Source organism: Dipodomys spectabilis, unplaced genomic scaffold (assembly GCF_019054845.1).
Source record: "Dipodomys spectabilis isolate Male_0828 unplaced genomic scaffold, ASM1905484v1 ptg000140l, whole genome shotgun sequence".
NCBI classification, from domain to species: Eukaryota; Metazoa; Chordata; class Mammalia; order Rodentia; family Heteromyidae; genus Dipodomys; species Dipodomys spectabilis.
This window is the reverse complement of record NW_024870817.1, coordinates 33,713,641-33,774,588: the sequence shown is the minus strand read 5'-3', so window position 1 is coordinate 33,774,588 and position 60,948 is coordinate 33,713,641. Positions and strand designations below refer to the sequence as shown.

The window sequence follows — 60,948 nt, the reverse complement described above, 5'->3', positions numbered from 1 at the left end:
AGAGAGGATGTTTCCTAAGTCTTGCTTATATCCCTGTTACACCTGCTGCATGTGGTTTTTGCATCTGCTTCAAAAGTGAACTTCCAGCCTGGTGCCAGTGGCTCGCACCTATAATCCCACCTACTCAGGAGGCTGAGATCTGAGGATCATGGTTCAAAATCAGTCCCAGCAGGAAAGTCCATGAGACTCTCTCTGTCTCTGTCTCTGTCTCTCTCTCCTCTTCCTCCCCCCTCTCTCTCTATATAAAATGTTGTACAGAGGGTTTACAATTGCATGAATAGGGTAATGAGTGCATTTCGTAGTGGGCATTGTTACCTCCTCCTTTGTTTTCCCCCTACCATCACTTCCCTCCCCACCTCCCCAACCCCTCCTGCCCCACCCCTGACATTGTAAAGTTCATTTTCAACATAGTGTCTTGTATATCTCATCATCACAATGGGTCAACCTGCATCACCATTTAAGCATTCCACGATATCTCTTCCCCTCCCCAAATTACAAAAATGTATATACAAGATGTAGAACACCAGTATCAAATCCAGTGAAAATAGGGGTAATACCGTGGGGGAAGACCATACAAAAGAAACAAAAGAATCACATAGTGCATTGTAAGTACATTAAAAACAGCAAGAAAGAAAACACCACTTGTGTCCCTGTCTTGGCATACATTTTGCTTAACATTATCTCATGTGGTCATTTGTACATGGCCTTTGACCTTCTCTGCTTGTCCTAGACATATACTAGTCATTGCAAACAAGGGAACAAGGGAAACCATGGGACCTATGTTTCTTTGGGCCTGGCTTACTTCACTTAATATAATTTTTTTCCAAGTCTTTCCATTTCCTAACAAATGAGGCAATGTCATTCTTTCTGATGGAGGCATAACATAACAGATGCTGGAGGGGTGTGGCCAGAATGGAACCCTACCGCATATATATGAATTCTATGCCTCCATCAGAAAGAATGACATTGTCCCATTTGCTAGGAAAATGGAAAGACTTGGAAAAAATCATGTTAAGTGAAGTAAGCCAGGTGGCAAAGAAATATAAGTCCCATGGTTTCCCTTATTTGCAATAACTAGTATATGTCTGAGACAAGCAGAAAAGATCAGATAAGATGATGTTAAGTGAAATGAACCCCAAGATAAGGACACAAGTGGTTTTTTCTTTCTTGCTATTGTTTTTTAATCTATTTATAAGGTACCATGTGATTTTTTTTTGTTGCTTTGTATGTCCCTCCCCCACAGTATAACCTTTGTTTTCACACTGTATTTGATGTTGGTATAATTTGGGGAGGGGAAGGGAATAAACAAAATGTTTAAGTAGGGATACAGGTTGACCCATTGCAACAATGAGATGTACAAGACACTATGTCGAAAAACGAACTTTACAATTTAGGTGGGGGGAGTGGGGAGGGGAGAGTGGGGAATGTAGTTGTGGAGATGGGAGGGAAGGGAAAAACAAAGGAGGAGGCAACAATGCTTGATAAGAAATGTACTCATTACCTTGCTCATGTAATTGTAACCCCTCTGTACAGTATTTTCACAATAAAAAACTTCTTTAAAAATAAATCTGACTTACATGATTTTTTCTACAGTCATATTTCATTAAATACTATATATAATTTTATAGTTTCAAGTTTCATTTTTAATGTAAAGACCAATAAATCTTTGTTGTTGTTGAAGTAACTTTACGTTAAATAGCTTGGTAGAATAAAATAAGTCATAAAAGTTTAAAAAAAAAAAAAAAAAGGAAATCTAGTAACAACAGATGCTGGAGGGGATATGGCCAAAAGGGGAACCTTACTGCATTGTTGATGGGAGTGTAAACTTGTTCAACCACTCTGGAAAGTAGTATGGAGGTTCCTCAAAAGACTCTACATGGAGCTCACCTATGACCCAGCAATCCTACTTTTGGGCATTTACTGTGAGATTCTTATCTCCAATTAACCACCAGAAAACCAGAAGTGGCATTGTGGCTCAAAGTGGTAGAGCACTCGCCTTGAGCTGAAGAGCTGAGGGTCAGCGCCCAGGCCCAGAGTTCAAGCCCCACAACCAAAATAAAAAAAAACAAAAAACAAAACAATACTTCCATCTGGTAGAGCTTGATTTCTGGCCACAGTGAAATGTTAGAAATCCCTGTCAGATCCACTTTCACTAAGTGGTTAGTTTGTCCTTCTGAAACAAAAAGAGTCCATGGAAAGAATTGAAGAAATGGGTGGATATTGACTTGAGCATGTGCCATGTAAATTATCATGGTTTGGAACAGGTGCCAGTGGCTCACACTTGTAATTCTAGCTACTTGGAGGCTGAGATCTGAGGACATTGGTTTTAAGCCAGCCTAGGCAGGAGACTCTTACTTCCAGTCAACAACCAGAAAACCAGGAGTGGTGCTGTGGCTCCAAGTGGTAGCATGCTAGCCTTGAGCAAAAAGCTCAGAGACAGCTCCCAGACCTTGAATTCAAGCCCCCTGACCCAAAAAAAAGTACCATGGTTTTGGGCCAGCTCTTCCATGCCTCTAATTCAAGAGACTCCAGTCCCCACCCAGGGTACCAACATTCATTTATGAGATAGATGCTCCTTCAGAGTCCTTAGCTTCATCCTCTTACCAAGTCCCTGCTTCCTACTCTGCACATTTTCCTCAGTTTACCTAGGTGTACCTGGATCTGAGGATTTTGGAAACAGAAGAACGTTATTCATCTTGAAGGAAAGTCTTATGCTCCTCTCTGACTACCTGAATTTTCTGACAACTTAGTTTCAAAGTGATACATTGAGGATTCTCCATAGATACACAGTGACAGGATATTGCAGATGTCTTACAAATTGGCAATATGTAAGAAAGCTAGGTTTGGTATGTCAGCTTCCTGATAATATCCTGTATCTGTTCAGTACTGATTTGGGAGATACTGTTTATTAAATGCAGGCATTTTATTTATTAAATAAGGAGAAAGTGTCTTTGCCGTAGGAAGTTAGAAATTCAAAGTTGGCCAGGTCCTGGTAGCTTATGTCTGTAATCCTAGCTACTCAGGATGCTGAGATATGAGGATCTTGGTACGAAGCCAGCTGGGGTAGGAAAGTCTGTGAGACTCATCTCTAATTAACCACAGAAAGCTGGAAGTAGAGCTGTGGCTCATGTGGTAGAGCATGATCCTTGAACATAAAATCTCAAGAAGACTGCCTGGGATTTTAGTTCAAGGCCCAGGATAGGAAGGAAGGAAGGAAGGAAGGAAGGAAGGAAGGAAGGAAGGAAGGAAGGAAGAAAGAAAGAAAGAAAGGAAGGAAGGAAGGAAAGAAAGAAAGAAAGAAAGAAAGAAAGAAAGAAAGAATAGAAAGAAAGTGAGAGAAAGGAAGGAGAGAAGAGAGAGAAGGAAAGAAAGAGAGAAGGAGAGAAAAAGAAATGCAAAGTTTCTACATCCTAGGTCTAAGTCTGGATTGTGGTGATCCTCTTTGAATACCTATATGCCAACCTAGAAGCTTTACATGCATCATTTCACTCTCTACACATCACTCCTGTGAGTCTTATTCAGATTTATACACCAAAGAAATGTATCCAGAGTGTTCAGGTGATTTTTCTAACATCGGCCTTCTATGAAGCATGATTGATATTAAGATCCAATTTTCCTCTTTGTCATATCATAAAGTAGGTGCTTATTACAGAAAATCAAAAGAGGTGCACTTTAACAATCTCAGAAGAGAGGTCTGTTTCACTGTTCTCTTTGTGGAAAATGCTTAATCACACATGAATTTACAAAAGCAGGATGGTGAGGCTGGGCACCAGTGGCTCATGTCTAAAATCTGAGCTACTCAGTAGGCTGAGATTTGAGGATTGTGGTTTGAAGCCAGCCCAAGGCAGGAAAGCCAGTGAGACTCGTATCTCCAATTCACCACAAAAAAAAAAAAGCCAGAAGTGGAGCTATGGATTAAGTGGTAGAGTGTCAGCCATGAGTGAAAAAACTAAGGGACAAGCCCTAATACTGGCACAAAAAAGGGGAGTGGGGGAAACAAACACACTCCCTGATGATATGGTGGGGCCAGCTGTTGTCCTGAGAGCAATAGAATATTCCTCTTTCTGTAGTTCAGGGTTTGAACATTTCCTTGTCTTCTCTAGCTCTAGTTTTGCATGTGGTCCTTGGTGGTGGTACCCTGGTCAGACATTTTCCATAGGAGTTTCTGCCATAGCGTTTCCTTCATGCTGATGATGCCAAGGGCCACGTCAGCCCATTCTTTCATCTAAAAATCAGTCACTTCTAAGTTTCCAAGTAACTGTAGGGTTTAGGAATGTCAATTTGTTTCCCTGTTCTTTCTAGAAAACTGTTTTAAACCAGAGAGAGGAAAATGCTATTCAGGTGCACATAACTTTGGTAAATGATTGCAAATGATGAAGGCTCTATTAGCCACCAGACTTTACTGCCACTAAAGTGACTGGAACACAGTGGTACTCCAGGGAGGAGGTCCAGGATGAAGAAGAAAGACAAGAAGGGGGCCTTTCTCCACATTCCTGTAGCATTCTGAATTTTCTCCTCCATGAGGAAAGTAAATCGCAACTTTTTTCTTTTTTGTCTGCTTGCATGCCCTATGGACTGTGATTCCTTGACCTAGTGGTCAGCAAATATTTATTTGAAAATATAAACCAATGAATAAGAGTTGTGATCTCCTATGTGTGTGTGTGTGTGTGTGTGTGTGTGTGTGTGTGTGTGCAAATCTTACTTTAATCTCCCTCTCTAAAATAGAATAGATTTTAGGGGGCCATTTTATTTGATATTTATGTTTCATATTTTGTTCTAAAACTGTTTTCACTCCTGTATGCACATTGCTATCACTTGGTTTTTATTTTTTTAATAAAAATAGTGGAGTCACTACTCTATCCATTCTCCCCTTAGATTCTAATTTAATTGGCTTTGCATGGTGATCTTGGAAGTCAGCATTTTCAAAGGCTTCTCAGCTGTTTTTCCTGAGCCGCCATTCCAGGTTTACTCAGGGCAGTTTGTATCTTCTGGCCTGGAGGTGGTCATGTCAGCAGAACCTGAGCCTTGTGGGAAGGAGCTACTGGCCTGCAAACATTTACCCAAAGGTAGAAGGCATGGCTGAGGCCCCACCAGGGCTCAGCCGAGGCTCCTGTGCAGTCATTGCTTGTCTGTAGGACATCAGCAGGCACTGAACTGCTTTCCTGAGGAAGCCTTGCTCTGTGTCCATCTTTCCTATGTTTTCTCTCTTTTCTCCATGGCACAGCATACGAGCACTGGCTCATCTGACAAAACCCAGAAGGAGTTTAACATATAGACACTGTTTTCTGGTCAAAATGAAGACGCTGGGGTCAAAACCAGAGGTGGTAAGTCTTTCTTGCTGGGACTACAGTTCTGAGCTGTGTTCAAAGTAGGAGTCCTGAAAAGTCCTATGTGTGTGATGATCAACGGAATGACAACCATGATTATTTTGCCTCAACAATTGAAATAAAAACTCAGAAAATTCAGAGACAGAATTTGTGCGCAAGACCACTTAGATCAGCTCCACACACTCCACCCCTTCGTCTTCTGTAAACTCTCTATGTCCTCAGTGTATCTCTGTCTAGCTATTTCTGTTAAAGATTTGCAAAACAGATTTGGCTGCATGCCTTTGTCCTGTGTCCTTTCAAGGAAGAAGGATGTGTACAGATGTGCTTGTCCTGGAGTTTCTGGGAACAGGCACACGATGTACTTTTCCAGGGTAATTTGCTGAGAAATGAACCTTTACAGACACTAAGCAAGCTCACGGCATGAGTTTGGCTGATCGTCTTATATACACAGGTTTTGATTAATTGGTGTCAAGAACTGTGGAGGCCTGAGATTTTACCCTTTTGGAAGTTAACAAATTAGCCTGCCATAGTTACATGGAGACTGGCACAAGACTGGAGGTTCTTGGTGAGAGATAGGGACTTTATTACTGACATTGTTAGCTGTGGCAGATCACTGGCAATTTCTAGTGCCAGGGGGACACCATGAGGGCCGGCTAGCACTTGTGAAGGCATGGAGAGGTGCATTCCAGAAGACCTCAGAGCTGAAGGAACTTTGATCTTTTATACTGGACAAAGCATTCCTCTTCTGTCCTCTGGAGGGAAGAACCATCTCTACTTTCCAAGGCTGTTCACTAAATAAAAGCCCTTGAAAAAAAACAACAACTTTGGAACAAAGGATAGTCAATGCTTTTGCTTTTAAAAGCAATTGTCTCCCTAGAGTAGGTCAGGAAATAGCATGGAATGCATAGAGAAAGTTGAATGCCAAGGGAGAGAGTGAGCTTTATAAACCTCCTAGGTCCCATCCCCTAGTGCCACAAATGAGTATACAGATCCTCTATGGCTCAGTGAACATGTACTACTTAACAAACTTAGCAGCTCCCAACTACCAGTACATGTTCAACATGTGGTCCTGTGATTTATCTGGATGGCTTTTTGTTCCAGTGGCTCAGTGAATGTCAGCTGGTTCATACCTGTATCAGATGCTGGTTCTGGTGGTTGTTAGATTATCAGCTAGGACAGCAAGGCAACTGGCCAAGTGGATGTTGTCACCCAGGAGATTGGCCCAAGTGTCTACTCTGGGTCCTCAAAAGCATCAAGTCAATAATTGTTGTGTATCACATTTGACAAAACCCTATTGGCCAACCTGAGCTGCTACCTCTTGAGGGAGGGGAACATTTAAGCACTTAAGGCTTTTGTTTTCCCCCTTCCAGGTCTCAGCTCCTCAGAAAGTTCCTTGTAATCTCTCTCAAGTGTCAACCAGTCTTGACCTGATTGGGCTTCTAAGATCATGTGAGATCAGGTATGTTCAGAGTGGTGCAGCAGTAGAATTTCCTGTTTTCTTTAGCCTCTCTTCATTGCTCCTACCCTATAACCTAGTTTCATCTGCTTTATAACCCTTACTAGATTCTGAAATCATTTATTTGTTCACATTTATTAGTGTCTAGTTTTTTTCTCTCAGTTAACTACAAAGCTTTTGAGGACAGTAGTTTATTTCCAGCACTCAGAATAAAAAACATAGTATAGGACTGGGAAGGTGGCTCAGTGGTAGAGCGCTTGCCTTGCATGCATGAGGCCCTGGGTTCCATTCTTCAGCACCATATAAGCAAAAAGAAAAAAAGCTGGAAGTGGTGCTGTGGCTCAAGTGGTAGAGCTCTAGCCTTGAGCTGAAGAGCTGAGGGACAGCGCCCAGGCTCAGAGTTCAGGTCCCACGACCAGACCCCCCCCAAAAAACAACATAGTATAATCATATGAATAAAACCCTATTAGATGAATGATGGCCAGGCCATAGGGTTTGTCATCTTTGTGAGAATTTGTGGACAACTACAAATAAATAAACTAAAGTCCTTCCTTGACAGTGCATGGCAGAGGATGGAAGTACATGAGAAGATTGTGCACCAAAAGCCAAGGAAACTGGGTTATCAGCTCTCCTTTTTTTTTTTTTTTTTTAAGATATAGAGATAGGGACCAACTATTCCTTCAGGAGAAAAATGATTTACCTTACCAGGACTCAACTATTTTTTTCTAGATTTAGGGCATGCTATTGTTTTTAGATTTGAAGACTTAGGAAACATAGCTGGCTCTTTACCAATTTTATTAGCTTTGCTTCAGAATCTGGAGGAAGGTGATAGTGAGACTATTTTTCTTTTTCTTTATTCTGATCTGAATTGTTTTAAGCACCCTTATGGAGTTTAAGGAAATCTGGATATTAATCATTGTTTAACCTTGTCTCCATGAACCTCAATCCTGGTACCAAACAGGTATCAGATCTGCTTCTCAATCAGCAAAGCAGATCAAATATGGGATCTATATCCATACATCTATGTATCTATGTCCATATCCATATCTATGTCTATTTATCCATCTACCTTCTATCCATATAGTTATTATAAGGAGTTGACACATGTAAGTGGTGCTGGCTTAGCACTTCTAAAATCCATAAGGATTATCCTCAAGATTAGATCACAGGCAGGCTGAAATAGGAAGTGGCCAACACTTCTATATACAGGAAACATTTATTTATGTATTTATTTATTTATTATTTATCTATCTATCAGTTGTAGAGCTTGAACTAGGGGGCTGGGCACTATCTCTGAGCTCTTTTGCTCAACGTTAGTGCTCTATCACTTTGAGCCAAAGCATCACTTCTGGTTTTCTAGTGGTTAATTAGAGATGAGTGTCTTGGGGCTGGGAAGGTTGCTCAGTGGTAGAGTGCTTGCCTTGAATGCATGAAGCCCTGGGTTCAATTCCTCAGTACCACATAAACAGTAAAAGCAGGAAGTGGTGCTGTGGCTCAAGTGGTAGAGTGCTAGCCTTGAGCTGAAGAGCTGAGGGACAGCACCCAAGCTCAAGAGTTCAAGGCCCACGACTGACAAAAAAAGAAAGAAAAAGAAAAAAAAAACAGGTAAGTCTCATAGCCTTTCCTGCCCAGGCTGGCTTTGAACCATAAATCCTCAGATCTCAGCCTCTTTAGTAGCTAGGATTATAGGTGTGAGCCTCCAGCACCTAGCTAGGAAACATTTATTTTAAACTTCAATGTTTCTCTGGGAGTCTTTCAGTCAACTGATTAAATTTGCCTGAATTATTTACAATAAATTTCCTTACTTGAGGTCAACTAATTAGAGATTTTTATTTTATTATTATTTTTTTGGGTCCGGTTGTGGGGCCTGAACTCTGGGCCTGGGCGCTGTCCCTCAGCTATTCAGCTCAAGGCTAGTGCTCTACCACTTGAGCCACAGCGCCTCTTCTGGCTTTTTTCTTTTTGCTTATGTGGTGCTGAGGAATCGAACCCAGAGCGTCATGCATGCAAGGCAAGCACTCTACCACTGAGCCACCTTCCCAGCCCATTAGAGATTTTTATAGGCAAAGCTAAGTTAGTATTTGATTGATCAAATTAGTACTAAAACCCAAACAAGCTGACACATAAAAATACCACCAATACTGGGCCTAGACAGAGGAATAGGGTAGAAGAATGGGGCAATGTACTCCAAAAATCTGAATGTGTTCCTTGTTGTCTCCTTAGGGGCTACATAGTAAAGGCAAGCTAATTCAGTGAACCAGTATTTTACAATACGATAATAACCAGAAAATGAAATAATCACCCCTAATGGTGGCTCATGTAGACTAAGGGATATTTCTGATTCTGAGAAACACTGAGCTCAAAGGGCAGTTGCAAGGACTGGGCAGGGCATAGCAGAAGCCTTGTGGAGTTGTAGATAGTTGAGCTGCTTCTGAAGTCTTGAACGTGCCACCCCTCTTTTCTTTTCTCTCGGCTTCTTCACTTATAATCTCCTTGTTACTCCCAGCAACAGTTTCATTTTTGATGTAGCCATCCAAAAAGTCCACATCTACATGCACACGTGTCTGCCACTGAGCCAGTCTCCACACCTGAGCATTCACATAGGAAGCATTCCTGTAGAGACGTTCAGACAAAGGCAAAATTCAAAATACGGGAAAACTGACATGACTTCATGTCATTCTTCTTGAATATCATCAAAACTGGGCACTCATTCAATTTTGAATCAGTCAAAAATTTCTCACTAGGATACATTTCTCAGGCAAGAAATAACCTTATATGTCCCAGGGAGACTTCTCTGTCCCCTCTCCTGACCTCTTCAGATACTTTAACTGTTTCCAACATCTAGCATCACATTAAAAACAGAAAAGCCTCTCATTCAATATTAGAAGCTTGAGATTAAAAAACATAATTGGGAGAATTACAAATATGAGGCACATCAAGAGGCACATAACAGATTCCTTCATGTCTTTTTCAGGGTTTATTTTTTCAGATTTTTGATGAACTATGACCTTTGTGGAAGATTTACTGGGACCTGCCAGGGCTTGGAGAGATGAGGAGTTGAGAGAAGATACACAGTTGAAGAGAGACATCAACATCAGCAGTTTGGTTAAAGGCCAGCCCAAGTGACTTACCACACAGAAATTTCAAGTTCTGCTGATGTATGCTAGTTGAATCCATGTGATGGTAATGAGTTGTACTAGACTTGTGTTTTGAAAGGGAAATAGGTCATGAACATGGTTCTTCCTTTTCAGGAGATGGTTCCAGGAGGTAGATATAAACTAATTCTGGTGTGGGACTATTTGGCAAAGCAAGTCTAGGATTTCTGCAGGGGGCAGGAAAGGATTGAAGTCTTCTATTTCTTTTGGGCAAAATAATTCGGAGTCATCTGTGTTTGGCCATTGACCCTAAGGAGACAGAATGCATTTAGAACCTTAAAAATGTAGAGGGTTTCTCTGGATGTGTCCTGAGACAGCTCATTGGAAATTGTGCTGTGGTCCCAAGGCCCCTACAGCTCTGTGAGGTCGTGTGAGTAGGTAAATGCTCCCTGGAATACCACAGGGAAATACTTTTCCATGAATACATTCAGTACAGGAAGTGCCAGAGAGCAGGGCTATGCTCTTCTCTGGAGTCCATTCCATTGTACTTTTCCCAAGTTGGATTCTTCATGTTAAATTGGTAAACATACACAAAATGTGAAGCCACTTAAAACAAAATTCAGAAGAAATCTAAATGCTGAAGCAATTAGAAAGGACTTTGGTGACTGAAAACAAAGTCCAGGAGAGCTCTTCTGAGTGAGCAAAACTGGTAAAGGGCTAGTCTCATACTTCTTTAAAGTAGATGCTGACTCAAGAATTTTGTAAGACAGTCCTTTCACTTTCTGGAAGATACTCATGCTGAAGAGTTTGACAAAGAGTTAAATCATATTTCAATGGACTTACCCTATTTTTTTTTTAATCAGGAGCCTAACTTGTGCAATGTCAAAGCCAGTACTACCCTCCCAGCCCTGTTTCCCCATGCCTGAACTGACCAAAGAGCCAACTATATGTATGTATATGTATGCATGCATGCATGTGTGTATGTACATACTTACATGTACACACACACATTGCAGCTGTCTGCCTGGATTGTCAGCTACAGTATTCCCAGCATCTGCCACTCGAGGCAGATGAGCACACTGGCCCTGATCCTTGGCTACAGAGCTGTGCTGGCTCAGATGACTGAGAACAATGGCAGCACCCATGGGCAAGATGTCCCAGTGAGGCGTGGGGGAGAGATCTAGACTCCAGTAGGTCTACACATGGGTCATCTCATCTCTGTGCTTGGGAACACCCCAGTCCTGTGTTCTCTTCGTCAGCATGCTAGAGATTGATCAGGTGGTGTTGACACAGCATGTCAAGCTCTTTGATTACAGAGGAAGCCTAGAAAGACATACGAGCCAATGTATCTCAGCCTCCTTTGATAGCAGCTTACTATGCCTCACAGGTACTGAAATCCAATTGAAGAAATCCAATGACCTAAGAGCCTTATTTCTTCAGATAGGTAATGCAGACAATAGCTGTATTATTGCCTGGGATTTATCTACTGCTTTTTCTTTAAAGAGCCCTCTGTGCTTTCAAAGTAAATCTTCAAGTACCCCAAAAGAGGATTGCTATCAATAGAATGTTTTCCTGAAAGAGGAGGCACAGCAAAGAAGTAGTCTCTGAAATCACAGGGGTCAGCCACAGATGTGGAAGGAGTGATGCTGGCTTTTAAGGTGGCTCCATCTTGAATGGACTGGCAAATATATGTATGGGCCTGGGTGCTGCCAGGCCTTTGCTGATTGGGTCATGGAGTTCTTTCCCACTGAGCCAGTCTCCCCAGCAATGTTCTCCACGCAGACGCTGCAGTCAGAGCTGACAAGAGTATGGAATCCTCTTTGCCATTTAGGAGCAGCAGTTGGGCTTAAATGCAGAGCAGGCCTCATGTTCATCATGCTTGCATCAGAAGTCTAAAGAGGCTGGTGACCAAAAATCCCATTCATATCTGAAGACACTCTCAGGTTAGCTGTCATTGGACTTTATACAGAAAGCCTACGTCACAAATAGGAGGATTTGGAGCAGATCTGCAAAGAAGTCATGGCCGCTCAGGAGCAGTACTGTTACTATTGTAAGAGTGAGGTCAGAGAGGACTGAAGTGAAAATTGTCACTCATCTTGTCTAAGTTTGTACTACCATTGTCTGTATATAGAGTCTTAGGGGGCTGCCTTCATCCAGGGACTGAAGCTGTACCAAGATTATTTATTTATTTTGATGGTCAGCCCTTAGACCTTAGAGGTCAAGACAGGGTGAAAAATCCACATTAGTAACTTCTATCCCTCAGGAGAAGAAGGAGTGGATTTTTGATTTTGAGACAAGCAACCAAGATTTGCTAAATTTGCTATAATTAGCTGACAAGTTTTTTTTTTTTTTTTTTAAAGAGAGGCAGGTTCTCCTTCAACAGATTATATATTCCTGAATTTGGAAGATGACAGAAGAAAATCAAGATCACTTGAAGAGGACTAATGATACCAGCAGCACCTCTGAGTTGACACTAAGTGGGTGGCAGAGGAGGAAACACCCTTGCAACTTCAATATTTTCAAGTCGGTAAAATGGAGACGAGGAGACGTATTTTTAGCATGGAGCCTGTTGACAGCCACTGATTTAAAAATAAGTGCAGACTCCAAAGCCCACCGGATGCCTGGGGTAAGAGCTTCTTGGGTTATCTATAGCCTTTGGCTTTGCTTAGGGATGTCCTATGGAAAACAGGCAGGAAATTATGCTTCTTATTTTGGCTTTGATGCACAAGTCTCCACAACAGCCTTTGATTATCCTTCCATCTCGGGCCTTCTGTATGTCACTCTGTCCCCTGGTCTCTGGAGAAGTGACCCTCGAGGAACCAACCCTCCCTGCACTCACCGGTCTCTTCTGGTCCCACTTCTTTCCATTCTCTCCACCTCCCCAGACTGCTGTTGACACTCAATGGATGCTCACATTCCACACTGGTCGGTTCTCCAGTTACCGGCCACCCATGCTCTGTCATTACCCTCTAGCAGCTTGGTGGCAGGTTGACTCAGGGCTGCTGCAGATGCTGGTGGAAGTGTCCACACTGTAGAGGTTTGGGGGAGAATACAGTTTGGGGTACTTCTTCACTAAGCCCTGGGCCTCCCTGCTTTAGTCCAGATTGCTTTGGTCCCCAGGCTCAGGGACTTATAATAAGAGGGTGTAGGCTGTTTAATAGAAAAGGCAAAGACAATAGTGTATTAGACAATGATGTTCTGGAATTCCGTATAAATGACTGGATTAGGACTACTCTAAGCAGGTGTGTACACAGCACTTTCTGTAGACAGACTCCATGTCCACTGTTCAATGCTCCTTTATTGTATCTCCAGCTCTTCCACTCCCAGAAAGGATATCCCCTATTTTATTTTCAGTGAGATCTCTAAGCAATACTGGAGTAGAAATGGATGAGAATTCTATGAATATAATTCCTTGGAAATTCCTTTCTTTTATGTTCTCCTGAAAAAAATCTATAAAATAATTTTTTAAAGGAAATGATTAGTTGGGTGCTGGTGGCTCACACTTGCAGTCCTAGCTACTCAGGAGGCTAGGATCTGAGCATTATGGTTTGAAGCCAGCCCATGCAGGAAAGTCTGTGAGACTCATCTCCAATTAAGCACCAACTCCCCCACAACTGCCCCCAAACAAAATAACACCAGAAGTGGGGTTGGCTCATGTGATGGAGTAACAACTTAGAGCAAAAAAGCTCAGGACAATGCCCAGGCTCTGAGTTTAAGCCCCACGGTTCGTGTGTGCGCACATACATGTGCGTGCATGCGCATGTGCGCACGCGTGTGCACACACACACACACACACACACAAATTATGGGATGCTTGAATAAACTTTGAAAGTAGCTGAAGCATGTAAAGGGATTTCGGTGCCGTTTGACACAATGTTTGACAGAAGTTAACTCATTTTGAATAGGTCATGAGGCACCTCACTTTCTTTAAAACCTCGCTCACTCAGCATGTAGCTGTGTGACTTTAAGAAAGTTACTTAATCACAAGTTGTTCATTGGGCATTAACCCACCCGAAACAACAACCTTTAATTCCCTTCACCTGTGGTAGACTGAAAATTGGTTCCCCCCCCCCCCAAACATTTAAATTCCTAGAACCTGTGAGACTATTTCCTTACCTGGATATTATCATACTTAGGGAAATATGATTACATTGTAGATTTAGAGATGGGGAGATTACTGGGTAATGAAGGTGGACCCTAAAGTCAGTTGTACATATCTTTCTCTGTGGGTGGTGATGGGAGATTTCTTTCACTACCCTGGAAGTACAGGACAGCAAGGAGAGGCCATCGACCACAGAGGCAAGGGCTGGAGTGAAGCAGCCCCAGGACAACACACACTGCCAGCCACTGGAAAGCTGGCAGGAGGGAGCACCCACCTTGATCTCCACCCAGTGAAACTGGTATTGGACTCCAGGACTGAGAGAGAATTTCTCCTGAGAGAAATTTCTGTGGTTTTCAGTGAACCCATTTGAGGCCATCCATTATAATAGCTGTGGGAAATGAGCATACAGCCCTTCAGGTGGCTGCCATGTTGTGATGATCAGTCCTAGGACACCTGCTCAGTGAGGTGGACTTACCCACCTTCAGAAGTCACCTGACGTTGGGCTTGTGTAAGCTCTGTGGGTTCTCCACTGCAGCCGAAGCCTGTGTCCCTGGGGTTGGCACCAACTGCCTGTACGATTTTGATGAGGAAAAGCCCAGGATTGGGTAGGAAAGCTGTAACACATTAAAAGAATCTTTCAGTAGACCTGGTTCTGCCCCTTGGTCATAGAAGCTTAGAGCAGGCCGTTGACTTGAAAGGCCTTTCTTAGGTTATAAAGTATCTCTTCTCTGTGATGAATGCATACAGCCCAGAGGAATGGTGACACCCTAGGCTTTCTATCTGAAGTCCTCTTCTTCTGGCTGAGGCCTTCTGAAGCCAGGTGGAGTGCCCAGGGCTGCTCTCCACCCTTCCACGCCTTGTGTCTTTACCTCTCTTTCACTTTGCTGCCTCAATTTCACCTTTAGGCCAGCAGCAGAGAACAGGAGTTCCTATGACTAGGCTTAAGTCTCTTCTGATCTTCCTGTTTAATTACTTTACGTTGATTAAACCCTTCTGAGTTTCAAATTGTCAAATAGTGTCCCACCTACCTGAAGTCATAGGAACAGTGCCCAGCATGAAGCAAGCCCTCATTTAATGTTAGTTATCATGGTGCCCGTGTTCCTGCCTCTGTGACCGCATTGCGTGGACACCAGTGAGACTATGATCGCTCTTGAGATGTGGAAAGGAAGTAAGAAAACTATGGGAACAATGGCTTGAGGGCTCAGTGGAGGTCTTTAGCCTAGCTGCTAGCCTTCTTGTTAGGAGACAAAGGTACATTTTTTTCTCCTGTGTGTTCTCCTTGTCATATGTGAGATCTCTTTTTTTGCAGAGAGAGACAGAGAGAGAGACAGACAGACAGAGACAGACAGAAAGATATACATAGAAAGAGAGAGAGAGAGAGAGAGACAAACAGACAGACAGACAGACAGAGAACAACTAAGTGAGAATTCATTTCCCCTAAAACCTGGTATGACTCACTTTTTTCCCTACGGGATTTGAACTGAGAGACCAGAGGATCTATTTGGCCTTAAAGGAGATGCCATTTCAAATAGTAATGGTTCAAAGTGCCTTTGGAGTAATTGATTTTTCTTTAGGGGGGAAAAGAAAAAACTGTAGTTCAATTCAGCCACTTTTCCTACAAGGAAAGAGAGAAAGAAGGAAGAAGGAAGAAAGAAGAAAAAATAAGGACATAATTTCATAGTTCTAGAAGGAAATAGGAGCAGAGATCTCGATCTTCTGAAATGTACTTTGAGGGACCAGTCCTGGTCACTCTATCTCCTCATACTCCAATGTGGAATTGATTTTTAGGGCTTCATACATTGACCCCTACCCTGCTGGCTCAGATGGTAAGACTAGAGCAAGAGTCCTTAGCTATCTTTGCTGCCATTGGAAGCAGTTAACGAATTCACACCTTGTCAGGTCCCAGAAGGTCTGCTGTGGAACTTGCCACTTTAAAGCGATCACAGGTGATGTTAGAACCTCAGACAAGTTGCCAGCAGAACCACTGCATCTTGTTTGAATGCTTGATTCACGAGAACAGGACAGTTGCCTCTGCAGTGTTAGTTGTTCTGCCTGACAGTCTGCGTGAGGTCTGGCTGATTCCCCAGAATGCGCTCACATGTTTCCTGGTGACAACGCGACCATGATGCTGTAGAGGGGACCTGCATGCTTTCTGGAGGAGGACGAGGAGAGCCTGTGCCCGCCCTTTTCCTCCCTAGTTTATTCCCTCTTGAATTCATCCTCCACATTTCTTCCAGACAGACTTCTAGTTAGCATAGCTTGATTTAAAACACCTTGTCTTAAAGCCCCCACAGGCTCCCTCCCTGTTGTCTAAGGATGCATTCCAAACTTCAGAACGCCTCCAACTATGCTCCTCGCTTCCAGCTGCTCCAAACATCTCCCACGCTCCCATCTCTGGAGAGAGCTGTCTCTTCTGCCTGACATCTTCCGCCTTCTCCCCTGTGTCTTGCCTGGCTCATGCTGGTGCAGTCCAACACTCAGAACAGATGCCACCTCTGCCAGGGAGCCTTCGTCGGCTCTTCTAGGATCCATGACACACACTCTCTCTCTCTCTCTCTGTCTCTCTCTGTCTCTGTCTGTCTCTCTCTCAATCTCTCTAATCCTCTTGAGGCACATCATTCTTTCACATCATTTAAGATGGCTTCCCCTTGGGGCTGGGAGGTTGGCTCAGGTGGTTGCCTTGCATGCATGAGGCCCTGGGTTCGATTCCTCAGCATCACATAGCAGAAAAAAGCTGAAAGTGGTGCTGTGGCTCAAGTGGTAGGACACTTGAACTGAAGAGCTCAGGGACAGGGCTGAGTTCAACCCCCTCAACTGACAAAAAAAGAAAGAAAAGAAAAGAAAGAAAAGAAAAGAAAGAAAGAAAGGAAAAAAAGATGGCCTCCTCCTATTCCCACCCCATGACTCCCAGCCCAGATCTAGAACTGTACACTCACCACTTACTAGGTTAGTGATTACTGTTTTGAAACAATTACTAGAAGCTGGCATCATTCTGATTTACTTTATGAAGGCTTTGTTTAATTGGCCTGACCTTCCCTTGTCTGTCTCACAGAAATGTTCCAAAGAGATATACAATACACTGTGGGCTATTGATGAATATCTTCTGATTTTTCTATGTGGTGGATAATCAGCTATCAGGAAATTGGGGCAGTCTTATTTTCAAGCCTTGGGAAGGACTAAAAAATTATATATATATATATATATGTATATATATACACGTGTATATATATATACATATACATACACACATATTTCTTGGGGGTTAGCCTTGTCCTTTTTTTTTGCTTTCACAATTGGGGAATGAATCCAGCTTTCTAGGTAAGCACCATTTGAGCCCTACATCATCCTTCCCCTTTATTTTTGAGAAATGAGCTAACTAACTTTACCAGGGATGGCCTTAAAATGGAGATCTTAAAATTGAGATCTAAGAATCTATGCTAAGTAGAAGAAATGCCACGTCGACAGAGTAGGTATGTAAAAGACTGCTCTCTAGAACCAAGGTGAAACAGGACACAAGAAGGAGATAAGAGAAGGTTATTTTTTAAATTTCAGAAATAGCTCTGCCCCTTGGGATGGTTGGAGGCTTCTGCTTCCCTCAAAGAGAACACCAAGTTATGCTGATTGTGAAGTGTGTAGAAAGACTTCAGTGAACTTTCAGAGCATTGCTCTATCTTAGAATCAGCAACCATGGAATGGCATTTCTTGCTTCTCTGAAAAAAATTAAGATTTTTATAGAATCACTTCTCTGAAGAGCTCAAAACACCCAGCACATTGCTTTTCAAAGACATTATCCTAGGTACTTGGAGGCTGGTATCGGGAGGATCATGGTGCGAGGCCAACTTGGGCAAGAAGTTCACAAGATTCTATCTCAACAGAAAAAGCCAGGATCCATAGTGCATACTTGTCATTCCAGCTAAGATGTGAAGCATAAGTAGGAGGATTGTGATCCAGACTGGGCAAAAAGTGATACTTTTATTCTCAAAAAGTAGCCAAAGCAAAAAGGACTATGAGTATAGTCAAGTGATAAAGTGTCTGTCTAGCAACTCTGAGGTCCTGTGTTCAAATTCTGGTACTACCAACATTAACAAAAAGTTCAAAGAAGTAGTAAACTATGTGTATTTATGTATAGATATACAAATAAAAGCATGCATTAAAATTATGCAAATATGTATAATTATGTATGTATTGGGCTTTTTTTAGTACTAGAACTTGGACTCATGGATTTGCACATGCTAGCTAGGCAAGTGCTCTACCAACTGAGCTATAGCCCCAGTGTTTTTTATTTTTTGTGAAAACTGAGAAAGGACTCATATTTTATAAAAATTTACGGTTCAGGATCAGCAGTAAGTTTTCCTGAAAATCTTCATTAATGTTTAGAACCTCATGGGTTTACAGTGAAAGGGTTATAAGTAGGTTCTGGAATAAAATATGAAAAGAGAGTCTGGGAGTCAGGCACTGGTGATTCATGCCTGTAATTCTACCTACTTAGCAGGGTGAGATCTGAGAATCTTAGTTTGAAGCTAGCCCAGGCAGGAAAGTCTGTGAAGCTCTTACCTCCAACTAACTACCAAAAAAAGTAAAAAAATGGAGGTGTAGTTCAAGTGATAGAGCACTATCCTTGAGTGAAAAAGCTTATGGGCAGTGCCAGGGCTTGATTTCAAGCCTTAGAACTTATACAGAAAGAGAGAGAAAGAGAGAGAGGGAGACAGAGAAACAGATTGAGAAAGAGAAAAAGAGGGACACAAAGACAGAGAGAGAGAGAGGCTGATAAAAGAGAACTAAATATTCCAAGTTTTTTTTTTTTATGATAAAGTAGCTTTGCAACTGTGGGCTTTAAAGAGAAAGACATTTATTTTTGTATTTCACATTTGTTACGATCTTTTTATATTGTATTAGGTTCTATGCATGAGGCAGAAGGGATAAAAAGCAAAGCAAAACAATGGAAATTGCTCTCTTCTATTTGCAGCCCAGATAGGTTTGGTATGTCTCCTTCCAGGGGCCTGAATATGTATTTGGACATCCATTGGATAACTTGAAATTCCAGTGTGGGAAACAGCTGCCTTGATTCCAAGTTCTTGGAAATCTTAGACAATGCTAGGAGCAAAGTGCTTATCCCCTCTAGACAGGAAAACTACACAGTGGGGCTTCCGAATGTGCTTGTATGCACAACTTACAGGGAACATTTGCAGAAACTAGTCAGTGGTCTAGCAGGGTTACTCAAGTTCATGGCCTTGTGCATGGATCTCAACTCTTGTCTGCTCCGCCTCCCACCTCACCCTATCCATGGAACATTTAGAGAATGGATACAAAGTCTCACGCGTTTATTGGGTTCTGGTTTTACAGGTTCCGCTTTTTGTTTACGTAAGAGGCTGACTTGCTATCATTTCCTGGGCAGGAGGTCTGGCCTTATTCTTCTGGCTCCTCAAGTGTAGTTTGTCTATATGACCATGGATGGGGTTAGGATAGGACTGGAAATACTCGGGGGATGGGAAGATCTTGAGTGGGGGATGTGGTCAGTCCACCCAAGGCTTGTGGGACAAACCCTCCTCACTCCTCTTCTAGGAAAGGATTTCCTTTATCATCAGAGTGACACAATCTAGAGGGCTGAGACTAGGATAAGGAAGGCACCTGGGCTGGGAGAGCTGCTTGGTTCTGGGCTTTAGGCAGATTGCACCTCTGGCCTACGGGGTTTCCATTGAGGACAGTTCAGCCTTCTTACCAGGAGGCTATGCTGAACTGTGGAACAAAAGTCGGAGGAGAAGGTCACTTGAGGATGGCAAATTCCAACAAAACACTGAGCAAAAAACTTAACAACTGTGACCAAAAGGACGAGGAGGAAGGTGAGAACAGGAGGTCCTCAGCTCACGGCAGTTTAAACAATGTAGGGATGGTTACCACATTTACTACTCTAGAACAATCTTACTCGTTTTTTTTTTTTTTTTTGGAGGGGAAGCTTCTAAGTTTTGTTTGTTTATTTTTCAAGTTACTTTATTGTTATTTTAAAGCTGATGAATAAAGGGATTACAATTACATGCGTCAGGCAATGAGTACTTTTCCTTTTGTCCACAGTGTCTTCTGTGCCTCCCTCTCTCCCAGGCTGTCCCTCCCATCTCTGCCCACAAGCTGACCCAGCAGGGCACTCACCTCACTAATTTCATAGCAAGAATTCTTCTTTTGGACCTTGGAGGAGCTTCTCCCATTTGCTTTTATAACAGATCACTCAACATGCAAGTCCTGCCTTAGCACCTTCGTCTTATAGTTGGATACCACATTCAACTTATTTGGTTGCATTTGTTGCAGTAGGTCTGAATGTTGACTTCACATTTGAAACACTTGGTATATTAAAAAAAATGGATGGCTCAGTCCTGTCCAGACATCAACTTCTCTGGTGTAGGCCTCAGTGATATGGGGCATAGTCAGGATGGAGATGGATGGTCTCACCCTCTCTCCTATCCTAGTTGATTAAACGCTTCTAGAGGCAATGCTGTCTTCGACTTCTTGGCTTTTGTCTGTCAACATTGTTCAACGGTGGGGAATGTTTGGTCCTTATGACTCTGTGGCTTCCACAAAGGCTTCTTGAGCGTGGGTGACCCAATAGGGCCTCTCATCTTGGACAAACACCAGAGCGAGGATTGGGAGAGAAGAGGCAAGCTTCCCACCTCTTCTAGGAAGAGGTGCTGCCAGGACCTAATTGTTCCCAAAGCAGGGGCTGTTGCAGGTGAATGGAATGAGGATTCATGAAAGGAGGATCACCTTGTAAAGAGGAGAGACGAGATGCTGCCAGATCCAAAGGGTAAAATGCCTGAGTCTGAGGTTAAGGGATTTGAGCTGGGCCAGAAGGAGTAAGTCTCTACTGATGTTTGTGAGAACAAGCATTGCAAATCATTCGCTTAAGTAGGGAGCATCTGAGTTTAGGTGGATCTGCCAGGCTGATCAGAGAACTGATCAGACCCTGGAAACCTGGTCAAGGACACTGGGCCATCCCTTAGTGATCTCAGAGCAGCCACCTCAATTTGATTGTAAATGAAGTGTATGGTCTCAAGAAAAACGTGTAATCATGTGTGTGTGTGTGTGTAGGGGGGGAGGTAACAGCATTAAACTTGGGAGGCAGGTATCTGAACTTGACCTTGGTGGAGGCTGAGTGACTTTCTTCTCATGTGAGTTGCTGTGTGTGGGATGAAATAAATCCCTTCCCCAGCAGGTGGCAGCATACACAAGAAGTCACCAATTATTTTCATTTAACAGATCCCTCCAGGAAAGACTGCAGGAAGCCTTCTCCAACTGGAGTGTCCTTACTTCTTTCCCCAGATGTTGCGGTTCTGGCCAGAGATCTAATAGCATGACATCTAGAATGTGGCTATCTGAAAATTCTTCCCCTAAGGAAAGAGCTCTGATTCTTTCAGCTGTCCCTAACCTCCCTTCAAACCCTCCTACTTCCCTAGCTGACTGGCTGTTAGGACCTCTGCATGTAACTCTGGAGAATAAAACTAGACCGCAAATTAGAAGCATAAAATGTCTCCAAGTGAGCGTAACAAGCACCAGAGGCCTAACTTTAGCCCACTCTCTACAGTGCGCATGCTGTGTTTTCTTGACACAATGATCCGATGGTGGTTGAGACTTTTGGAGTGAATTTAAAATTTAAAATGTGAAAAACAAAAAGAATAGAACAAGGCTCCCTTTAATGATTGCTGGCTAGAACTAACTGCAAGCCCCCAGGAAACAAACGTATTAATGTTCTAAATCAGTCTCTGACAGGGACATCTGTACAGAGGCGACGATAAAGTCCATACATGGAAGACAATAAAAGCCAAAGTTTTCTCTGGAGTGAGGCCTGTCTGTTCAACTTGAAGCCATTGGCTCTTGGCCATTTCACATTTGCATCAAGTGTGGAGCCTTGAAAAACTGATACTCATGCCTCACCCTTGTCTTAACAACCATTTACCCTATCCTAGATCAATGAAATCAGAAAAATACCACCTTTGTATATTTTCATATCCTTCATTTAATTCCAAGGTGCAGCCAAGCTAAAGGCTATTGATTGGTTTAACTTTTGGGTCTCAGAATTTTGTCAACATTTTCCTCCTTACCAAGGAAGGGTGCACCTGGGCTGTGAGTGCTGATTACTAAGAGTCCACGTGCCACAGCTTCTGTTGCAAAAGTGGATGTGATTCGGATTGCTCATAGCAAAAGGAGAAGAAGAAAACAGGTTTGCAAGAGCTGTGTTCCTCTGTGTTGGCTTAATTATTTGATTCTCTCCTTTTGGTAGTAGCAGAAAAGGCAAGGGAATGTGAAATGTATGAAACCTTGTTCTGGAAACTTTACACAAATAATTTGTTTACAAATGGGCATTTTGCCCTCATTTACAGATGAAAAGAATAAGGTTCAGAGGAGTTAGCTAGCTACTTGAGGGCCATCTCTGAGGCACTGCTGGGATCTGAGCTGGACTGTCTGGCAAAGCCTAGCATCAAAAGCACGTAGGTGCCACCAGGAAAGCTCGACAATCATGTGTCTACTTCCAGTATCTATGCTGGGAAATGAGGTGAAATCAGCTTCATACTTGGCAAGGTAGGACTTTCCCACTCTTTGCCCAGCTTCCTAGTCAGGAGTCATCCCCTGGGCAGCCAGCAGCCTGTGTGCCATGGGGCCTGCATTGAAGGCCTGTCTGATGGCCCTAAAGCATCCCCAGAGGAGAAAATGGAGAGAAGAAAGAAAGAAGGATGAGGCGTAAAAGGAATCTCTCTGTTGATCTGCAAACTCTGATCACTTGGGAATTTAAAGGAACAGTCCTGCCTCAATCTTGCATTCCCTGTGTCGATTAATGTTCACAGAATCAAAGAACATCTTAGAAGACTTCACAGGTAAGGGGGTGGGGAGAAATCTTTCACTCCTTATAGGCTTAGTAACTGGAGCCCTGACAATTAGACTGACAAAAGTCAGATTAACAGGAGAAAAGGGTGCATTTAACATAGCTGCCTAGGGAACCTCAAGTGCATGTATAAAAAGTATGATAAGAACTTGTGTTTATGTATTATATTAAGAAATGGAAAGATAAAGGAAAAAGACTTGGAGGTACCTGGAGTAGCAGTCTGTGAGAGGGTAAATGTAAAGGGAGCTATTGGAAAATAAGGACTGACTAGTTGGGTTTGTTATATAGACTTCTTTCGTGCCATCTCTGCATTGATAAGGCTCTAGACTTGTTGCTAGTGATGTATGGGTGCTTCCTGGTAGAGAAGAGAGAAAGAGAAGGGAGGATGGGAGGATGCCTTTATAAAATTTATATTCTACTTATAGGTAAACAGCAAAGTGCAGAGTTGTTGTTGTTGTTTCTTAAAATCTGCCTTTCCTCAATTGCCTTCAGCTGAAAATAATCCTGTGTTCAAGTGGCAAAGTTTAGTTGCTTACTCTATTTATCATTACTGTCATACTGGAGCAAATGTCTGCTGGATGCTTGTCTCTGGAAGGCCCGAGTTCTAAGTGGGAGCTGGACCTTAGGTAAGCGCGCGCTGGCTGCCAGGGTCCCTGCAGCTTGGTACGGGTAGCAGTGGTAAATGCATCATAGTTGGATCACCATGATAGTGGCCTAGCAGAGCTTAGCTCCAATATGGCTCTGCCTGAAATGTCCTATGATGTCTTGGAATATATATTCAGACTGTTTCCAGTCTCTTAAGATGATATGCTGTGAGCAGGGTGCTGGTGGCTTTTGCCTGTAATCCTAGCTACTCAGGAGGCTGAGATCTGAGAACTGAGATTCACTGTCAGCCCAGACAGGAAAGTCTGGGAAGTTCTTATCTTTAATTAATCACCAATAAGCTGGAGGTAGAGCTGTGACTGAGGGGAAGCCTTGAAGGAAAATATGAAGGGACAGTGCCCAGGCCCTGATCTCTCTCCCTCCCTCCCTCCCTCCCTCCCTCCCTCCCTCCCTCCCTCTCTCTCTCTCTCTCTCTCTCTCTCACACACACACACACACACACACACACACACACACACAAACAGATATTCTGTGTAGTCATAGATGTGATAGGGCAGAAAACAAGAGTCTGTATATAAACTTTGTCACCTTATTCATAGAATCCTAGACAAAGACTTTCTCCCCACATTCTAAGCTACTGGTCTTCCAGGCTCTACATTATTATTTCAGATGACTGAAACAATGAATGACATAAAGTAGGAAGCTTTTGGATTCTGGGGACTTTAGTTTTTAGCTCCTGTATCTTTTCTAGGAGCAAAGTATTTTGGAAAGTGCTCTTTATGACTTGATCTGTATCTAGCCATCTGGAAAATATGGGGATATGCACTGCCAGAATAAATATATCTCTGTTACAACTTGAGTACTTTGACACATATTACTAGGCAAGTGATAAGAGAGACAGGAGGTAACTAGTGTTATACCTCATAGCAAAGCTTGTTTATCGAGTTCTGATTTGTAGAGAGAGCAATAAGGAATCTTAGGGATGCATAGGAAATATTTTTAGAATGGAGAAGTTCCAGGCTTGGATGTGATTTATTTAAAAGTCAAGTTCTCTTGCTTCTGAGTCAAAGTATTAGAGCAGAGTCTACAAGAAATAAAAATAAAGGGGTGAGGATGGCCACTGGCCTTTCAAATCCCAAATGGCCAGGGCTTCCACAGAGAAATGAAAAGTGTTGCTGGTTTTCAGGAGACTCAGCTCAGTGCAGCCTCAAGCTTTTGTATGAGTGCTGCTATGTGATTCATCTCTCCCTGTCTCTGCCTGTTCATTGGTTAATGAAAAATAATACTGTCCATCCCACCTCATGGTAGTGTTGGGAGAACCAATGACAGCTGTAAATGCTCTGCACATGATAAAGTGCTCTACAGGTGCAGGGATATGAAATTGAGCTGCCTTGTTTTATTTGCTCTGCATTTGTGAATTAGGCCCATTATACTTTGAGTTAAGAAATATTGTATTGGGTGGAGAGGCCATCTTGTTGCTATAGCAGATTGAGAAAGTCCGCTTGGGTTGGTCTGGCCGATTGAAGACCTTATCTATCTACCTCATGGCCTTGTTTAGTTAAGAGAGTGACCCTTCCTAAAAGAAGCTGCATGTGTTTCATCCCAGACCCTGTAAGCTCTACTATAATAACAGTCCATCTGCAGCAAAATGTAGGCCCCTACGAGACACATTTTCTTGATGAAAGTCTATAATAGACTTTCTATGTTTAAAGTACTTATCAGAGGTGGAAGAATAGAAGTTATGATTCTGATTCTTCAAGAATGGTTACCCTTCACTGCACAAAGGGAGATGCTATAGGTATACAAAGATGTTGGGTTGGAATGGCTTTTGGTATAAATGGGAATTATTCTTATTCCTCACTTAAGAACAGGTTCTAGAGATAGACAAGTTGAGAAGAATCAGAATTATAATGTTTTCTGATCTTCACCTATACTTTCAAATGGATTAAATAGAAAGCCATCTTTGGTAACTGTAAGTTAGCTTTTTCATCAGTATAACAACTTATAAGAGAATCAACTTACAAAGACCAAAAATACTTACTTTGGCTCAGCACTTTTGAGGTTCTAGTCCATAATTGATTGGGCCATGAGGAGGCAGTGTATCATGACACAGCTTATTGCAGAGCCAAAGCGCTTACTTCCTGGCAGAAGGAAAACAAATGAACAACAAACAAGCAAACAGACAAAAGATAAGGAAAGGACTGGGTCCATAGTACCTTTTGGAGGTATGCCATCAAAGACCTGAAAGACTTCTCCAGAAGCCCATCTAAAGATTGTACTACCTCCCAATAGAGCCACCTTAATACATGAGTCTTGGGGGATGGGGCACCTTTAAGATGCAAACTCTGACAATAACCTATACCCTCTACTGTTCAGACCCCTTCATACTTAAAATATTCTTGAAGATATTGAGGAACTTTGACTTCATCAATACTTACCATATTATTTACTTAAATTTGTCTAAGAATAACAATTATTAATAAGCCTATTACATTTTAATATAAGTGACAGATTTTTTTAAAAGATGAAACTGACTTTATTATCCAAACAGAAATTGAGTGAGAGAAGTGGCATTTTGTGTGTTTTTGTGCATCTCTGTGATGTGTAGCACATAATGATGACTGGGTTGTTCTATCTTCTCTGTGTTTGTTCTGTTGCACCCTGTTGTGGAGGTAGAGAATGTGAGGAAATCTAGATACAACCGGATTACATGGAAAAGCCAGAGTATTTCATTAGTTGTATATGTGTGTGTGCGTGTGCGCGTACGTGACACTACTAAGGCTTGATCTTAGGACCTGGGTGTTGAGTTGTATCACTTGATCCACAGGTCCACTTCTGGATTTTTGCTGGTTTATTGGAGATAAGAATTTCTAAGTTCAATCCTCAACTCTCAGCTTCCTGAGTAGCTAAGATTACAGGTGTGAGCCACGGGTACCTGGCTTTCATTAGTCTTTTCAGATAATTCTGTCCTCTTTGTTATCTCCTCCTCCTTCTTCGCCTCTTCTTCTTCTTCTTCCTCTTCCTCCTCTTCCTCTTTCCTCCTCCTCCTCATTGTCCTCCCCCTCCTTCTTTCTTCCTTTCTTCTGTCTTCTTCCTGTTTGCTCCTTAACCACACGTCCACAGTTTTGTTTTTTTGTTTTGTTTTGTTTTGTTTTTGTCTGTCTTGGGGACTGAACTCTGGGCCTGGGCGCTGTCCCTCAGCTTTTCAGCTCAAGGTAAGCGCTCTACCACTTGAGCCACAGCACCACTTCCGGTTTTCTGGGTTGGCTTTGAACTGCAATCCTCAGATCTCAGCCTCCTGAGTAGCTAGGATTACAGGCATGAGCCACCGGCGCCTGAATTCATCCACAGTTTTTATAAGGGTGACTTGTAATGTAGAGTCTGAGGGCTTTTTGTTCTCTGGACAAAAAAGAGCCTTGGTCAATCTGGCACCTTGGATTGATCTTTTATATTTTGTATGATCTTGTGTCTGCATGTACTGGTCATTTGGAAAATTGAGTTGTTGAATTATGCAGATTTTCTGAAATGTGTTGATAACATTTTGCTACAGGGTCTTAAAAAATCATGCTGGTTAATATCATTTACCTTATCAGAAAAAATCTTCAAGAACACTAAAGCTGTCAAGAGCTTGGTAGTGCATATAACCTTTCCAAAATCCTATTGGTTTGGTTGAGAGCTCAATTTCTTATCATTGCCAACAAAATGCTGTCAGTTTTCCTTGAAGTGACTGGCTTATTTGGGTTGCTGTTGAAAAAATTCCCACTAGCTAGTTTGTCAATCATGCTTCCAAGAAAAGATGGTTTTCATGAAGAAAGCAGTCACTCATCTTACAACTCAGATGGCTACTCTTCCTTGAGATCACCTCAAAGTAGTAGCTGTACTTTAGGTTCCCTTCGTACTTGGACACAAAGTTTATTAGAACAAAATTGAGTCACGAAAGAGGCTCTTGAGTGAAATTGGTATATTCTTTTTAACCATGAGAGCACGATGGTGACAGATGTAATGACTTCAAGTACAATTTCATACCATTGCCTTGATTTTTGTTAACATGTCAGCATTTTGACCACCATTGTTTCTGTGAACATTGAGACCAGCTAAAAAGACAAATAATACTTTAATATTATTATGAAGGCATTTTCAACCACGTGGCAATCTAATAGGGTCTCAGGAACCATTAAGGGTCTGTGGGCCAAACCTTGAGAATCCCTGACTTAAAGGTTTGGCCTCCCTCAAGAGAAATAGGAATATAATCTTATAGGATAGGAAATAACCTTATAATCATGTTCATCTTTCAGGCCTTTGGTGCTGAACACAGTGACAAACTCGAGCATTAAGCATTAAGCAGCGTTGATGGCTCACACCTGCAATCCTAGCTACTCAAGAGGCTGGGCTGTAAGGATTGAAGTTCGAAGTCAGTCTGGGCAGAAAAGTCTATGAGACTCTTATCTCCAGTTAACCACCAGAAAACCAGAAGTGGCGCTGTGGCTCAAAGTGGTAAAGTGCTAGACTTGAGCAAGAGAGCTCAGAAACAGCGCTCAGGCCCTGAGTTCAAGCTCCAGGACCAGCAAAAATTAAAATAAAAAAAAGAAAAGTAAGAATTCATTTAGTACTTATGGACAATAAGGCACAAGATGCCTAACTGTCCTGAACACAGGAGGAAAAGGATCTCCCAGAATGCATGTGTCTAGGTTAAAGGAGAAAGTCACTAGGGTAATCTCTGATCTGGTAGTATACTATTTCTTGTTTCCTAAGGTATGGGTAGTCCTAACTGGTTTGTGGTATGATACTATAATTCTAGCATTTGGGAGGCTAAGACAGGAGGATTGAAAGTTTAAGGCCAGCCTGGACTGGTGAAACAGAGTGAAACTCTGTTTTAAACATTCCCTCACTTCCCCTGAAAGAAATTCTGCCAACTAGTTAGGGTTTAGATCCCTTTACCTTCCTTAAAGGGTTTCTATACCAGCTCTGATACATGCTAGCATTACCACCTTGGGTGATTTCATTAGCCATTTTACACCACAGTTTTATTGTCTATAAAATGGGGAGAATGTTTATCTTACAGAGTTGTGAGGATTAAATGGGTTAGCACATGTAATATGGATATTTAGGGAAAATGCTGCTGAATAAATTATAAATATTGCCATTATTATTATTTCACTTCATGGAATCATCTTTAAACCCAAAGTTAAAGGCCATTTACTCTTGGTAAGGCATAACTTTCACAATATAAAAATCAAGTCTCCTGACCAAGATATATTTGAACATACTAATGGACATGCTATATTTAAATCCCTTTGAATAATTATTTGAAGCTAATAAATCAGGAATCTCATGAAAATATGAAATGAAACACCTCAAAGATCTTATTTACTGTTTTAATTAATGAATAACCCACTAAATAATAACACTGCTCAGAGAGCATTTGAGAAGTCTGATGGCTTGTAGGCAATACAAGTCTGAGATTCTTATATTGGATGCAAAATTATGTAATATTCAACAAGGCCATAAATTTTAACCTTTATGGCTACATATTCTATCAGGTAGAAATAATTTTCAGCCCTATTGGACAAAAATTTTCAATGTAAACTCAGCCTGTACAAAGTTGTAAAATAGAGTAGAAACTCAAACCACCACCACTTTGAAAGAACCCCTGGTAATCCCTTCTTCCTATTTTAGACTTTTGGATAAAATTTAATGGATGGGGAAATTTAATCTCAAGCGGCCCAATATTTGTGTGAGATCAGATGACTAGAAATGTCAGAGCTGGAATTTAAATACCTCTAAGTCTGTATTTTTATCATTAAATAAGCTGCCTCCACTCAGAATTCACTCTTTAAGGAGATGAGTCGGAGATGTGGAAATCCTGGTCACTAGGAGGTGATAAGTGTGGGGAAAAATACTGATCAAAACTTTAGAATTCTCAGGTTGGAACAGGGTTGTCAATCTGCATACCCTTAGTACCAATATGTCTTCTCCTTCATGCCTTGTTAAACTTATCAACTAATGTAATGAATTTAAGGACACTATGTGGTGGTCCAAAATGTATGAAAGCATGTATAGGCTCCAGTGAGGCTCCTGGATTATTATCAATCCTAATATATACTTCTCAATAACTCAAGGACAAATAATATAGAAAAATAATATAGAATATAATTTTCTTATTATGATGACATGATGATCTTTGCATATATTGAGGTAAATAAGATATATAACTAACATATATGGAAATAGCTGAAACCTCAATGTTAATAAACATTTCCCTCGGTACCTTATAAATACATTAGAAACAATAGCAAGAAAGAAAAAAACACTTGTGTCCCTATCTTGGGGTTCATTTAGCTTAACTTCATCTTATCTGGTCATATGTATATAGCTTTTGATCTTTTCTGCTTGTCCCAGACAAATACTAGTTACTGCAAATAAGGGAAGCCATGGGACCTATGTTTCTTTGGGCTTGGCTTACTTCACTTAATATAATTTTTTCCAAGTCTTTCCATTTCCTAACAAATGGGGTAATGCCATTCTTTCTGATGGAGGCAGAGAATTCCATTATCTCTCTCTCTCTCTCTCTATATATATATATATATAGAGAGAGAGATATCACATGTGATATATACCACATTTTCTTGATCCATTCATCTACTGAGGGGCATCTGGGTTGGTTCCATCTTAGATATGGCAAATAATGCTGCAGTAAACATAGTTGTGCTGGTAGCTTTAATATGGTCTTGTTTGTGATCATTCAGGTAAATGCCCAAAAGTGGGATTGCTGGGTCATAAGGGAGCTCTCTGTGGAGTCTTTTGAGGAACTCCATACTGCTTTCCAGAGTGGTTGAACAAGTTTACACTCCCAACAACAATGCAGTAGGCCTCCCTTTTGTCCACATCCCCTCCAGCATCTGTTGTTATTAGAGTTCTTGATTCTAGCCATTCTAACTGGGGTGAAGTGGTATCTCAATGTTGTTTTGATTTGCATTTCTTTTTTTATATTTTTATTTTTTTATTTTTATTTTTTATTGTGAAAATACTGTACAGAGGGGTTACAATTACATGGGCAAGATAATGTGTACATTTCTTATCAAGAATTGTAGCCTCCTCCATTGTTTCCCCTTCCCATCCCTTCCCATCCTCCCCCTGCTCCACCACCCAATCCTCCCTGCTACCCCCCCCACCAAAGTTGTAAAGTTCATTTTTTCTACATAATGACTTGTACATCTCATTGTTGCAATGGGTCCACACTGTATCCCTATTTAAATGATTTGTTTTTCCCCTTCCCCTCGACAAATTATACCGACATGAAATACAGTGAAAGCAGGATCATACCATGGGGGAGGGACATACAAAGCAACAAAGAAATAATCTTATAAATGTGTTAGAAACAATGGCATGAAAGAAAATAGACATTTGAATACATATCTTAGGGTTCATTTCCCTAATATCACCTTATCTGACCCTTTCTGCTTGACTCAGACATATACTAGATATTGCAAATAAGGGGAACCATGGGACCTATGTTTCTTTGGGCCTGGCTTACTTCACTTAATATAATTTTTTCCAAGCCTTTGCATTTCTTTTATGGCTAGAGAGGCTGAGCACTTCTTCATGTGTCTATTGGCCATTCTTGTATGTTCCTCCCCCATGGTATAACCCCTGTTTTCACTGTATTTGATGTTGGTATAATTTGAGGAGGGGAAGGAAAAAAACAAAATGTTTAAATAGGGATACAGGTTGACCCATTGTAACGATGAGATGTAAGGGCTGGGATGTAGCTCAGTGGCAAAGCGCTTGCCTAGCAAGTGCAACGTCCTGGGTTTGATCCCCAGTACCAAAAAAGAAAAGACAAAAACAAAAACAAAAAACAAACAATGAGATGTACAAAACACTATGTTGAAAAAGGAACTTTACAATTTAAGGGGGGGGTGGAGGCTGGGGGCTTGGGGGGAGGGGGAATGTAGTTGTGGAGGTGGGAGGGAAGGGATGGTAGGGGGAAAACAAAGGAAGAGGCAACAATGCTTGATAAGAAATGTACTCATTACCTTGCTCATGAAACTGTAACCCCTCTGTCCAGTATTTTCACAATAAAAAAACTTATTAAAAAATCTAACATTTCCCTCTGTATAGATAGCTGTCTTGACAAGAATTTGTGCTAATATGATTAACATAATGAAACTTGTCAATTTCCTTTCTTCTCTATGCTGCCAGATGCCTAGAAGAGGTTATGAAAAAATGATGGCTGTCCTTGAAGCTCAAAGCTGGTTTAAGTAAATTTAAGGTTGCCATTTCCAAACAGAGGACTGTAGGCATGCCCTAAAGTAAACTGTACTAGCTTCAAGCTTTGGCTTCCCTAATCCTCTCTCCAAGTTATCCTTTATTTTCCCAGAGATAATTTGATTTATCTGGACATGTTAATTGTCAGCTGCTCCTGAAGGTCCCAATGCTCCCTGGGGTAAAGATAAGATAGAGGGGACAAAAACCTGGAAATCTGGGTCCTAGATTTCTTCCACCATGAGAATCTTTGTCACCTACACCAACAATCTGGCTGCCTTATCTTCTGGAGAAGACACTATACCACAGGGAATAATTGTTCTCCCTGCTTTAAGGAAAGACCACTTGCAATGATTTTAGTTCAGTCCTAACTTAGCTTCGGTGTTATTAGTCTTTTCTATATAATTCCTCTTTTTTTTTTTTAAGGCCACAAGTGAATTTGTCTTTTAGAGTCAAAATTGGGAAAAGGAACTCTTTGTTAAGCCTATTGATTGGCATACATTGCTTTTCTATTTTTCAATTCTTTAGTGTATATTAAAGTGATTTATCAAACCAAGCAAGAACAAGTTGATGGGAGGCCTTAGGAGCATGAAGCTTTTGTGCTTTGGGAACTTGACTGTAATGAATCTATACAGTGGAAAGAAGCAAGACTCAACAAACTACTGGGCTCTTGGAGGGTCTGAGCTGCAGCTGTTACTTAAAGTTGATTATGTGATGAAATGATGCACATTCCTACTTATTTCTAATCCAGAGAAACACACATGCAAGAGGGTTTGGAAAGAGTTGTTGTTCTGGCTTATCTCTTGGCTTCCAAGGAGATTCATAAGATTCATAGTTTATACTGGACCCTTAGGGGATTCTACACATTTTCCTTTGTTGGAGTTTGCTATTCTCTGTTTGTTTCCTCTTTGCGGTGGTTTCACTGATGTAAATTCCCTGGTTTTAACTTTTGGAAAAGAAAAATAATTTTTAAATGACCTTTTTTGTTTGTTTTTTTTAAAATGAGTGCGAAGTTGTGCTACAATGTGTGATAAAGTTTCATTTTCTCCAATTATCTATATATTATGTATCCTTTATATATTTATATAGAGATAAAGTGTACTTTAACAAACCTCAATTCAAGTTATATTGCTCTCATACATACGTGGCTTTATTAGCCTCTTTGTCTCTCCCACTTGCCACCATTTCCTGCCATCTCCTACCTGCATGTGAGTGAGCTATTCACAGAACTACCTTGGCATTATTGGATTAGAAAGAACTACCACACATTTTGATAAACTTTTTTTTTTTTTTGTGCCTTTCTTGAGGCTTGAACTAAGAGCCTGGATAATATTCCTGAACTTCTTTTGCTCAAGGCTAATGCTTTACCACTTGAGCCACAACTCCACTTTTGGATTTTTGGTGATTAATTGGAGTTAGGAGGCTTAGGGATTTTCCTGCCCAGGCTATCTTTGAATTACTATTATCAAGTCTTAGCCTCTTAAGTAGTTAGAACTACCAGTGCCTGGCTTTGATAAGAAACTTTTAAGTCCAATGATACTTTATCCACATCCTCAATCATTCTTTATAAATAAAAGTGAGCAACTTATCATTTTAAAGCAATATTTCTGAGAAAGATAAGTGATTTTCTCCTTGTTCCTGAATCTCTGGTAGAGTTATTTTAAGAAACATAAAAAATATGTTTTGTAGGTTATGGTCTTACTTGAATCAGATGATGTATTTAAATTGTTAAGCCTTCTGGGCATGTCCTGGCTTCTTGGCTTGTTTGCTCATAGATTTGGTAGGAAATAGTATTCTACTCTAGAAGTTGGGGCAAGATAGTAAAAGAAAAATAGAATTTAGAGACTCTTATTGTTGAAGACTTTTTTTAGTAGAAAGGATATGCATTACAAGGTTATAGTTTCTAAATGATTTAAAAATTCTTCCCTGGATCTAGTATTTTGATCTCCAGACATTCCACTATATTACCTTCTTATGTGATAACTTGTCTCTTCTCTTGGTGATTTGTTTCCATCAAAACACATCCTCTCATTCCATGATGGCCTATTCCCTGGCACAAAGTTGATAAGTTTAGTGTAATAAAGACATTCTTCACTGATAATGCCTTACTATGTCTCATCCATACATAATTGCATTTAAATACTATCTGCAGGGATATAATCCAAAGCAGTTAATAATGATGAAAACATGCTTTCTATGCTTATGCAAGGGCTTTGTATTTGTGATAACTTTCTCCATCCAATGAAAGAACACCTTCTTCCACTATAAAACGTCAATAACAACCCTAATTATAAAGCAGCCATTGCAAAGTGCCAGGCTATAATGTAGGTGAACCAGGCCATTGCCTATCCTGTGAAGGATCTCTATTTGGAAAGAAAAATAGTTGAAAGGCCAGGTGACAATGGGAAGTGCCTGGAACTCTACTGTCCCCTGAGAAAGCTGCTATCATTGCATAAAGTTTTACCAATGCAGCAGGTGAGGAAGGCTTTGCTGGTAGGAAAGCAATTCTTCCTAAGAATGATCTAGGATTCTTCTCACTGTCTAGAAGACTTGAGGACTATGGTCCCAGTGGGAGTGGCAAAAAGGTACACACTCCATATGGCAGATCCTTGCTCTTGGAAATTAATTCTTATGAAGGAAGAATGTAAGTTGTGCAAATTTGGATTGGGTAACGATGGATAACATTATTATATATTTAAAGAGATTTTCTCTAATGCATTGACTCTTATGAAGGTATAATAAACGTACTCTATATTTTACAGACCCAGAAGCTGAGATATATGGAATAAAAGGTGTCTTGCTTATTTATAAATGAAGAAAAGGAAACAATTGCCAACTATTTACATTTTTATGCATTTGGCTATATCATAAGTCTATATACACCTAGAGTTGCTGATGTGGACTCTTTTTTAATGTTAAAGTCTGTTCATTTTAATAAAGCATATAAATCCTACCTTGGAAGCATCCATATTTAACAGAGAAAATTTATGACTCATTAATGAGATATACACTTAGCAAAATTCAAGTTGCATTTGAAAATTCTCATCATTCTTAGTAAAGTCAGAGTGGAACTCATCTGCTTAAATAATGTTTCCACTAAGAAACAATAGAGGAAATGTCCCTATGGCTTTCCATGTGTTCACTGCAGCTACCTGCAAGAGCATATAGTAATTAAGTAATGTGAAACCCTGACTGACCCAGAGGCAAAGCGTTTGCATTCTAGGATGTCTTTGGAATGTCTTCTGTTTTGGACTCTTTAGTGAATGTTCCTTTTAAATGCCATTTCCCAAATTACTGCACCTGGAAAGGGATTTCTAGATCAAGCAGGTTTAGCAAGTGTTAGGTTAACATTAATTTACTAAAGAACCTCTCAGAGGCTTTAAGTATTATCTCACATTATGCTCTCACATTATGCATCTGTAAGAAGAGTAAGGTTTCCAAATTTTACTTGTCCACAGACCCATTTGCAGCAGATTTTTCTTTTTTCTTTTTTTTGGGGGGTCTGGTCGTGGGGCCTGAACTCTGGGCCTGGGTGCTGTCCCTCAGCTCTTCAGCTCAAGGCTAGTGCTCTACCACTTGAGCCACAGCGCCACTTCCGGGTTTTTTCTTTTTACTTATGTGGTGCTGAGGAATCGAACCTAGGGCCTCAGGCATGCAAGGCAAGCACTCTACCACTGAGCCACCTTCCCAGCTCCAAGCAGATTTTTCTTTTCTTTTGGCTAGTCCGGGGGCTTGAAATTGGGACCTGGGCTCTGTCTCTGAGCCTCTCTGTGCTCAAGGCTAGCACTCTACTACTTGAGCTACAGTGCCGCTTCTGATTTTGTCCAAGTAGTTTATTGGAAATAAGATTCTCACAGACTTCCTTGCCTGGGCTGGCTTTGAACTCAGATCCCAACCTCCTGAGTAGCTAGGGTTACAGACATAAGCTACCAGTGCCCAGCTTACAGAAGATTTTTGTAGGACTCTATATGGGACTCTGTGAAGTGAGCTTCTGTACTATGATAACTTGATGAAGACTCCTAACCAGAGAAAATACTGCTTATTTGTTGCTGATAATCTCAGAGTTGCTTGGTATAAAGTACTGAGTATTTTAGAATAGATTTTTTTTTTTTTTGTTGGTTGCAGGGCTTGAATTCTGGGCTTGGGCGCTATCTATGCGCTCTTCAGCTCAAGGCTAGTGCTCTACCACTTGAGCCACAGTGCCACATCCTAGAGTAGATCTTTTTAAACAATCAAATGAGCTAGAATTAAAGCATATTTTGTGATTGATACAGGAATCAAGACTTTCTTAGCTTTGTGAACCTTGGTGCTCTGTGTGTGTGTGTATGTGTGCTTTCTTTTCTAAGTGGAAATTCTTTTTTAATTTTGATAATCACTTTCATAAAACTTCAAGCTCATAAAAATTTCATTTATTTGTATAAAATACTACTTAAAAGAGTTCATGGCCAAATGCAGTATTGAGTTTGGTGGTTGCAATATGATTTATTCAGAGGAAGGGGGTCAAATCCTGTCACAATCAGAATGCCAAAATCCTGTGAAAATCAGAATATCAGTAGTTATTCTTTAAAGATGGAGGCAACAAGCCCGGCACTGGTGGCTCACACCTGTAATGGTAGCTACTCAGAAGATTGAGATCTGAGGATCATGGTTTGAAGCCAGCCCCAACGGGAAAGTCTATGAGACGCTTATCTCCAATTAACTACTCTGAAAAACCCAGAAGTGCCTCAGGTGGTAGAGCACTAGCCTTGAGCCCAAAGAGGCTCAAGGACAGCGCCCAGGCCCTGAGTTCAAGACCCTACGTCTGCCCCCCACCAAAAAAAGAGACAATATTAGCCAGGTGCCAGTGGGCTCACACCTGTAATCCCAGTTACCCAAGAGTCTGAGATCCGAGGATTGTGGTTCAAAGCCAACCCAGGCAGGAAAGTCCATGAGACTCTTATCCCATGTAAACTACAAAAAAAAAAAAAAAAGAATAAAAGAAAGAAGAAAGCTGGAAGTGGAGCTATGGATCAAGTGGTATAGCACTAGCCTTGAGCAAAGTTAGGGAGAGCACCCAGGCTCCAACTTCAAGCTTCAGGACCAGCAAAATAAATAAATAAATACATACATACATAATGAGCCATTAGGAAGTCCAACTTTCCGTGGAAGAATATTTAGTAGAGAGAGGACCTTTATTGTCGTCTTGTTTAGGTTTATTTTTTTGTGTGTTATGTTACATTGTAGAGACCTTTACTATGAAGTGTCTTCCCTCTCTCTCTTAGCATACATTTCTAAGAGACATGCTCTGCTGGGCACTGCTTGAGATGGTATCTCCTTTCCCACAGACGAGGACATTAAAATTTAGGCAGTAATACCATACAACCACATCAAGACAAACTACTTTATGGTCAGCATTTCTGCCTTATACAAGCTATTGATACCTCTTTGCAGTTTCAAGGCTCTTTGTTTAGCTAGACAAATAGCAGGTGGCACCCAAGCTTTCAAGTTTACATTTTCTCCTAGAAAACTTGTCCTTTTCATCAAAAAGCCTCATCACACAACCAATTTCTATTCATAACAGGTGCTGTTCCCTCTCACAAAATCCCATTGTATCTACATGAGCCTACTGGGCTGGCTGTGTCATTTTTTCCTCCAGCTGAGTGCAGTTATGATTAAGTTCTCTGTGGGCAGTAATGTTTCCTCATTCTATTCCAGAGCTAATCAATAGGAACGGAAGATGCTGCAGTGTATCTTCAAATAGACAGGCACTAAACAAGTTAACAATCACCTAGTAGGAACTCCATTGATTCATCTTTATCAGTGTATAGCTGACAGAAAGTTGTGCCTGTGTGCACCAAAAAATGTACAAGCACACTTATGTTAGCATAATTTGTGAAAGCCCTAAGCTTGACATCTCCTCCAACTTTCTGATGGATAAGTCACGGTATAATTTACATAATGGAATATTACACAACTTAGACTGAACAAACTAAACCACAAGCAGTCACACTCCTCACAAATAGCAGAGCAAAAGCAGCCAGTCACAAAAGGCGTTCACTCATTTCAGATTCCATTTATATAAATTTCCAAACTAGACAAAATTGATCTCTGGTGTTGAAAGCCACCTTTGGAAGACTGACAGAGAAGACACACTAGATTCTTCTGGGATGCTGATTATAAGGAAATGCCTCCCTCACAGACCTAATCTTTGCCCATATTCCCTGCCCAGTACTGTACACATTAAGCCAAAAGGGGAGAAATGTAAGGAAAGGCTCCCCAGGCAGACCTAACCTCCGCCCTCCCTGGCAGCGCCTGCGCAGTAGGCGGGCACGTCCCACTTCAGGCCTGACCTTCCAGGAGCCAGACAGCGCCATTTTCTCCCTTTCCTCATGAGAACTAGGCCTGGTCAGCTCTGCTGGCAATAATTTTTTTCCCCTCTAAGTGACTTCTGTCTGCGTGGTCTTTTGGGTTACTTTCTGCCTGGGTGACATTTTCCTTTCACTGATAATGTTTACTCATGTGATCCAATGGTGTTCTTTTTTTTTTATTGCAGAATTTCTTTTTATTTTTTATTGTGAAAATACTGTACAGAGGGGTTACAATTACATGGGCAAGATAATGAGTACATTTCTTATCAAGCACTGTAGGCTCCTCCTTTGTTTCCCCTTCCCATCACTTCCAAGCTTCTCCCCTCCCAACCCCCCTCCACCCCCCCACTAAAATTTTAAAGTTCGTTTTCGACATGACAACTTGTACTTCTCATTGTTGCAATGGGTCCACCTGTATCCTTATTTAAACGACTTGTTTTTCCCCTTCCCCTCCACAAATTATACCGACATCAAATATAGTGAAAGCAGGGGTTATACTGTGGGGGAGGGACATACAAAGCAACAAAGAAATCATCTTATAAATGCGTTAGAAACAAATGCATGAAAGAAAAAAAACATTTAAATACATATCTTAGGGTTCATTTTCCTAACATCACCTTATCTGACCTTTTCGGCTTGACTCATACATATACTAACTATTGCAAATAAGGGAAACCATGGGACCCATGTTTCTTTGGGCTTGGCTTACTTCACTTAATGTAATTTTTTCCAAGTTTTCTTAATGCCTATAGTTTACCTGATCCAATTTCATTGGAATGTGGACTTTGTACTCTTTACTACATGTATTAAAATACTTAAATAATGTAAAAAGTTATAATTAGTGTTTATAGTGGGCCTATTTCTGGTGTGTGTGAGTGTGTGTGTATGTGTGTGTGTGTATGTGTGTGTTTGAACTCAGGGCCTGGGTGCTGCCCCTGAGCTTTTGTGCTCAAGCCTAGTGCTTTACCACTGGAGCCACAGCACCACTTCTGGATTTTTTTAGTAGTTACTTGAGATAAGAATCTCATGGACTTTCTTGTCCAGACTGGTTTGGGACCAAGGTCAAATCTCAGCCTCCTGAGTAGCTAGGATTACAGGTGTGAGCCACTTGTGCCTGGCTTGTTTGTTTTGTTCTTTTTTCTTCCCCTCCCCTCCCTTCACCTCCCTTCCCCTCTCTTCTCCTCCCTTTTATTTATTTATTTGTACCAGTCCTGGGGCTTAAACTCTAGACTTGCACTGTCCCGGAGCTTCTTTTGCTCAATGTTAGCATTCTACCACTTGAGCCACAGCACCACTTCTGGCCTTTTCTGTGTATGTAGTACTGAGGAATTGAACCCAGGGCTTCATGCATGCGAGGCAAGCCATTCTGCCATTAAGCCACATTCCCAGCCCATGTTTCTTTTTGATGATTTGTTGCTGACCTGAAAGCAGAGAGGTACTAGGGAGTATGACATGGCCAGTCCCGTCTTCTAAACCCATCCTTTGGGAAGGGAAAGTGAGGGTATGGGGTGAGGCTACTTGTGACATTCTAGGAAATCCCTTCAGATGAGGATGGGGTGGGGGAGAATATATTTTCTTCAGTGGTGCAGCTACCAATGCTATCTATTTTCAAAAAATCTGTTTAGTTCAAAGGAGTGGTTCAAATGTAGTATTTCAGACCAGTGGTCTAATATTTTAGGATCTTAGCTTTCATGGGAATTTTTTTTTTAATTTTATTTTATTTTATTTGTGAACATACTGTACAGAGGGGTTACAATTACATGGGCAGGATAATGCGTACATTTCTTACCAAGCATTGCAGCCTCCTCCTTTGGTTTAACCTTCACATCCCTTCCCAGCCTCCCCCCTCCCCCCCCAATCCCAATCCTTCTCCTCCCCCCCCCCCCCCCCGACTTTGTAAAGCTCGTTTTGGACATGACAACTTGTACTTCTCATTGTTGCAACAGGTCCACCTGTATCCTTAAACAACTGGTATTTCCCCATCTCCTCCACAAGTTATACTGACATCAAATATAGTGAAAGCAGGGGTTATACTGTGGGGGAGGGACATACAAAGCAACAAAGAGATAATCTTATAAATGCGTTAGAAACACATGCATGAAAGAAAAAAACATTAAAATACACATCTAAGGGTTCATTTTCCTGACATCACATTATCTGACCTTTTCCGCTTGACTCATACATCTACTAGATATTGCAAATAAGGGAAATCATGAGACCTATGTTTCTTTGGGCTTGGCTTACTTCACTTAATATAATTTTTTCCAAGTCTTTCCATTTCCTAACAAATGGGGCAATGTCATTCTTTCTGATGGAGGCATAGAATTCCATTGTGTATATATACCACATTTTCTTGATCCATTCATCTACTGAGGGGCATCTGGGTTGGTTCCACATCTTAGCTATGGTAAATAATGCTGCAATAAACATTGTTGTGCTGGTAGCTTTAGTGTGGTCTTGTCTGTAAACATTTGGGTAGATGCCCAAAAGTGGGATTGCTGGGTCATAGGGGAGTTCTATGTGAAGTCTTTTGAGGAACCTCCATACTGCTTTCCGAAGTGGTTGAACAAGTTTACATTCCCACCAACAATGAAGTAAGGTTCCTTTCTGTCCACATCCCCTCCAGCATCTGTTGTTGTTAGAGTTCTTGATTTTTGCCGTTCTAACTGGGGTGAGGCGATATCTCAATGTTGTTTTGATTTGCATTTCTTTTATGGCTAGGGATGTTGAACATTTCTTCATGTGTCTATTGGCCATCCTTCTTTCTTCTTCAGAGAAGTTTCTCTTTAAGTCTTTCTCCCACTTATTTATTGGGCAGTTGTTTCTTTGAGGATTTGTTGTTGGGGGGTTTAATTTTTTGAGTTCCAAGTATATTTTAGATATGAGACCCTTGTCTGTTGTATGGCTAGTAAAGATCTTCTCCCAATCCGTGGGCTTTCTATTGATCTTGCTAGCTATGTCATTTGCCCTGCAGAAGCTCTGCAACTTTTTGCAATCCCATTTGTCCAACCTTTCTTTGATTTGTTGTGTTTCCGGGTCTCTATTCAAAAAATTTCGGCCTGAGCCAAGGAGACCTAGGGTTTCTCCTATTCCATCCTGTAATGTTTTCAGAGTGTCTGCTTTGACTTCAAGGTCTTTGATCCATTTGGAGTTGATTCTGGTGCAGGGTGATATATAAGGATCTAGCTTTAGTTTTCTACATGTAGTTAACCAATTTTGCCAGCACCATTTACTGAAGAGGCTGTCTGTCTTCCATTCTATTGTTTTAGCTCCCTTATCGAAGATTAGATGGCTATAGGTCTGTAGGTTCATTTCTGGGTTTTCAATTCTATTCCATTGGTCCTGAGGTCTGTTCTTATGCCAATACCAAGCTGTTTTGATTACTATGGCTTTATAGTAGAGTTTGAAATTTGGTATTGATATTCCTCCAGCAGTGTTCTTTCCGTTGAGGAGCGTTTTTGCTATTCGGGGTCTTTTATTGTTCCATATGAATTTTTGGATTGCCTCTTCTATTTCCTTGAAGAATGAGGGTGGAATTTTGATAGGTATTGCGTTGAATTTGTAGATAGCCTTGGGAAGTATTGCCATTTTCACGATGTTAATCTTTCCAATCCAGGAGCATGGGAGGCTTTGCCATTTTTTTAGTTCTGTGTTGATTTCCTTTTTCAAGATTTTAAAGTTTTCATCATAGAAGTCCTTCACTTCTTTAGTTAATTCCTAGGTATTTTATTTTCTGTGGGGCTATTACAAATGGAGTTGCTTTCCTAATTTCAGCCACACTTTTCTCATTGTTGGCATACAGAAAAGCCATTGATTTTTGGGGGTTAATTTTATAACCTGCTACTTTGCCAAAGTTTTGAATCAGCTTGAGTAATTTGGGAGTGGAGTCTATGGGATTCTTTAAATACAAGATCATGTCATCTGCAAAGAGGGAGAGTTTTTTCATGGGAATTTTAAAGTCATCCTATAGGTCCCAGTGATGGAAACATTCAGTTGTTATGATTTCTTTTCTATTGCAGTGTTTCTCTGGGAATTTAAATCTTTAAACTCATCACCAAGATTCCTGAATAGATTGTTTAATGGTTTGTGGCTGCACATCCATCAGCAGTCAAATTAGATGTTGACTTTATAGGAAATTGGAGAACCTAAATAATTTTTGATTAATGAAGACCCAAGCTTGGCTTGGTAGCAGGCTTTTACCCTGTATATACTGATGAATACTTTTATTACCTGATACTTTTTTGGATGGATACTTTTTACCCATGAAATGAATATTTATTTATTTATTTAACTAGCAGCACTGAGGAACAAATAGAAATACCCTCCAAGTTTTTTTTTTTGGTTTTGTTATTATGCCAAGGAGAAGAGAGAAATAGCTTAAAATAACCAGAACTCCCACCTAAAACCATGGCTCATGCATTCAGCATTGTCAAAACCCTCACACACAGTCCTGACAGTCTAAAGCAACTCAGCATTAACTTTATATATCAGGAGTGGATTCCGAGGATATGCCTAATTTATGAGAAAACTGAGTTCAGAGAAGTTGCTTAGTTGAAGTTTCATTATGTCTCAAGTTGTTCATGTCTGATTCAAATATTGAAAGTCTGCAATTTGCCAGCTGTGGATTGAAGAAAAAAGAACCCACACTGACAGTTGCAAATGGAAGGCCAAAGCTAGGTGTTTTCTGGCCTGGTTTAGCCTTTTAAGGCCTTTGGAAGAAATTTACAAAGCATATTGTAAAGACTTTGAACTATTTGGCACATAGACTACTAAAATGAATTCATTGGGAAAGGATGACATATTTCAGTAAGTCTTAGTTTTGGCAAAATTATGATGTCAATTTTGTTTTTAGAGTTCTTTCCCTTATGATGGCTCTTTTACTTTTCCCCATTTGCCTCTGGTGCTAACACAGTATTACTCTAGGGTTGCCTTCTTTCGACCTGATTCTCTATTTTTTTTTTTTTATCTGTTTGCCAGTTCATTTACCCATCTATTAGCCTACATACTACTACAGTAGTAGAATAGAACCAGTCCTAAGAAATGCAGAGGACTATTTTTTTAAGTTTACTTTTATTTTTTGGTTCATTTTATTATTTTATTAACATTGATTAGTTGTTCAAGGGGTTTCACTTTAATATGCCATATATGCACACAATGAATCTTTTTTTTTTTTCTTTTGGGTCCGGTTGTAGAGCCTGAACTCTGGGCCTGGGCGCTGTCCCTCAGCTCTTCAGCTCAAGGCCAGCATTCTACCACTTGAGCCACAGCGCCACTTCCAGCTTTTTTCTTTTTGCTTATGTGGTGCTGAGGAATCGAACCCAGGGCCCATGCATGCAAGGCAAGCGCTCTACCACTGAGCCACCTTCCCAGCCCGAATCTTTTTTTTTTTTTTTTTTTTGCTGGTTCTTGGTCTTGAACTCAGGGCCTGGACACTGTCCTTAGTCTCTTTGTATGCATGGCTAGCACTCTACCACTTAAGCCACAGCACCACTTCCCCAACAAGCTTCACTGGTCCATTTTGCATAATGTGCATGAAGTATTTTGATCATATTCCTATAGGGATGATTTTTGCTTACTAGAGATTATATCCACCCATTTGGGATATTATCTATTTGTGATGATGAAATGAGTACTACATTAGTTTATTATAAGGATACAAATGGCTTATGAGATTCCTCAGTGAACACCCAGTGATCTTTGGAATTGAGAGTAGAAAGAGATTTTATTTTCCTCTTTTATTGTCTGATGCATTGGGCCAAGAAATGTGATTTTTGCACCATTGATGAAACTGTCAGTTCATACCTGCCAAAAGGGACTTCTTCGGGGCAACTCAATCAGCTACTACACCTAGGTTTATCTAAGGAGCTTGACAATGGTCTACCCTTTGTAGGTCGGTGTAGGACTTCATCATTTCTTAAAAATCTCTCATCCATAGGTAAAGCATGACCACATGATGGGTAAGAAAGAGAATCACTTCTGAGGACAGAAAAGCCAGGGTAAATAACAGGAGGGCCAGCAATCTACAGCCAAAGAGTGTGCCATTCTGATGGATTCTAAAACCTTCAAGTTTCAGAGGTTATACTTCAGCTTATGTCCTCTGTCACTCTCATGATTTGAGATGGCTGCCAGGTGTTGCTTCTGATGAAAGAAAAAAGATTGCAAGGAAAAAAGGTGTAAAATAATCCAAGAGGATTACTATAGCTTTCTAAATCCTACCCTATCTGACCAAATATGGAACAACTCTTGATTAGATCTTAAAATAGAGAAATTTCCTTTTTGAAATATCTTCTTGTGTGTGTGTGTGTGTGTGTGTGTGTGTGTATGTGTGTGTGTGTGTGTGTGTGTGTGTGTGTCTGTCTGTCTGTCTGTCTGTCTGTGTCTGTGTTAAGGCTTGAACTCAGGGTATCATATTATCACTGGGCTTTTTCACTCATAGCTGGTGCTCTACCATATTAGCCCTGTTTCCAGTTGAAATGATGTCCTATTTATTTTAAACTACTAACTCAACAAATGAAGAGTGGATATATTCATGGTATACAATGGGATGACCTGATATGTGTATACATGTATAACCATTGTCACAGTCAAATGAACAAGGCCAGGTGCTGTTTGCTTACAACTATAGTTCTAACTACACAGTAGGCTGTGTAGCTAGGGTCTAAAAATTGAAGTTTAAAGCTAGCCTGGGCAGACAAATCTGACCCTCAACTCCAATTAAGTACTAAAAGTGGAGGTGTATCTCAAGTGGTAGAGTACCATCCTTGAATGCAAAAGCCAAGCAAGTGCCCAAGGCCCTGAGTTCAAGTCCTACTTTGACACAAAAATAACACATCTATGACTACTCATTATGAATATTAGATCCCCATAACTTGATCAGCTTATAACAAAATCTTGATTTTTCTTTTTGAATCTTCTGATCTCTTACCTATGATGGAATCCCTGAAATCAGAACCATGAGAGGTTATAGAATTCATCCATTTTTCATGTTTTTAAATGACCTAATGTGAGAAATATAATCACCAAGTAACTTCAAGTAGCTTCTTGAATGTCTCAACTCAGTGGGATTCCAAAAGGAGGTAGTTTTGCCTTCTACCGTTTCTTTAAACATGCACTTTTGATTTGCATTTTCTTTTTGCGTCCTTTAACAACATCTTGGACAAGTTCTATAAATCTGTGGTCTTTTTCAGATACGGAAAAGTCTAGCCTTATTTGCTGTATGTGGAAACTTCAATCTCAGTCCAATTTACTGCTCATCTCCTTGACCCTACAGCCAACCAGCTTTACCTGGAGGCATTTGGAGAGTGATGAGTAGCCAAAGTCTCTTTGTTTTTCCTTCCTTTTCTGACTTTTAGCATCTCCTGGGTGGAACCAATAACAAAGACCTTGGAAAATTGCCAGAGACTCCACAGCTGCTGCTGTGGTCTTCCCCTGCCTGGCTAGGACTGCTGTGTGACTGGGATGCGAGTGCCAGTTCTCTCTAGGGCCTGTAATTGGGTTCTTGGACAAGCATAGACAACAGTATTGTTGTCAGGATTCCGTGAGCTGGATCAGGAAGGGAGAGAGAAGCTAGATCAATTACTACAAGCCAGATTGTCCAACAAAGGCTCTCAGTCTTCTGTTTTTGTGGATATGTGGTTTTCCCTGTTGGCTGCATATAGAGTAAACTAGAGAGAGCCTTTAAAGAGTATCTAGACTCTACCTCAGAGGGTGTGACTGGTTTGGTTGAGCTCAAGCATGGATACTTTTTTTTTAATTTGAAACAGATATTGAATTTATTGGTTGGCTATGAGTAGGAAAATACATTGGTAAGGAAAAGAGACCCTGCATATAAATATAATACTAGCTAATTACAATTTGACCAGAAGGTTCCACTGAAAAGAACAGTAAAAGTGCTTGTTACCACCAGTCCACATGGTAGAAACTTGGGTTTCCATTACCCTTATCCACGAGCTGCCTAGGCAAATTGACATTCTTTGAGCTTGGTGCAGATAGTATGCTGGGTTTCGTTAGGAAAGGTAAAGAATCAGTCCAGTGCATTGCACGATACAACATACTGTGAATAAAGACTAGATATCTGTTTTACACATCACATCAGCATACTGGTTTTTAAATTTTATGTAACCAGAAAGAAGAACAAAGTGAATATCCTAAAACACTGTTTATGGTGGTGGTGGGGGGTGGGGGGACAACAACTTTCCTTATGATATAGCATTCTCTGAATTGCCTGCAACATCTGTACTGGATAGTATGATTGACCAGTTACACCACCACACCACTGCCAACTGTCTGCCTAGGTTCACTTTTGTCCTTATACAACATGACTACCAAACCTTGAAAGTCACAATAGAAACTAATTCTCTATACTTAAACAGTAAAAAAGTGGAACTCTTAAAGCTTGAGTGTTATATTGAAAAAGTAAATCAGAAGAGGTTTGAAACAGAAAGCATGGATACTTTTGAAAAGCTCTTCAGCTTATTCTAATGTGTCGCCAGGTTGGAGAAGTCCTGATAGTCTGAGGAAAGTAGAAGGGTGGTGATTGCAGCTTTTCTTATTGAGTGCCATGGCTGGTGGTTTCTTGGCGGCTCTCTTCAAAGATACGAGATATACATCTCTTTTGCTTTTCTCTTTGAAGTCTCTCCTGCCATTCACAGGAAAATTTCATCTGACCTATTTCAGCTGCCATTTTCGTAAGTCTCCTTGGTCCTAGTGCTTTTCTTGGCTCTTCTTTCCAGTCATATATTCATAGAAAGACCAGTAGTTGCTTTGCTGATACAGACTGAGAGGCTCAAACAATATAGGTAAATTCTGTGAAACTGTATCTTGTGTTTGCAATTTCTGAAGCCTTCTGGGGAGATCATGATCTTCTAACAACTTTAGCTCTCCAACTAAGATTAATAAGTTTTCCTTAAGAAACCACAGACATAGAAATGACACTTTATTTTCACTCATTCCCATCTCTTCCTTTCCCAACACATTTTCCTAGCACCTTCAGTATGAAAATAGTATATTTGTTACTGAGGTTTTTGTCAGTTGTTGCTACTTAGGCTACCTATGAAGTCATTATCTTTTGGTCTCCTGACACACCATAATTGTTTCCATAGCAACAGATTTTAATATCAGAAACTGAGATGATAACTTCTGGTGATGAATAAATGCCAAGAGCAAACAAACTTACGGGGAACCAAGTAAACTTCTCCAGATACAATGAAAGATCCTCTGAGAAAAACAGATTCCATACTGAAGCAGAATTATCTTTAAATAGAAATTACAATTTTTCCCATGATTCATCAACAGTTCTTTAAGTACAGTTCCTGTTGGCAATAAATTTACAGTTTGTTTTGATATGAATGTTACCAAGAAGGCAATTGAGAAGAGATACAAGAAGACCCTTCTGCCCTTACACCTTTGTTGTTGTCTAAAGAAGGACATAAAATTATTCTCTCACCTATACTAGGGTAAGGAGAGCAACCTTTACCAATGGAGAAATAGATACCAATGGCAATAAGATGAGTCTGAATTCATAAACCTTAGAAAAGTAACAAGCTACATTCGTTTCCTCCATGTATTTCCTTGCACTTTCCAACAGCGTATTGGTCCTAGAGGACCAGATCCTTTGTCTAGTTACAGCTCTTTTGTCTGTTATTATTCATTAATAGTCTATAATCTTCTGAGTTTAACGGTTGCTTTGAAGTTTTCTCTTTCAATGAAATCTCTATGCATATAAAATTAATACTAGACATCAAATTTGTACGTTTTTTTGGATTAAATTATCTTTGTCAGTTTAATTTGCAGGTTTCTATCATAAATAAGAGGATAGGGGAAATTTTTTTTTTTATTGTGAAAATACTGTACAAAGGGGTTACAATTACATGGGCAAGATAGTGAGTACATTTCTTATCAAGCATTGTAGCCTCCTACTTCGTTTACCCTTCCCATCCCTTCCCATCCTCCCTCCCCCAAGTTGCAAAGTTCATTTTCAACATGACAACTTGTACTTCTCATTGTTGCAACAGGTCCACCTGTATCCTTATTTAAACGATTTGTTTTTCCCTTTCCCCTCCACAAATTATACCGACATCAAATACAGTGAAAACAAGGGTTATACTGTGGGGGAGGGACATACAAAGCAACAAAGAAATAATCTTATAATTGCGTTAGAAACAAATGCATGAAAGAAAAAAACATTTAAAATACATATCTTAGGGTTCATTTTCCTAACATCACCTTATCTGACCTTTTCTGCTTGACTCATACATATACTAGATACTGCAAATAAGGGAAATCATGAGACCTATGTTTCTTTGGGTTTGGCTTACTTCACTTAATATAATTTTTTCCAAGTCTTTCCATTTCCTAACAAATGGGGCAATGTCATTCTTTCTGATGGAGGCATAGAATTCCATTGTGTATATATACCACATTTTCTTGATCCATTCATCTACTGAGGGGCATCTGGGTTGGTTCCAGATCTTAGCTATGGTAAATAATGTTGCAGTAGACATAGTTGTGCTGGTAGCTTTAGTGTGGTCTTGTTTGTAAACATTTGGGTAAATGCCCAAAAGTGGGACTGCTGGGTCATAGGGGAGCTCTATATGGAGTCTTTTGAGGAACCTCCATTCTACTTTAGGGGAAAATATTTTTATCTTCTGCCTCCCAAGGAGCCATTTGGAGTCTTAAAATTCAAACTGGAAATATGTGGTTGCCTCTATTTCACAAAATACAAACTAAAGAACCTACTCAAACTGAATTTTTAGTAGAAAATGTAGTGGATAAACTGTCAAGGGATCCAGTCCTTGTCTTTTTCCCCTGCCATTAACTACTTTTGTGGGTTGGTGAGTAATATAACCTGCTTGAGCTCAGATTTCTTTGTTGTAAATTAAGGAGGCAAATCAGGCGATCTCTGCCTATACCCCTCATAGCGTTATCATTCTATGAATTGCAGACTTATTACTAGATCATCATTCTGTATTTGAGAGGGAGAGTCAGGGTCTAGTTATATTCTGGTCTTCATTAGCCTTTTCTTAATTATTGATCCTTTGGTCCTTTGGAAAGTCTCACTTCCACATGAGGACCTTATATGAATAAATCAATTTTCATTTCAGGTTGTCTTTGATTTGGTGGTAGAAATGTTATTACGAAAAGTAGATACTTTCCATAACATAGAATTTACCAGTATTTCTACACTTAAATGAGTTCATTAGAATATAAGAAGACTTATGAGTGCCACTCTTGAGTCAAGGGGATAAAAAGCAGGCTGCGTTTGTCACACATTTTTCCTTTTTGTACTTGCTGGCTGTTAAAGGTCCCGTCGGTTCATGTGGCTGAATGACTGAGAATTAGGCTCACCAGGAGAATCTGTATTTCGTCCATTATGTTGTTACTAATATGGGGGTTAATTGGTTGTATTGGCAATTGTTATCAACAATATATAGTTTCAAATGTTATTTTCATTATAATTTATTCTTCCTCAACAAACATGAAGAGATTTTAATATCACTGGTGACTTGGCTTGATGGTTCAAGAGAGTTTATTGACTGGAAAGTTTGTTTCAAGGCTGGAGAATGCTGCTTCCCTTTCTAGGGATGTGCAGTTAGATTTCCTAGCATTCGTGTAGAAGTGGGATGAGAGTTTAGGAAGTTGAGATCTGTTTCCACCAGCTGACCACACCCTGGAGGAGGCAGAGCCTAGTATGGGGTGACAGCACAGAAAACTATGGAAACTAGAAACAGTTGAATGTGCTACATGAATCCGAGGTCTTCTCATATCTCTGGACGGTGGAAGTCCTCATATTTTGTTTCTATTTTTGACGAGATCCTTTTTATGTATTCACATATTAATTGTACAAAGGGATTTCATTGCAGTATTTCCACCTCTATAATGTTGACATCCTTTATTACTCTTTCTTACTCCCTTCCCCTCCTTTAAAGACAATTTTAATAGATTTCATTATTTCACTTTCATACATGCATATGATACTTTGATTTTTATCTCTCTTGGTTTATTTATTTATTTTTATGCTGGTACTGGGGCTTAAACTCAGGGCTTGAGTGTTCTTGCTTACGGCTAGCACTTTACCACTGGAGTCACAGCTCTACTTCTGGCTTATTTGGTGATTAATTGGAGATAAGAATCTCATACACTTTCCTGCCCAGAATAGCTTCAAACTGAGATTCTCAGATCAAAGCTTCTTGAGTATAGGATTACAAGTGTGAGCTTCTGGCACTGGGCCAATTTTCATCGCCTTTAATAAGGCATCTCTAACACCTGTTTGCCTTTATTCATTTTTTAAATCAATATTGGCTAGTTGGAAATTGAATTAAATTTTATTTGGTTTGGAAAAATAAAGACATGATGAAGCACAGAAATGGTGGGATAAAGGGTGAACCAATTCAACAGTGATACTCACTAGAAACTATGTGGGAAATGAACTGTAAAAGTTAGGTCGAGGGGAAATGGGAGGGGAAAAACTGGGAAAGAATGAAGGAGGGGGTGACACTGTTCAAAAGGAAATGTACTCATTACCTGGCTTATGTAACTGTAACCCTTCTGTACATCACCTTTATACTATAATAAAAAAGATAAAGAAAAAAGTTAATTGAATGAATAAATAAGTGCACTTTTCAGGCTAAAAAAATAAAGATATGGGACATTTCTTGCTCATTGAGTATTATTGAACAATTGATAGCATAATTCTGGTGGCTGTTGCTTTATCCTATGAGTAATGCAGTGCTACAGGAGGCTGTACTTCAATCTATTTTACTAGGTATCTTAAGTATCTCACAGGCTAAGCAAATACTGTTTCCTTTGTGGATTAGCTTAGGATATGTTAAATTCAAGATATATGTATAATGCTTTTTATCAGTTTACCTCCAAATCCCCAACCCTGTTTAGTATGTGTTGTGCATTGTTAGGCTATTTTAACATAATCTTAAGGAAAGTAGGGTTAGTAAAATGAATTGGTTGATATTGTATCAAAACAAATATTGCACAGTGCTCACTGAATCAGACAAAAATATCTTTCAAGATTATTTGTATTCCTGTTACTATTTTAGCTTGCCTAATTAGGTGTCAACTATACCTAGAAAATACTGTGCAAAAAGTTAGGACAATGTGTTTGTTAGGTGTTAAATAGGGGAATGTTCTGAGGTTCAAGTACAGATAGCACTGATGAGAAAGAAATGCTGTTGTATTTCTCTCTCCTCTGAGAGAGAAAGTATGAAGGCTAATTAGTAGAAATAGAAATAGAACATGTTTAAACAATAGATTGAGGAACTCTTTGTTATATATGGAATAACAAGGAGAGAAGGCAGGCTTCATGGTTTACATTCTTTTAGCCAGACTACAGTGATACTGAAGACTGTACCATGCTTGTCCACAGAGAACAGACTATAATCAACCTCAGACTAATTGACCCAGAAATGTACTTCCTATTTTGTAGTAATGAATTTATAATTTGAATCGTTATTTTGATTTTGAGTTAACATACCCTTGTAATATAAGGGGGTTTCATTTCTTTGTGGTATTTCCATACACATATATAATGTACTTTGAACAAATTCACTTCCTCTACTATGTTCTCATTCTCTATCCCCAACATTTTAGAAGAGCGTCTGGTATGTTTCATTGTCTGTGTGTGTGTGTGTGTGTGTGTGTGTGTGTGTGTGTGTGTAGTGTGTAATGTGTATGGCTCAAGTAGAGTACCTGGCTTGCAAGAACAAGGCTCCAAGTTCAAATCCTAGAAATCCTAGAAACCACCAAAATATAGCAGGATTTATACTTGAGGGGAGAAAATGACATCAAAAGCAAAAGTAATTAGATATGGTACTGCAAGTAGTTCTAGCTAGATTCATCCTGGAAAAGTGTCTGGGAGAAGGACTGGATGAGATGATGGCCTCGGTGAGAAGGAAGCCACCAAAGGGAAGAAATTTAATTTAAAAAAACGACATGAAACCAAAAGTTGCACATATTTATGAGCTACCACATGGTATTGTGATACATGTTTATATTGTATGATATTTAAATCTAGCTCCTCAAATATTTACCATTAATTGGGTGAAAATATGTGAACTTTTCTTATAGTTTTTTGAACTGTATAATTCATTGTCATCATCTACAGTCATTTTGCTAGACCACAGACACCAGAACTTCTTGCTCTAACTCTATCTTAGTGCCTGCAGACCAACCTCTCCCACCTCTCCCTTCCAGCTGCACGACAGCCTCAGATAACCACAATTCCACTCTCAATTCTGTGTGATATTTATTTCCCATAGGAGTAAGGTCATTTGCTACTTGTCTTTTTGTATAAAGGGCTGACTTTTGCTTGCCGTGCTTAGCACAGCCGCTGACTTGTGACCATGTGTTTGTTCTCCTGGCTTTTGCTGTGTCAGTGCAGGGAAGAAAAAGTCTATCTATGTGTTAGCACAAACTTCCTATTTGGACCTGATTGTCTGGAAGCTGGTTGGTGTGCCTACCAATCTAGACTGACTGCCTGCAATTTCCATGGTTTTATCTGTTTTTATCAAAGTCCTGGAGGCAAGGCCTTTTACAACAGGCAATGAACAATTTGTATTGGTTTGCAATATGATAAGATGTCACAGGGGAGCTCTATGTGGAGTCTTTTGAGGAACCTCCATACTACTTTCCAAAGTGGTTGAACAAGTTTTCACTCCCACCAACAATGCAGTAAGGTTCCCTTCTGTCCACATCCCCTCCAGCATCTGTTGTTATTAGAGTTGGGGGGGGGTTAGTTGGGGGGGAGCGGGGGAAGGATGGGATGGGAAGGGGAAACAAAGGAGGAGGCTACAATGCTTGATAAGAAATGTACTCATTATCTTGCCCATGTAATTGTAACCCCTCTGTACAGTATTTACACAATAACTAAATAAATAAACATGTCACTTCCTCACTTAAGACAAAAAGACTTATATCCCAGTAGCACTTAGTGTAGTGCCAAATGTATCATGTGTATGCAATAACTTTAAGTGAATGAGTAAGTGATTGAACAAATATAATTAATACTCTATTTCTCTACCTGAACTTATGGTCTCCTCCCTTGGCTTACCAAGAAGATAACTGGTGTTTATAGGTGAAGATAGGAGGAAGCTAAAGGAGAAGGAAATGCCTTATTTGACTGAGAGGGCTGTGAGCTCTTATTGGCACATACTGGACTCATTGTGTGATTAGTTAATTATCTTTCATGGCAACATTGTGTGTGTGTGTGTGTGTGTGTGTGTGTGTGTGTGTGTGTGTGTGTGTGTTCTCCTATCATTTCTGGGGGAGTCTCTCACAGTTCCTTTCATTTTAGTGAATACTCCTGCTCTGACTGGTTGCTTAGAGTTTGCTAGGTTTCCTTTCTTGGGTCTTTTTTTTTTTTGTTGTTGTTGGTCATGTAGCTTGAACTCTGGGCCTGGGTGCTGTCCCTCAGCTCTTCAGCTCAAGGCTAGTGCTCTACCACTTGAGCTACAGCACCACTTCTGGTTTTCTGGTGGTTTATAGGAGATAAGAGTTTCACGGAGTTTCCTGCCAGGGCTGGCTTTGAACCGCAATCCTCAGATCTCAGCCTCCGGAGTAGCTAGGATTACAGGTGTGAGCCACCGGTGCCTGGCTTCCTGGGTCTTTTGACTGCTAGTCTTAGCTCATTTCTGCCTAAGAGATCCTCATCTTGCAGGACCATGCTGTTCCCCCTTATACTTCTCTCATAGCTGATCCACATAAATTTTGCATTTTTCACTCATCATTGGGGGGTATTTAACTATTTTCCAACAATAGCAGTTTTGCCATTACTTCTATGGCAGAAATCTTCAACCACAGCCACTTCTCAGATGTGATTCAGACCCAAGTCCACACCCCACACCTCAAGAATTCTACCACTCACTCACTAAGTGGATTCCATGAAGAGATTTACTTCCAGCTTGAGGGAAGATAAAGACTTCTACCATCTCCCATGGAGAATGGAGGAGAATGAAACTCTTATAGTTCTTCTAGAGAAACCTTCCTTCTAATTGCTTCAGTTTACTCTTCCCCTGTCTCAGGGTAAGCCTGTCTGTGGGGCATAGGCATATATAGTAGTCTACAAACATGTAGAAATGAAGAATACTTGGCTCGTATCATTTTAGGACCACAAACAAAAGTGAGTCTAAAGTAGTTCTGTATGTTTACCCTGACTCATAGCTGGTAAAAAGCTTAAAAATTTCCCATTCTAAATAAGGATATGATTTATGGATTTGGGTCAATTTGATTACATACTTGCATATTAAAGAAATGGATTTTTATGGATATTTAATTGGAATAATGAATATAAAAACATTTTCTGAATACTCATTTCATAGGAGGCATTGTAGTGAGGTGTACATGCAAAATAGTGATCCAGCCCAGCCTCTCTATTATTCTAGCATGTGTGCCTGTGCTTTTTTTTAATTGCAGACAAGAGGCTTTTTATTGGAAATGAACAAATTCTTGAGGGCATGTATTTGAAAGGAATATGGAAACAATATACATATTTTCTCTAAGTGAGGAAGCTGAAACAGGGGGACAGAAACGAATTTAGGAGCTTTGTTGATATCTACCCAGTAACTCGTGAGGCCACCTTGCACAAACTTTATTTTCTCAGATCCCCTTTTCCCTTGACAGCTCAGTATGGTGAAGGTCACAGCCCCCTTGTGAATCTTCAGAAACAAGTTGCAGCAAGTGGAAAATGATACTCAAAAGACAAAGGATTTGAGTCCTGCATTGTTTTTTCTTTTCTGAATGTGAAGACCAGCTATTTTTCTCAGTGAGCGTAACTATACAAATAGAAGCTGTCAAAGCTCTTGCTCTGTGATTTGGATCCTGTGGGAGGAACTCTGATTATTCATCATTGCTCATCTTCAGCAGGTGATCTGATTTTTTTCTTTCTCTTTTATAATTGCTTGATAAATAGTATTTAAAAGATTTACTTGAGAGTAAGAAAATGCTGTCATATTCAATGAACTCAACGTTTTAGAATAATGATGGTCATTGTTCAGCATTTGTCTTATGCTTTCTCTGGAGTATTTTCTTTTGAGTATTTGGAGCCATTTCCTATGTCTACAAACTTTTTTTTGGTAGATATGTAGGTTCCTGAGCCACATTAGTTTGAATCTGCTGAATGGTGTGGCTGTAGCTTCCCAGGGAATTTTTAGCAAAACTGCATGGCATCCTTTACCAGGTAGTCACACTGTCTTAAAAGAAGATCAGATTAATCTCACAGGAGTTATTATTAATAAAGCCTTTTGATTATTACCCCAAATACTTAGTCTTGGTCAAAGTACTAAGAACCTGATTTTGTAATGAGTGGAAACTGGATCTCCTGGAAAATATAAAGTGTCTCTTGCTGTGGTTGTACGTGTGTGGTGTGTGTGTGTGTGTGTGTGTGTGTGTGTGTGTACAATGTTGGAACCATGAAGGAACTTTTCTTTCTTTCTTTTTTGGTTGGTTGTGAGGCTTGAACTCTGGGCTTGGGTACTGTCCCTGAGCTCTTCAGTTCAAGGCGTGTGCTCTACCGCTTGAGCCACAGCACCACTTCCAGGAACTTTTCTTAAGAGTTTTTTTTGGGTCCCGTCGTGGGGCCTGAACTCTGGGCTTGGGCACTGTCCCTCAGCTCTTCAGCTCAAGGCTAGCGCTCTACCACTTGAGCCACAGCGCCACTTCTGGCTTTTTGCTTATGTGGTGCTGAGAATCGAACCCAGGGCCTCAGGCATGCAAGGCAAGCGCTCTACCACTGAGCCAACTTCCCAGCCCCCTTAAGAGTTTTTTTACCTGTCAGATTTCTAATCTCCCATTGCCAGCAAATAATCCCAGAATACCTGCCACATATTCAGGAGAATTTTATAATTTAATAGGAATACTATTAATAGAATTAGCAACAGTGATCTTGGTGGTAAGACAGTTTACTGCTGATAAAATTGGACTGTAGGTTTGTGGCTTGCACTTCTTTGAACAAAGTAGGCTGTCCAACTGGAGAAATGTCAAAGTAGGTTGGCCAACTGGAAATTTGTTCCATCAAATCGAAGTCTCTCAACTTAGAAGTATCTTTAGGCCACAAGCCACAAGCTACTAATGAAGAACATGACAATTATCTAACATAAATAAGTCTAATGGAATGTCATAAGAAGAAGGTAAAATAAGAAATGTGAATGGTGAAAACACAAGGTCTTCTGAGATAAGAATATTTTTCTCACTTTTGAGATGTAGGTTCTGAACAGTTAAAAATACACAAAATGAAAGTGTAAATGTGACATTGCACATTCCAGTTTTGCTAATGAAAAGATGGTGCACCTGGGAATATAGCCTTGCACCTCTTTCCCTGTCAGGTGCAACTTGGGCAACACTCCATGAGGGGGTTTTGGCTTGAGTTTGTAGCCCAGGTTTCTGGTCAGGTGGTGCTGTAGTTACCACAGTAGGGTACCATTTCTACTGTTTTGAATGCCCTTCCTTCTAGCACTCTTCTTTCTCTCCCTTGTTTTTTCTATTCTGACATTTCTTCTCTCAAATATGTGCCCTGTGGCAGTAGGGAGTGGGCACTGCTTTTCCAAAATGTTTTAGGATTCTTTTCCTTACTTTATGTGATTGGGTAGCCATGGACTGGCTCTATCACTTTGCTGTAGACGTTCATACCATCAATGACCCTTCCTTCAGAAAGATTTTTACTACATCCTTTTATGGGAAAAGCTGATGACCCCGACTCCCTTTGCCTTTTGTGTCAGAGAGTCCAGGAAGCACCCTCTGCATCCCACTCTTACTTCTCAGTTATACTTAGTGTTCCAATTCCACCAATCTTCATGGTTTTGGGATTTTTTTGGGTGATGGAGGCCAGGCAAGCCAAGCACCTTATTGGGTCTGAACTTTTGTATATATTCTATTTCTTCCTGTATTAGGATCACCTCTCTTACACATATGCCTCCACCATTCATCCCCTCCCCTCCCACTTGGCCAACATCTTCTTTGTAGATATCACTTTGTATGAGAAATAGTTTTGACCTAACAGGTCTGGGTAGGCACCGTATTAAGACCTTGGGTTAATGGCTGCCTCATAACAAGGGTTTGGTGCATATTTGTTGAAATAATTGATTCAAAGGTCACCTTACATAGGTAGCATTTACTGAACATAAGACTCATATAACAATTTGGATCATTTATGTGTGTGAACCCAACCTCATCAAAACTGTTTATTATTTTTTAATGTTTGTTGGTCGTGGGTGGGGCTTAAACTTGGGACCTGGGCTCATCTATTTTTAATATAAACTTGGGATGCTGTAGGAACACTATGATCTCTTGTTTCTGATGAGGGTAAAACACTTTGGTTTTCAGTGTTGCAGCTGAATCCAAGCAATGACAAACTTGTGTTCCAGTTTCTTAGGGAGACCTCTCCTTTCTTTTAACATTGAACATTTGGTCTAAGAATGACTTCTTAGCAGGTGAAACTTGTTTTTTTTCCTTTACTCTTTATTATCCTTATAGCATGTCTCCAGAATATGACATTACTCGAGCCTATTAGCTTATACTGTTCCCAGAGTCTAATTGTGCACTTGCTGTCTTTTACCCTGTTACATAATGTCTATTTTTACATACTCTGAACACCTTTAATAATAACAACTCAAGCCTCAATTCCTTGATATCTGTGTTCCCAGGTATTTACCATTAGTGTCCAGGAATTTGCGAGGTGCCTTAAGTTATTTCAAACATTCAGTGTTTTGAAAATATATTCTAGGGCTGGCTGAGTAGCTCAATTGGTAAAGCATCTCTAACAAGTGTGGAGCCCTGAGTTCAAACCCCAGAACAAAACTCTCTCTCTCTCTCTCTCTCTCTGTACACACACACACACACACACACACACACACACACACACACACACACACACACACAGATGCTAAGACTAACTTTTTTTGCTCTAATTCTTTTTTGTTGACAGTAATTCTATCATCATTAAAAATTATATTTAAGTAGTTGTATAAAGGGGTTTCAATTCAACACGTTTGTTTATGAGTCAATGCACATTGATTGATGTCACTCCTTCCGTCATTCTCCCCACACTGTCCCAACATCACCCATCCCCTCAATTTTCTACTTCCATATGTATACATTGAACAATATGGCCACTTCTCCCTCCCCTTCCTTCCTTCCCTCCCTCCCTCCCTCTCCCTCTCTCCCTCTCTCTCTCCCTCCCTCCCTCCCTTCCTTCTTTCCTTCCTTCCTTCCTTCCTTCCTTCCTTCCTTCCTTCCTTCCTTCCTTCCTCCCTCCCTCTCTCCCTCCCTCCCTTCCATTTTCCCTCCCTCCCTCTTCCTGTCTTTCTCTGTCTCTTTCTCTTATTCCAGTAGTTATACAGAGGGGGGCTGCATTGTTATATTTCTATACATATTTACAGTTTAATCAATTACACTGCCTCTGTTAGTGTCTCTTCCCCCTTCCAAGACAATTCCAATGAATTTCTTTATTCAGTTTTCATAGTTGCTAACAACCTATTTTGACTGCATTCATCCCTCTTTGAAATATATTTTTTTCTTTACCCTCTTATATCATTTATCCTTCTCATTTCCTGTCTAAAAGACTACACTTCTGACTCTTCTATTTACTCAGTGATTTGGCCAGTATTTTTCCCCTTGCCTCTGTTTTGTCTCCAACTGGTTCTTGTCATTCCTCTGGATAAGATGAATGTTTTCTTACTATGAGCTTCATATGATTCCAGCGAAGTCCCTGTCCTTCCCTTGTCTCAATAGCTCTTCTTCCTCAATCTGCCTTTTTAAAAAATGAAGAATGTTCTCTAAAAGCCCAAAATATGTTCAATGCATCATAATTCTGTGGCTGATAGTGAAAGCTAGCAGCACTGTTTGTGAACACAACCTTCTTTATTGTACAGTGTAGGAAAATTCACCTGCGTTGTGAAGACTTCAGAATACACATGTGGAATATTCTCAGGTTTATGCATGGGCTCTCCCATCTCGCAGACTTTTTCACCTGCTGGTGTTTCTGCTGGTACCCAGGTACAAGCCACTCTCCTGCCACCCTGGCAGGGAATTTCATGTTCTCTGTGCCTCTCTGGGTTGTTGTAGAGACGCAGACTCAATGTCTGCCTGCTCGCCAGGTGTAGGTAGGTAGTCACAGCCACCTTAGATCCTTCAGCACATGGATTTCAAAGATATGTTCTCCAGGATGCCTTTCCCCAACAAGATCTGGGCCTCAGACCTGCCTGTGATCTATTTCTGTAAGCCAGTTTGATTTTTCTCTTATGTTGAATCTACAGAGACAATTTAAACCTAGCAATATTTCAGCCTAGAAACCAGAGGAAAGATTGTAGGCTGTCAGGAATTAGCCCCTGAGAAAACTCAAGGCATTCTTTTCTGGAATTTTATCCTCTGGAAGGCCTTTTATGCTGACAAAGACCAGGCCAGAGCAGCTAGCATGTAACTCTTTATAGTTTTAACTAGGTGTCCACTGCTGAGGACATAGGGAATGTGTAGCGATTTCTAGAAGGCAAAAGCAGGAAATACTGGCCAAGGACAATGGTGTGACAGAATGACAATGTGTTTCCACAGCAGAAGGCAGTACAATTAAAAGTGATGTAACATGCCTCGTCTGCTGCCTACAGCACAGAGACATTATTTTCAGGATCCCTCCCACGTCACCCCCTCTTCCCAGTCAGGAATAACAATAAGTCACACATAGCAGAGGCACATGGCGGTGATGGTGTCTTTCCTAAGGAAGACTGCTTGACTATGTTTTCCACATTTTCTTGTCCCATCTGTCCGTTGAGGGGCATCTGGGCTGATTCCCTATCTTGGCTCTGGGAAATACTGCTGCAAGCTTCCACTTATTGTTTTTTCCCCCCACAATTCTGTGAATGGAAAATTTCACTTGTTTTGATTGGGATAAGTGAAGGAGGTAGGTCACTGTGGGTGTGTGTCCCTGGGGGCCATATCTCATTCTAGGTTTACTCTTTGTCCCTTTCTCTCAGGGCCTGGCAGTTGCTAGACAAGCTCTCTAGCGTTTGAGCCACACTCCCAGTCCACTTTTAGTGTGAGATAATCTTGTGCTTTCTGCCAGACCATCTTCAGTCATGATCCTCCAATCTGTGCTTCCCAAGTCGCAGAGATTATAAGTGTACACTATGATGCCTTGTCTCTAGTTCCAGTTTTTGACTAGAATAAAGAATGCTATAGTAAATCTTGGGTGGATACCTTGCTGGATTCAAAGACTATACCTGTAGAGTAAATAAACACTTCTCAGACCTTTGTTGCAGTGGTTTTAACCACAGCAGTTAGATTGAGAATCAGAGGACAAAATATTTTTGAAAGATAAGACAAAATAAAAGGAATGTTAAATACTGTATGTTTTGTGATCTGTTTGAATATATGAAAAGGAAAAAGTTTAGAAAGGAGTCACTGAGTGCTAACAGTAGTTAATTTTTGAGTTATGACTTTTATCATTTATATCTTTCATATTTTTTATTTATTTCTTTTTTATGTGCATTGAACATGCATTTACTGTTACAATTTTGGTAATAAAACTACCAAAATTAAAAGGCAGGGGACAATCAAAGCAAAGGTGGAAATGGGATGTAGGCATTACAAAACATCAAAAGAGATGAATTAGAGTTTCATGCAAAATGACAAAGTTGCAGATTTAATTAGAATTGTTTGAAGCAACCTTAGCATTTCTTGAGTTTGAGGAAAGAAATTCTTTCCAATGAAGCAGGTTTGGGGCTTAGCAAAATGTAGAACTTTATTTATTCTTTTTTTTGGTCAGTCATGGGACTTGAACTCTGGGCTTGGGCACCGTCCCTGAGCACTTCAGCTCAAGGCTAGCATTCTATCACTTGAGCCACAGCTCCACTTCCAGTTTTCTGGTGGTTAATTGGAGGTTAGAATCCTGCC

General features: G+C 40.5%; 1 long non-coding RNA gene across 3 annotated transcripts; it reads left to right on the top strand.

Annotated features, from left to right (window-relative positions):
- The first annotated feature begins 5,139 nt into the window (after window positions 1-5,139).
- On the top strand, window positions 5,140-34,586 carry LOC122117372. 3 transcript variants are annotated; one of them, XR_006149130.1, is made up of 5 exons: window positions 5,140-5,324; window positions 6,698-6,786; window positions 9,758-9,966; window positions 12,239-12,504; window positions 34,477-34,586. It is a non-coding gene; the product is annotated as an uncharacterized LOC122117372 (long non-coding RNA). The 3 variants fall into 3 exon arrangements; XR_006149128.1 differs by lacking the exon at window positions 34,477-34,586 and adding an exon at window positions 27,745-27,859; XR_006149129.1 differs by lacking the exon at window positions 34,477-34,586 and adding an exon at window positions 20,050-20,443.
- The last annotated feature ends 26,362 nt before the right edge of the window (window positions 34,587-60,948 follow it).